The sequence below is a fragment of the Aulonocara stuartgranti genome, assembly GCF_965226115.1.
Source record: "Aulonocara stuartgranti genome assembly, chromosome: 2".
In the NCBI taxonomy this organism is placed as follows: Eukaryota; Metazoa; Chordata; class Actinopteri; order Cichliformes; family Cichlidae; genus Aulonocara; species Aulonocara stuartgranti.
Window position 1 is genome coordinate 30277680 of NC_138940.1, and position 72089 is coordinate 30349768.

Here is a 72089-nt window from a genome sequence, read left to right on the forward strand (position 1 = left end):
ATGTTATTCCCGGGATCTGCTGGAGCCACTCGCCTAGCTTGGGAGTCACCGCACCTAGTGCTCCGATTACCACGGGGACCACCGTTACCTTCACCCTCCACATCCTCTCGAGCTCTTCTCTGAGCCCTTGGTATTTCTCCAGCTTCTCGTGTTCCTTCTTCCTGATATTGCTGTCATTCGGAACCGCTACATCGATCACTACGGCCGTCTTCTTCTGTTTGTCTACCACCACTATGTCCGGTTGGTTAGCCACCACCATTTTGTCCGTCTGTATCTGGAAGTCCCACAGGATCTTAGCTCGGTCATTCTCCACCACCCTTGGGGGCATCTCCCATTTTGACCTCAGGACTTCCAGGTTATACTCGGCACAGATGTTCCTGTACACTATGCCGGCCACTTGGTTATGGCGTTCCATGTATGCCTTGCCTGCTAGCATCTTGCACCCTGCTGTTATGTGCTGGATTGTCTCTGGGGCATCTTTACACAGCCTGCACCTGGGGTCTTGCCTGGTGTGATAGACCCCAGCCTCTATGGATCTTGTACTCAGAGCTTGTTCTTGTGCTGCCATGATTAGTGCCTCTGTGCTGTCTTTCAGTCCAGCTTTGTCCAGCCACTGGTAGGATTTCTGGATATCAGCCACCTCCTCTATCTGCCGGTGGTACATACCGTGCAGGGGCCTGTCCTTCCATGATGGTTCCTCGTCTCCCTCCTCTTTCTTGGGTTTCTGCTGCCTGAGGTATTCACTGAGCACTCGGTCAGTTGGGGCCATCTTCCCAATGTATTCTTGGATGTTCCTTGTCTCATCCTGGACTGTGGTGCTGACACTCACCAGTCCCCGGCCCCCCTTCCTTCCGCTTAGCGTACAGCCTCAGGGTGCTGGACTTGGGGTGAAACCCTCCATGCATGGTAAGGAGCTTTCTTGTCTTTATGTCAGTGGCTTCTATCTCCTCCTTTGGCCAGCCTATTACCCCAGCAGGGTACCTGATCACGGGCAGGGCGTACGTGTTGATGGCCCGGATCTTGTTCTTACCATTCAGCTGACTCCTCAGGACTTGCCTGACCCTCTGCAGGTACTTGGTGGTTGCAGCCTTTCTAGCGGCCTCTTCATGGTTCCCATTTGCCTGCGGGATCCCCAGGTACTTGTAACTGTCCTCTATGTCTGCAATGTTGCCTTCTGGTAGTTCAATCCCCTCAGTTCTGACTACCTTCCCTCTCTTTGTTACCATCCGACTACACTTCTCCAGTCCGAACGACATTCCAATGTCATTGCTGTATAGCCTGGTAGTGTGGATCAGTGAATCGATGTCTCGTTCACTCTTGGCATACAGCTTGATGTCATCCATGTACAGGAGGTGGCTGACAACTGCTCCGTTCCGTAGTCGGTATCCGTAGCCAGTCTTGTTAATGATCTCACTGAGGGGGTTCAGGCCTATGCAGAACAGCAGTGGGGACAGAGCATCTCCTTGGTAGATCCCGCACTTGATGGTAACTTGTGCTATGGGCTTGGAGTTGGCCTCTAGTGTTGTACGCCACATCCCCATTGAGTTCCTGATGAAGGCTCTTAGGGTCCCATTGATCTTGTACAATTCTAGGCATTCCAGTATCCAGCTGTGGGGCATAGAGTCATAGGCCTTCTTGTAATCAATCCAGGCAGTGCACAGGTTGGTCAGTCTGGTCTTGCAGTCTCGGCTGATTGTTCTGTCTACCAGTAGCTGGTGTTTTGCACCTCTGGTATTCTTGCCAATTCCTTTCTGTGTCCCGCTCATGTATTGACCCATGTGCCTGTTCATCTTAGCCGATATGATGCCTGACAGGAGCTTCCATGTAGTACTGAGGCAGGTTATTGGTCGGTAGTTGGAGGGGACCGGTCCCTTCTTGGGGTCCTTGGGGATCAGGACCGTCCGGCCTTCAGTTAGCCATTCCGGGTGTCTCTCGTTAACTAGCAGCTGGTTCATTTGTGCTGCCAGACGCTCGTGGAGTGCAGTCAGCTTCTTCAGCCAGTAGGCGTGAACCATGTCGGGCCCTGGTGCTGTCCAACTCTTCATACTGGAGACCCTTTCTTGGATATCTGCCACTGTGATGGTTACTGGACCCTGTTCAGGGAGGTCGCTGTGGTCTGCCCTCAGATCCACTAGCCACTGAGCATTGCCGTTATGGGTTGCATCCTTCTCCCATATGCTCTTCCAGTATTGCTCCGTCTCCAGCCTTGGTGGTGCTGTTCTCTTATTGTTCCCTTGCCACTGAGAGTACACCTTTGCTGGTTCTGTGGAGAACAGCTGGTTTATTCTCCTGCCTTCTATCTCTCTGGTGTACCTCCTCAAGCGGCTGGCCAAGGCTGTGAGTCTTTGCTTGGCAGTTTCCAAGGCCTCAGGTATGGACAGCTTGCTGTATTTCTTAGGCACCTTATTTGTCGCACCTTTCTGCAACTCCGTTAGTTGGCTAACCTCCCTCCGTGCTACTTTGATCTTGCCCTCTAGCCTCCTTCTCCATGGAGGGTACTGCCCCTTGTGGCTGTTCAACTTGTAGCCAAGCATCTCACTGATCACTGCTGCCGTATTGTAGATCAGCTTGTTAGTGTCGGTAATCGTGGTTGTAGGTATTGCCCGTAGTGCTGCATTAACATCATCTAGCAGACCTTCTGAGGGTACTTCACGTAATCTTGGTAACCGGCTACGGGGGATCCAGGTTTCAAGCTTGGCCATGATCCTATTTTTCAGGTCAGCTCCTCTCGCACTCAACGATCCTTCTCCTATCGCACTTGGGGCTATGTACCCAATCTCGGGTGGGGGTGATGATATCTCCCCCCTGACCTGGCGTCCTGACTCCTCCTTGCCGTAGCATTTGTGTTGTACCTCGTCAATCTCTAGCTGTGAGAGCAGTCCCTTCTTTCGAATGTTGGAACACTGAGCTACTAGTTGTTTCGCCGTCATTGTGGATGTTGGGTATCGAAGAATCCATAGGTCCCTCATCCTATTCATGTAGCCCCTTCCGCCGGGGTTACTTGCGTAGTAGCATTCCAACAACGCCCTGTTTTCGTCCCTTGCCCACCGATGCCTTCTTGTTCCAGTAGCCCACTTTTCGTCAGGGTGCCCTGGTTCCTCAACACCTGACGCGGACCTTGTTGATCCGGGCGACGTCCGAGCCGGCATGCCTTCATATTTATCTGTCTCGCTCATGTCTGCGGTAGGCTTGCTTAGCATAGGGGGTCTAGCCTTAGGACCCTTACTGGATACAGACGCCCCAGGCAGGAATATATATATATATATATATATATATATATATATATATATATATATATATATATATATATATATATATATATATATCACAGGGCAGTACCCTCCATGGAGAAGGAGGCTAGAGGGCAAGATCAAAGTAGCACGGAGGGAGGTTAGCCAACTAACGGAGTTGCAGAAAGGTGCGACAAATAAGGTGCCTAAGAAATACAGCAAGCTGTCCATACCTGAGGCCTTGGAAACTGCCAAGCAAAGACTCACAGCCTTGGCCAGCCGCTTGAGGAGGTACACCAGAGAGATAGAAGGCAGGAGAATAAACCAGCTGTTCTCCACAGAACCAGCAAAGGTGTACTCTCAGTGGCAAGGGAACAATAATAAGAGAACAGCTTATTACCACCAGCACCACCAAGGCTGGAGACGGAGCAATACTGGAAGAGCATATGGGAGAAGGATGCAACCCATAACGGCAATGCTCAGTGGCTAGAGGATCTGAGGGCTGACCACAGCGACCTCCCTGAACAGGGTCCAGTAACCATCACAGTGGCAGATATCCAAGAAAGGGTCTCCAGTATGAAGAGTTGGACAGCACCAGGGCCCGACATGGTTCACGCCTACTGGCTGAAGAAGCTGACTGCACTCCACGAGCGTCTGGCAGCACAAATGAACCAGCTGCTAGTTAACGAGAGACACCCGGAATGGCTAACTGAAGGCCGGACGGTCCTGGATCCCCAAGGACCCCAAGAAGGGACCGGTCCCCTCCAACTACCGACCAATAACCTGCCTCAGTACTACATGGAAGCTCCTGTCAGGCATCATATCGGCTAAGATGAACAGGCACATGGGTCAATACATGAGCGGGACACAGAAAGGAATTGGCAAGAATACCAGAGGCGCAAAACACCAGCTACTGGTAGACAGAACAATCAGCCGAGACTGCAAGACCAGACTGACCAACCTGTGCACTGCCTGGATTGATTACAAGAAGGCCTATGACTCAATGCCCCACAGCTGGATACTGGAATGCCTAGAATTGTACAAGATCAATGGGACCCTAAGAGCCTTCATCAGGAACTCAATGGGATGTGGCGTACAACACTAGAGGCCAACTCCAAGCCCATAGCACAAGTCACCATCAAGTGCGGGATCTACCAAGGAGATGCTCTGTCCCCACTGCTGTTCTGCATAGGCCTGAACCCCCTCAGTGAGATCATTAACAAGACTGGCTACGGATACCGACTACAGAACGGAGCAGTTGTCAGCCACCTCCTGTACATGGATGACATCAAGCTGTATGCCAAGAGTGAACGAGACATCGATTCACTGATCCACACTACCAGGCTATACAGCAATGACATTGGAATGTCGTTCGGACTGGAGAAGTGTAGTCGGATGGTAACAAAGAGAGGGAAGGTAGTCAGAACTGAGGGGATTGAACTACCAGAAGGCAACATTGCAGACATAGAGGACAGTTACAAGTACTTGGGGATCCCACAGGCGAATGGGAACCATGAAGAGGCCGCTAGAAAAGCTGCAACCACCAAGTACCTGCAGAGGGTCAGGCAAGTCCTGAGGAGTCAGCTGAATGGTAAGAACAAGATCCGGGCCATCAACACGTACGCCCTGCCCGTGATCAGGTACCCTGCTGGGGTAATAGGCTGGCCAAAGGAGGAGATAGAAGCCACTGACATAAAGACAAGAAAGCTCCTTACCATGCATGGAGGGTTTCACCCCAAATCCAGCACCCTGAGGCTGTACGCTAAGCGGAAGGAAGGGGGCCGGGGACTGGTGAGTGTCAGCACCACAGTCCAGGATGAGACAAGGAACATCCAAGAATACATTAGGAAGATGGCCCCAACTGACCGAGTGCTCAGTGAATACCTCAGGCAGCAGAAACCCAAGAAAGAGGAGGGAGACGAGGAACCATCATGGAAGGACAGGCCCCTGCACGGTATGTACCACCGGCAGATAGAGGAGGTGGCTGATATCCAGAAATCCTACCAGTGGCTGGACAAAGCTGGACTGAAAGACAGCACAGAGGCACTAATCATGGCAGCACAAGAACAAGCTCTGACACAAGATCCATAGAGGCTGGGGTCTATCACACCAGGCAAGACCCCAGGTGCAGGCTGTGTAAAGATGCCCCAGAGACAATCCAGCACATAACAGCAGGGTGCAAGATGCTAGCAGGCAAGGCATACATGGAACGCCATAACCATGTGCTAGCATCTTGCACCCTGCTGTTATGTGCTGGATTGTCTCAGGGGCATCTTCACACAGCCTGCACCTGGGGTCTTGCATGTTGTGATAGACCCCAGCCTCTATGGATCTTGTACTCAGATCTTGTTCTTGTGCTGCCATATTTACAGTGCTCCACCCCTCGGGTAGAAACAGGGATCTCAAGTTTCCTGGTCTTCAGTCAATTTTTTGGTCTTTGTCACACTGAACGGCAGAATCATCTGCCGTTCAGTGTGACAAAAGAGTGCACCACAGCCCGGCACGCCATCTCGTCATGCTCAATAATGCATTCAACCATCTTCTGAAGATGTCAGGTCTTAGTGCAGTGGCTGAAGTTTGAGGTGTAGAGAGTGAAGAGGAAAGGGGAGAGGACGGTTTCTTGTGATGCCCCTGTGTTACCCATCACCTTGTCAGACACCTTGTATTGAAGATGCATTCATTGTGGTCACTCTGTCAGGTAATCAACAATCCAGGACCATCAGTGGATCGACTAGGTCAAGCCGATTTAGGCAAATAATGGCTTGTGTTGTGGCTAAGACTAAATAAATTATATAAAATTATATACAGAGTCTTTGTAGTCCTACTATTCAGTGGTTTATGTAATTTTGTGAAAGAAATGTAGGTTACCTTGTAATGGATTCAGTTTGTATAATGATTACAGAGCTCTTCAGCAAAGAACAACTGTTTGAAAAATATTCTGTTGGTTGTTAAGGCAGTTATAGGGTTAATGTCTCTGTGTGTTGATATTTGTATGTGTATATACACGTTTAGGACTAAGTCCCTATTTAGTTTGACACTAATAATCACGGTGGCACGGTAGTTAGCACTGTTGCTGCACAGCAAGAATGTCCTGAGTTCAATTCCACCATCAGGCTGGGGTCTTTCTGTGTAGAGTTTGCATGTTTTCCCCGTGTTTGCATGGGTTCTCTCTCTGGTTACTCCGGCTTCCTCCCACAATCCAAAAACATGCAGTTAGTGGGGATAGGTTAATTGGTCAATCTAAATTGCCCATAGGTGTGAATCTGTGAGTGAATGTGAGTGTGAATGGTTGTCTGTGTCTCTATGTGTTAGCCCTGCGACAGACTGGCGACCTGTCCAGAGTGTACCCTGCCTCTCCCCCTATAACAGCTGGGATAGGCTCCAGCACCCCCCCGCGACCCTGGAAAGGATAAGTGGAAGCGAATGGATGGTCTAATAATCTGTCTGGCACCCTGACAAAGCCTAAAGAACATTTTTCACTCAAAATGAACTGAAGAAAGTACGATTAAATTAAAACTGCAAGCAGCGTTATGAGGGCCGTCGCACCCCATCGCGTCGAGCCACGCCCAACACCTAAAAACAGCATGTCCGATCTGATGTCACATTGATGGAATTCATGCATTTAACCACCTGCTAACATTTCATCTCATTCAATCATGATTATAGTCGTCCCACCAGGTGGCGCTCTAACCATTACTAACAAATGGCATAACAAACATTTCCGAGCTTGAGTCTCATCATACCTGCGACCTTTGGGAGAGATTGGACATTGTGTTTTGGAGTGACAGCAGATTACTGCTTTTTGGCGAGTGATTGAAACTCCACGTGCCGCTATGAACACCCCGTTTCCCTGAACGTAAAAAGCTTCGCAATTTGACATCACAAAGGTCTTTAGATTCCACAAACAGGAAATCGCGTCAATCTGATGAAATCCCTTGGAGGAGTTCGTCAAAGAACGGTGCCTGAAAAGAGGGGAAAATGTCACCAAAATTACACATTAATTTTAAAATTGCTGACTTCCTGTTGGATTTGGGATGTTGCTCCAGGAGACTTTTTTCATCTCCTATAAGCTTCCCAGGTTTCAGACTCATACATAAAACACAGAGCAGGGGCTGATGTTTTGAAATTTTGTAGGGGGTGCTGTAGAGCCATTTTGCGCTATTCAAGGAAAGTGACCACATAACAACAAAACCTTCATCACATTGAAGCTGTGGGCCAAATTTCAAGACTTTTTAAACTTTTCAAGGCCCTAAAAAGCCACTTCATTGTTCATGGTGAACCGCGTTGCCACCAGGGTGCGCCGTTCAGTTTAAACTCGCAATTTTCGCACTGAAGCATCATGATGGTAATATTCACTGCTTTTGAGGTGGCCACGATGAACCTGTGAAAATCAGTACAACAAAATTAAACCCATGACATTTCCTGTTGCCACTAGGTGGCGCTCTGCGTATTCCTGACAATGGGCACATCAATCTGTTCAGGGCGGGTCTGACATCATGCCTGTAAAGTCTGGTACTGATCAGACTGGATTTCATAGAGTTATACTATATTGTTTCTTCATGGCGAGACATAGAAATTCGCCATGCTGCTGGGGTCACACCCTTTCGCAAAAAGTCACAGTTTTCACTGTAACCCAAGGCCAACTCCTTAAGGCTTTCCTGGAGAAATTTGAGGTTTCAGATGTCACCCATCACAATACTGTACCCCAAAGTGTAAAACATGACATTTCCTGTTCCCACTAGGTGGCGCTGTCCCTGATTTCAAATTTGGCAGGTGAAATAAGTTCAGGGTAGGAGCCTTATCATATGTGTGCTCTTTCGTCCAGAGCAGACAATGTATGACAGAATGAGAGGCAATAAGATTTCATGGCGAAATTCGCCGTGGCGCCACGGGCTCACCGTATCATGAAAACTCAAAAGCTCCGCAATTTAACATAGCCCAGGTGTGTAGTTGACACTGACCAAAGATGAAGCTTATATAACCAAATCCCAAGGAGGAGTTTGAAAAAGTTCGAGGCATGGAAATGGCAAAATTAGAGCCAAAATGTCACCTTCACTTCTAAATTGCGGACTTCCTGTTGGGTTTGTGTCAATGGGCCCAATGACTTTTTTGTTTGTCTCGGCATGATACACATGTGTGCCAGATTTCATAAATGTAGCTCAAACGATGTGGTCATAGGGCTGCATTTAACAAGGCATAGGTGGCGCTCATATGTAAAACCATTAAAATACAAAATTTTTCACCAGACCTGGCACGCGTGCAAAATTTCATGAGTTTTTGAGCATGTTTAGGCCCTCAAAAAGGCCCTTGTTTTGCCTGAATAATAATAATAATAATAATAATAATAATAATAATAATAATAATAATAATAATCAGAAGCAGAAGAAGAAGAAGAAACGGAGCAGATACAATAGGGCCTTCGCACTCTCAGTGCTTGGGCCCTAATAAATTAACCCTTGTGTGGTGTTCATATTTTTGTTACTCAGCCAGTGTTCATGGGTCTGGTGGACCCGCTAGAGTTTTGGCTTTCCAAATTAACACTATCAAACAATTTTATGTTAAATTACTCAACAGATGTTTACTTCATCCCAATTACAAGCCATATGAACAGTAAACATGGTTAATTTTTTCCCTTTACCTTTGTTAGATCACATTTATGAATTAATATGTGTCTCATTTTTTTTGATTTTTTTTTATAAAACGTTATAAAAAAATAAATCAGTTATAATCAAGTGGAGTGAGTGGAAAGACAACACATTTACACGTGAAGCAATATGTTTCACAACTAAATGGGATCAGCTGTTCATCAATGGTGACATTAGGCCCAGGTTTGTAAAACAGGGGGAGGTGGCGCACACACTTATCCCACACTGTCCTGATGGCAGCTAGCTTGTCTCTCTGCCGTCGAGCTGGTCTGTCGTCTCGGTTATCAAAACGGATAATCCTGGAAATTTTGTGGAAGTTTTCCAGAGACATTGATGCACGGAAAGGTTCGTGCCGGTTTCTGCATCCCACAGGATTCTGTGGATTCCCCTTTGGACCTGAAAACTCCTGCAAGGATAAGAACCCCAAAGTAGGCCTGCAGATCAATTTGGTCCATCTCCTTCCACCTCTCTCCAAAAACACACCTTCCTTCTAGATTACTGCAATCCAGAATAATTTTCTGGATGGAATCTGGGATGAAAAGCTAAAATGAAGACTTGATGTCCTGCACATGAGTAACTGTCAGCCGTGTTGGCCCTGGCTTATCACAGTAACAGCTCTGCAGGGTGGCTCATTTCTTGGGCAAGAAGACAAATTCAATTTCACCAGTTATTGACATCCATATTTCTTCACTTGCTGTCTGGTGGGCTTGTTCTGGTCCTGGAGCTGGCAGCAGATGGGGTACTCGTCTTCGTTTTGTTACTAAATGGTGCTCAACCTCATCCTCTTCTTCAAAGTCACTGTCAGACTCTGAATTTTCAGAAATGTGAAATATTCTGAAACCTCTTTGTCAACATCATCCTCCGAAGCCCCTCTCTCTTCCAAAATCAATTGGATGGCCCTCGCAGCAGATAATCTTTTGCCATCTTGATCAGTTGTGATAAAGAACCACACTGGTAAAGTCTTTTTTATAGTATTATGCCCCTAATTTGCAGGTGGGACAGGGTATGAGAAAATAAAATTTGGATCCCTCAAGAAAGAGGGTAAAATGTGCGGGAATGTAAGAGCAGACGTGTTGATAGTTGAATTTTCAACAATGTTGCAACTTTGTGCGGGAACGGAAGAAAACACTATCAGCAGCACCAGAAAGGAGGAAGACAGAGTGTGGGAACACAGGACCTGCACTTTCAACACTTTTATTAGACCTGGGTCCAGTGGACCCGAACACCTTGTATGTAATGTAAATGTGTGGGGGGAGGTACAGTATGAGGTCATTGAAAATTAGTTCGGATTTATGTTCTTCACAGAAAATAAGCCAAAGCCAATGAATTTCAGGTTGAAAAAATAATTAATTGTTTAATTTTTCTTTTGAGAAAAACTGAAAACGGGTCTCACAGACCCGAACACCATACAAGGGTTAAATAAGTGCTCACAGAGAATTATATAGGTTTTAATATGTGGTGCTAACAAGATATAATTCTATATATAGATATAATAATTTCAGAGACTTGTCATGGCACACATGAAGAGCAACCTCCCCTGCTCACTTGACCTGCTGCAGTTTGCATACTGGCCAAACAGGTCGACCGAGGTTGCTATTTCCACTGCTTTCCACCTGTCCATTTCCCACCTGGACAAGAAAAACGCTTATGTCAGAATGTTCTTTAGTAGACTTTAGCTCAGCATTCAACGCAATATCCCCCTGAAAACTGTTTGACAAACTCAGCAAGTTGGGACTGAAAACCTCGCTTCAGAACTGGATATTAGACTTCCTGCCAGAGAGCCCTCAGTCCATCCGAATCAGCGACAACATCTCCAGCACCATCAGGCACAGGAGCTCCTCAGGGCTGCGTTCTTAGCCCTCTTTTGTTCACCCGTCTGACACATGACTCCACCGCCCTACATAGCTCTAACCACATCATCAAGTTCACTGACGACACAACCGTGGTTGGACTCATTAGCAGTGATGAGTCAGTGTACAGAGATGAGGTTCAGCAGTTGACGTTCTGGTGCAGGGAACCCAGGAGATGATCGTTGTCTTCAGGAAGACTCGCTCCACTCACACACCACTCAGCATCCACGGTTCCATAGTAGAGGAAGACTCCAAACACGCTCTGCTCGTTCGCTCCTTTCACATTTGTCTTCAGCACTCTCGCCCACTGCACTCCACGACACTGCCAGGGAAACTGATCCAGGAATAAGGACAGGTCCAGGAGTCTATGCACAGGAGAACTCCGGTTGGAAAAAACTAAGAAATCACACAAAAAACTGAGATTATCAGAGCTGTATTAACGAGGATAACTCAACGATCCAGCAAAGACGTCTTCTGAGCACTCAGCTAAAATAGCAGCCCAGGAGTACAGGTAATCAGGCAGATCCACAGCGGCCCTTTGGTGGCCCAGAGGTGCCAGAGGTTGTGTGTGTGTGTGTGTGTGTGTGTGTGTGTGTGTGTGTGTGTGTTTTATTTGTAATTATATGCATTTCTTGAAATGGAGCAGGAGCAAGACCACAACAAAGACTAAAGTGATTGCAGCAGCAGTGATGAGAATCATACACCAGGTCCATTTTATATATTATGGAAAAAATGGTGGATTAAGAAGAGAAAACACTGTATCCTGTAGAATACTCATCTTGTGTGCTCTGAAGCTGACCAAAGATTGCTTCATTTTGAGCAACACTCTGCCGCCGTATTTCTACTGCATGAAGAACAAATGACATCTTAGTTCAGACCACTGAATCTGAGATATCAAACTGATGTTGATCAGACACACTTGCACATACCTGACATTCTCAAAGTAGGAATAGGAACAAAGAAACCAATTTCCAAAGGAAGATGCATACAGATGAAATTATCATTAGTTTCTTTGAAGGATTAATAATTTCTAAACTACAAGTGGAAGATCTAGGACTTAGAGTGAAAAAAATGGAAGAATTATTGATTTGGTTTCTAAAATTTGAAGCTGTAGGGATTAGGATTTCTTTTAAAAGCCAGGAGAATTAGTCATCTGGATAGAAGGAATGGCCATTATATTAATCAGTTACCCAGTCACACTTCTATGTCCTCTGCTGACATCACCCTCTAACACCATTGTCTATTAGCAAATCAGACAATCCATATTGGAGGCATCAGTGATTTAGAATGTATAATTGGAATGTCTAGGGACTGGAATAAAAATGATCAAAGGATTATCTGTCTGTGTTCTATAATTGGAAGGACGAGGGATTTTGATGCGATCGAAGCTCGAGTTGGTAGTTTGTCTTGTAATTGGAAGGTTGCTGGTTCGAGCCCCAGCTTATACAGTCTTGGTCATTGTGTCCTTGGGCAAGACACTTCACCTACCGCCTACTGGTGTTGGCCAGAAGGGTCGATGGCGCGATATTGGCAGCCTCGCTTCTGTCAGTCTGCCCCAGGGCAGCTGTGGCTACAACTGTAGCTGCTTCCACCAGTGTGTGAATGTGAGAGTGTCACGATCTGAGGGGACAGACCGTGCGGTGGTGTGTGTGGTGGACCAACTCCCTGTCGGCATTGTCAACACAATAGTTCATGGTAGGATTACACATAAGTCCATAGCTGAATTCAGAGTCACATAAAGAGGCAGACATGCTCATGGCTGGCCTAACAGTCTGCAACTGAGAAGCAGTATCATCAGAGCTCACATTCCTGTACATTTGGTCTTGATCACTGTCTGCAATTCCAACATCAGGGAATACAGTATTAGACTCCACTACAATCTGCACACGGGGGCAACACTCTGTCTCGGCTGTACGAGCTGGCTGCGGTAGAAAACAGTCTGAGGCGGAGAGAAAGCTCACGCGGCCCTTGGCCATCTTTGATGTTTCACAATCATTCCCAGGAGGCTCAAAAGCAGACTTTACAGTCGACGTGTGAACCCCTTTCACTGTCTCCTGAACCTTGGCTTCATGTGGTGCGGCTATGGGAGCAACACTAGAAAAAGTCCTGAATTCTACAGAGCCAAGAACATGGTCTGTGATTTCATTGTGCGCTTCTTCAAAACAGTTACACACAGTCCTTTCATTATCACAACACGACTCTGACTGGCCCTCAGTCTTAACCAGAGTTAGGTCGGCCACAGCATGGATGTCTATTAAATCATGATTAATGGTAGAGCAGTCTTTGGCACCAGTTTCTTCGTAGCTGGGCCCACAAAAGGGCACTCCACTATATCAGGCTCATGAGATGAAAAAGCACAGTCACTCACCTCCGTTATAAGAGGAGTCTGGGACAAAACTAGGACGGGTGCTGACTAGACAGCTGCTGCCCCCACCTGGGAATCAGATGCGGGTATAAGGTCGAGCAGTGTCACAGCCGCCTTGGAAGTGCACCCAGAGTCCTGAACATGCAATTCAAGGGGTGCTAGCAGAGGGGCAACAACAAAATTAGATCTTAACTCTTCAGAGACTTCAGCACAGTTCAAACAGTCTTTAGTTGCTCCTTGAGGAAAGCTAGACAGTCTCTCTTCAGACTTAGAAAATGGTTTAAGCAAAGTTTCAAACCTGGCATGAGGTGGCTTGGTAAGTGTTAAATTGTCTGAGGTAACAGGATTTAATTCTTGATCTCACACACACACACACACACCTAGGACTGCTCGCTGATGATTTCAACACATTAAATTGAAATTCATATGATACAGAATACTTTGAGTCTAAACCTTTACTCCCTTTACTTTCATTATTTCAGAAAAACCCACCGACTGCAGGTTCACCGTGTGAGACTTAACATCCTCATCACTAGTTAACTCAGAAAAACCCTTTGATTTGGTAGGAAGACACAGTACAGAAGTACAACGGTTGGTGGCTGCAAATAATGGTGGGTTAGTTATCACAGTGTTGCACTTTACAGACAATCCGTCCTGTACTGCGCTAAAAACCCCTGAAGAGCTGGGTGCTAGGTTAGTGTCGGCGGATACAGACACATTTTCATCAACGGCAACATTAGAACTGTTGATCGTAGTACCAGATTCAGACATTGTCGGCTCAAAGCTTGCTGTACCAGGGTTAAACAACTCTAGAACAAGACACTTATTGTTTGCATCAGTACTACATTCAGGTTCAGAAGTCATGACGCCGAGGACACAGTCATCTTTATTGCTGTTATGATTGTTAACCGGTTCATGGATGCTGTAACCTGCCGAATCAGCCAGGTCACAGTCAGACAAGAAATTTTTATTCACAGCAGCCCCTGAAACACTCTCCTTTGACTTGAGGTCTTTGGCTATGGGGCTAGATACAACGTCAGAAACTGAGTCAGTGGTACTCACCACTGGATGGCTGATGGAAGTTAAAGCCTCAGATGGCATTAACTGAGGGACCTCCTTAGGCTGAGGCTCAGAGTGCCGGCGGCGAGAGTACCGCTTCTTTCTATCCATGGAAGCGGGCGGGGTGAGGGCAGGGCTGGACTGGGACAAAAAATCAGCCCGGGCATTTTGACTAGAGACCGGCCCACCAGGATAAAGATTGAAAATGTGACGTCATTCGGGGTAAACCGCAAAGGATTCTGGGAACTTGTGGCAAGAGGTACTAGCGCACGCAGGCTTTCAATTGAACTCAGTTACACAGCGATAAAAAGAAACCCAAAAAAATGGCAAGAAGCTGCTGTATTATTAACTGCAATAGCCGGTCGCATGACAGCCACGGAAGCCGACGGGTAAAGAGATCTTTTTTTTTTTTTTTATCGGATTACGTCGTTGAAGAGAAATTTTTTAAGCCATGATTCCGAAGTAAGAGCCGACGGATGGTCTGGATATACCAAATATAACGTCTCAGAACACTCCAGCTCACATGTTAGTCTGCTCCAAGCATTCCCACAAAGGTCAGAGTTTTGTAGTCGTTAATAGGTCATTTTTCATAACATAATTGGTGATATAGGTTACAAGCAAGTCTGGCGCTGAACAGAAATTGTCGCGCTATGCTCCTTTGTTTATTGTGCATAAATAGTGAATTGTCCTGACACAATATTGCGTTTCGCTTCTGTTATTACCATGGTACATTGACAAAAACATATACTTTTATTCACAGGAGAAAACAGTTGTTTTGTATCACTAATTGTCCAGTACGATTACAGCATACAATATTATTGTCACTGCTACATTTCTGTGATGCTACCAGAAATTATTTCCACTACTAATTAATTGCCGTTGAGCTCAAAGGTTATATTAATAAACAGTTAACGAATGTGTATTTATGAAGACGATTTGTGAGACTGGTAAACTTACCTTTGTTCGTACGATGGTCTTTCGTTCTACACGGTGCATTTCAAGGTCCTCTACCCATCCGTCGGTAAACTGTACCTGGGCTTGTTGCAGTGACCCGAAGTTACTAAACTTCACGAGTGTATGCACTCACTCCAAGAACCGTGTAATTATAAATCTGAGCGTGGTGAAAGTGAGCAGCACGCTGACGTCTTTTGTCCACTCTGTGTGCTCGTAAGGATCTAACCCTTTCACTCCTTTGATTTTTTTCCTCATATCTTTTCTTTGTCTTTTCGTCAAGTCTGTACGGACCGGCATTGTTCTCCTTTTGTTTTGTACATTCCAAAGAAAAAACAAGAAGGTATTGGAACCGGAGAATGAATGTTTTGCGGTGCTGCAAATGCTTGCATTTGATGCGGTACTTGGATTGTTTTGCCACTAGTTCCCGGCATGCAATGCGCGAAAATCACTTGATTGATAAACAAGGGGGAGGGTGCATCCGGCCTCCTCGGCTGTAATTGGTCCAGCCCAGAGTCGATCATGACCAATTGGCCAATCCGACACCTTTCATTATATATACCCTTCCTAAAAAAAAAAGAAAATCCATCGGCCCATAAAAACAAAAAATCGCCAGCGGCCCACCGGGCATATGCTCGGTATGCCCGATGGCCATTCCAGCTATGGGTGAGGGGTAGAAGTCCCTGGCAGCTCCGGGGACCCCGAGAGCTCCTCGAGATCGACATCCAGGACCCCCACAGCATCCTCGTGATGCTCCGTGGAGGGCGAGACAGGACGTAGCAGTGCGCGACGGCGGCGTGAACGCCGCTTCCTCTTTGAAGCGGCTGTGGACAAAACTTGACTTTCCATGGCGACCGGCTCCTCGTCCTCCAACCACATCCGTGCTAGAAAGGCAGCAGGAGACGAGTAGTCCGATTGAGGCAGCGAGGGTGGGCGGCAGGTGCGAGGCGGGCCGGTTGGCGAGAGCTCCTCCTCGGGGATGAGCCAGGGCTTCCAACGGAGCTCGTCCTCGCAATACGCCCGTAATACCTGCTGCCGCTCCTCCTCACCGAAGTCAATAGCAGCTGGGATCTCCTTGAGCTGCGTAGTGCAGTCAGGCGGTGGCGAGGATGGGGAAGACAATGGAGCGTGAGCCGAGGGTGTGTCGGCGGTGAGCCTCACCGTACCGACTCTGACTGCTTCTGGCTCACGAGGCAGCGGGGAAATGGAGCTACAGCATGGCTCTGGCGAGGGCTCACGCACACAGGACAGCTGCTGTTGCAGGCGGAATTGGAGAGTGGAGACGAGAAAGTCAATGATGAGGGGATGCAGCTCCTCCCATAACCAGGGGAATACGGACACGCATACCCCTACTTGGCGGACTAACTCTTCCCGTTCCTCCTCTCTGGAACACTGCAGCCACTTGCCGCATAGCGACTACACTGTTCGAATGATCTCCTGCTCTTGTGTCGCTGGGTCCGGCATGGTTGCGTCGTACTGTCACGATCTGAGGGGACAGACCGTGCGGTGGTGTGTGTGGTGGACCCAGGTGCGAACACAAGAGAGTAGACCGGAGTAAACCTAAACTGAAAGCGAGCCTTTATTGTGGCTGATGACAGGTCTCAACACAAAGCAGAAACACCGTGACTAAACTGAACCTAAACTAAACTGGGAAACAGATACTGATAAACTAAGGAGACTCAGAAAACCATGACGATGGTTTTCTGAGCCAGACTGGCCGGCCGTGAGGACATGGAGGGTGGGAACACAGACGACACAACACAGACTGTATGAAACACAGAGACTAAATACACATGAGGGATGATCAGGGGAAGTGGCCACACATGGGAGCACAGCTGACACACATGAACCTAACGACAGGACAGGAGAAGTGAAACTGAATACACTGACATTGAATACAGACTTTCAAAGTAAAACAGGAAACATGGAGACATGACATGAACTAAACATAACCACGCAGACATGACGCATGAACCAGGGAGACTTAGTACAGGGGGAGATGACATAAACAACTAAGGAACAAAGGACTAAACAGCAATCTCAAAATAAACTAGATGAGCTAAACTAGGGCACAAAAGAATACAAAAGATACATAAAACTCAAACACTGGTATGGGCAGAAATCTGTGCCATCAGAAACTGAATTTGAATAAGTTCAATTTGAATTTGAATTGCTCAGATTGAATCTGAATTGTAACTTGAATAAATGCTTTTGAAAACTGAATTTGAATTAGTCTAATTTGAAATTGAATTTATGGTTTGAAAATGAATTGATTTGCTTTGAAACTGCATTTTATCCTTTAAAAATTCAGCTCTCGAATAATTTCAGTTTCACTTCTCACCATTCAATTTCAGTTCCAAAATTCAGTTTTTTGAAACTTACATCCGGTTCCGGTTCAAGCGCAGATTAATAGAACTACGTTTTACTAGCGGACCGAAAGTGTTACTGACGGGAATCTACAGCATCTTGAGCTGAATTAAGACTTCAGAAGGCCCCTGGGCCTGCGGCTCGGTTCACTCTGGCACAGCTGGCTGCCGGCAGAGCCGGCGGGCACGCCGGTGCAGCCCCCTCTAGCTTCTGCTCGGTGGCTACTGGGTGACGCATCGTCTGGGGATCCCCAGCCCTTCCCATGAAGGTGGCACGGATGCCCCTCTGGTGGTCCTCCTTGGGCTCTCGCACTCTGGGGCCTCTGGTTGTCTGGGGCCTGGATCTCCTCCATGCCTGCTTCATGCCCTGGGGGACGGGGCTATGGCTCGCTACATCTTGCAGACCATTACATGTGGAAACCATTTGAATACAAGCGCGCTGATCCACACAGGTATGCACACGGGTGTTCACTGCTTGTAGACTTAAATTACACCTTTCTTGGCTGCTACTTCAAAGCACATTGTGCGCTGTCTGTCCTGCGTGCTGCACAACAACATTGAATATTTAGTATTTACTGCTGTTTACACTTAGCTAGATTAATGCAATGGTGTTGTGTTTAGTATGTTGCTCTGTTTTTTTGGGTTTTTTTGCTTGTTTTCTATTCTTCTCTCAGCAGGTGATCCAGGAGATTTTTATTTTTTTTCTCCCCCCCTTTCTCACTGTCCCTCTCCCCTTCTGTTTTTCCTTTCCTTCTTCTTTCTTTCTCCCTTTCCTATCCCTCACTCATGTCTGTCCCGTCTGTAACATCTGAAAATAAAATATAATAAATAATAAAAACAAAGATTGATCAAATGGACCAATACGGCAATGCCACGATGATCCATTTGGCAAAGTAAATCCATTGGGTATCCTTGTTGGTCTTCAGACAACAATTCTGACGGCTAAAGAACCAAATGGGACAGGCCACAAAAAAAAAAAAAAAGACTTCAGAAGTCATTCGTCATGTCGAATGACCAGCGGATAAACTCTCAGGTTGGTAATAAATGTATTACATGTATAAGAACAAGCGTCATGTTAACAAATGATAGCCGTACGGTAACTGTTATGCTTATTGTAGCTGTTAGCTAAAAATGCAAATTTAGCGTAGTTTGCCTTGAATTCAGCTTTGACAAACAAATATGATCGACTGTTTCTAGTAGAATTCCAAAGTTGTCATCTTGGACCCTCTCAGAGTACCCCCTCTGTATGCTTGCAGAGACCCCTACAGTAGGGAAACATGCAAAACGGTGCCCAAACCTTTGTATTTTAGCTTTATTTATGTCTTACACAGCATCCCAACTCTTTAGATAACGTAATAACTTTAGCTAAAGTGAATAGTTAGTCTAATTCATCAAATCAAATCAAATCAAATCACTTTTTATTGTCACATCACATGTGCAGGCACACTGGCACAGCACATGCGAGTGAAATTCTTGTGTGCGAGCCCCACAAGCAACAGAGATGTGCAAACACAACAACACAAACGAGCAAAATACAAGAATGGCCAACCTGAAACTAATAAATATATGTACAATATATAATAGTGTATGCATTTCTGGATGTGTATACTAAATATTTTCCTACGTGTGTGTGTGTGTGTGTGTGTGTGTGTGTGTGTGTGTGTGTGTGTGTGTGTATACACATTTTTACAAATTAAATAGTAAAAAAAAATAATAATAATAATAATAATAATAATAAAATATATAAAATATACAGAGTTGAATATGTGCAAAACAAGTGGCATTTATATACAGTGTGGAGTGCATAATGTTGAAGTTCCAGTAGTGAAGCTGAGGTGTCTATGACGTGTTCAGCAGTCTGATGGCCTGATGGAAAAAGCTGTCTCTCAGTCTGTTGGTACAGGACCGGATGCTGCAGAACCTCCTTCCTGATGGAAGCAGTCTGAACAGTTTATGGCTGGGGTGACTGGAGTCCTTGATGATTCTCCCCGCTTTCCTCAGGCAGCGCTTCCTGTAGATGTCTTGGAGGGAGGGAAGCTCACCTCCAATTATCCGTTCAGAGCACCGCACTACTCGCTGGAGAGCTTTGCAGTTGTAGGCGGTGCTGTTGCCATACCAGGTGGTGATGCATCCAGTGAGGATGCTCTCAATGGCACAGTGATAGAAGGTCCTGAGGATGCGGGGGCTCATGCCGAATCTTTTCAGTCTCCTGAGAAAGAAGAGGCGCTGCTGCGCCTTCTTCACTGTTTTGTTTGTGTGTACTGACCACGTAAGATCCTCAGCCAGATGTACTCCAAGGAACCGGAAGCTGCTCACTCTCTCCACAGCAGCGCCGTTGATGGTGATGGGGGTGTGTACTTCTCTGCACCTCCGGAAGTCCACTATCAACTCCTTTGTCTTTGCGACGTTGAGGGTGAGATGGTTGTCTTGACACCAGTGGGTCAGGGCGCTGACCTCTTCCCTGTAAGCCATCTCATCACCGTTGGTGATAAGACCCACCACTGTAGTGTCGTCCGCAAACTTCACAATGATGTTGGAGCTGTTAGTGGCTGTGCAGTCGTAGGTGTAGAGTGAGTACAGGAGAGGGCTCAGTACACACCCCTGTGGAGCACCAGTGTTCAGTGTGATGGGGGATGAGGTGATGCTGCCCAGTCTGACCACCTGGCGTCTGTCAGACAGGAAGCTAAGGATCCAGCTGCAGAGGGAGCTGCTCAGTCCTAGATCCTGCAGTTTCCTGTCCAGCTTCGAGGGAACGATGGTATTGAATGCTGAGCTGTAATCTACAAACAGCATTCTCACATACGTGTCTCTCTTCTCCAGGTGTGACAGGGCAGTGTGTAGTGTCAGGGCTATGGCATCATCAGTGGACCTGTTGTGGCGGTATGCAAACTGTAGAGGGTCCAGTGAGTCGGGTAGTGCAGAGCAGATGAAGTCCCTGACCAGCTTCTCGAAGCATTTGCTTACGATGGGGGTCAGGGCTACAGGTCGCCAGTCGTTCAATGAGGAGATGGTGGAGGATTTGGGTACAGGGACGATGGTGGCCATTTTGAAGCAGGCTGGGACTACAGACAGAGAGAGGGAAAGGTTGAAGATGTGCGTGAACACTCCAGCCAGCTGAGCCGCGCATGACTTGAGGACGCGGCCGGGAATCCCGTCCGGACCAGTAGCTTTGCGCGCGTTCACCTTCCTGAAGCACTTCCGCACATCCTCCTCAGACACCACGGTGCGCACACTGTCCGGTCTCATGGTGTTCGCTGCGTCGAATCTAGCGTAGAATACGTTTAGATCCTCACACAGAGAGGCCGTGGTCTGCGGTGTGCTGGTTTTCCCTCTAAAGTCTGTGATCGTGTTTAGTGTTTAGTCCCTGCCACATACTCCGAGGGTTGTCAAACTGTTGCTCCACCCTGTCCCTGTACTCACGTTTGGCTGCTTTGATCGTCTTCCGGAGTTGGTAATGTGCGTGTTTGTAGTCCGATGTGTTCGCGGAGGCAAAGGCGGTGTTCTGTGCCGCCAGTTCCGCACGAACATCTCCGTTAATCCAGGGTTTTTGATTTGGGAAGGATTTAACTGTTCTGGATGGGACGACATCTTCCACGCATTTCCTGATAAATCCACAGACTGAGTCTGTGTATTCATCAATGTCTCTGGCGGCCACGTGAAACATTTCCCAGTCCGCGTGATCAAAACAGTCCCGCAGCGCAGACTCCGATTGGTCCGTCCAACAGTGCACCGCCCTCCGGGTTGGAGCTTCCTGTTTCAGCTTCTGCCTGTAGGCGGGCAGGAGCAGGATGGAGCAGTGATCTGATTGGCCGAATGGGGCGCGGGGGAGGGCTTTGTACGCATCCCGGAAAGAGGTGTAACAGTGGTCGAGTAGCCGGTTTCCACGTGTGTTAAAAAGGATGTGTTGATGGAGTTTTGGTGAGACTTTCTTCAGGTTTCCCTTATTAAAGTCTCCGGCTGTGATAAACGCTGCCTCTGGGTGTGCGGTTTCCTCGCTGCTGATCGCGCTGTACAGTTCCCTGAGTGCACGGTCAGTGTCGGCTTGTGGGGGAATGTAAACAGCCGTAATAATCACTGCTGTAAATTCCCTCGGTAGCCAGAATGGCCGGCACTTAATCATCAGGTACTCCAGGTCCGGTGAGCAGAAGGATTTGACCGGGTGCACGTTCGCATAATCACACCAGCTGTTGTTGATCATGAAACACACACCACCGCCTCTGCTTTTCCCAGTAAGATCCTGTGACCTGTCCGCGCGGTGCACAGAGAACCCCGGCAGTATTGTATTGCGGAGTCCGGTACTTTGTCCGATAGCCAGGTTTCTGTGAGGCAGATCACGCAGCAGTCCCGCATCTCTTGCTGGAATGAGATCCGTGCCCGAAGCTCGCACAGCTTGTTCTCCAGAGACTGCACATTAGCCAGTAATAAACTGGGTAACGGTGGTCTGTAAGTGCGCCGTCTCAGTCGAACCAGAACACCATATCTTCTGCCTCTGCGTCGGCGTTCGCGGCCTCCAGGGCCAGAGAACAAAGGCGTCTTAGGTGAGATGAATGGGGGGTCTGCAAACGGAGCGTCCGTGTTGCAAAACTTGAACTCCGGAAAGTTATAAGAAAGACCGTCTTTTATGTCCAGTAAGGTTTGTCGGTCGTACACAAGGAGACAAGTGCTGCTCGTGAAAAAATAAAGGAAAAGTAAAATTAAACACAGAAGAAAGCCGTTGCTTGGGGGAGCTCGCGACGAGGCTGCCATACTCGGCGCCATCTTGAAACTCAAGTGCAGCTTCATTAGTGCAGCATTAGTGCAGAAACTTCATTAGTGCAGCATTACTGGATCGCCTCTGTTTTAATCTGTTTTGTGAATCTTACTAGTTTAGTATAATTTTAATTCAGAATTACACCTTGTCAAAGAAATTAATAAACTTGTTTTAAATAAGGATTTTAATTTACAGTTAAAATGGGATTTTTAATTTCTTAGACTTAGAGAGTGTTTATGGTCATTGTGCCGTTACTTTCACAGCAAAATTGGGTACCTGGACCACAAGGTACAAAATGAAAGAAGGGAAAACAATATACAATGAATGAATGAATGCTTTATGCTTTATTGGCCATATGCAGGTTGCCCCGCAGAGGAATAGGACCCCCCCCCCCCCCCCCCCCCCCGACTTACACACACAACAAAGGCATCACATGGGAATACAGTCGGAGATCGGCAGCGTTACAGAGAAAACACTGAAAAAGTACACAACAATGGGAAAAGTACAAGAGGAAAAAAAAGAGACCTCTTCTCACGCTGGGCACCTATGGGAGGACAGCATCAGTGTAAGTGTATGTGTGTGCATGTCCAGAGTCCAGCTGAGACAGTGTCCTTCGCCCTATCAGGCTAAGTAAACAGTCTGCCAGCCAACCCAGGTGGCCTTGCATGGGATGGGAAGAATAGTCATCACACAGTCGTTATCCAGGAGTTGTTTTGGTCGGCTCCAGCCTTGGGCCTGAGCAGCTGGCGCCGTGGTGTCCATATGTTGAATATTGTTGATTTCTCCTTTCTCCTAAATGTGGTTCATGTAATGTAGGTCTGTATTGAAAGATCAAGGGATTGGGATGAAAAAATGAAAGCATCAATCATTTGTATTGTATAACTGGAAGATTTAGGGAATATGATGAATAAAATGAAAGAGTTATTCATTTGGATTGATGGAATTCTGATTGAACCAGCATTCAAATAAACCCCTCTTCTCCATCTTCTCCAACTTCTGCTAAAAGGTAACAACAAGGACTCCTAATTCAAGCCTGTTTCCACCGCCACTCCTCCAAAGTTGGCTGTTGTGCTCAATGATTGTTCAGGCATTTAGACAAATGAATTCTGCTGTCTTTTATAGGATGATGGATCTTGGAAAATAGGAATAGCCATTAGGAATTTTATGTGTAACTAATACAATAAGATTTGCACAGCTACCATTAGGAATCTTTTAATTTGAAATTATACCTTGTAAATGAAATCAATAAACTTTGATTCTGTGCTATTAAATAAAGTGCTGTACAAATGTCCACATAAACAAAGGTGTTATCTATTACTATTATTATTATTAGCAGTAATAATAAAATATAATATTAATCAGGATCAGAGAATTTTACTACTGACTGAACCACCTATAAAAATGAATCCAATTGAGCCCCGTGTTGAAATTATTTTTAAAAACACATAAAATATAATCAAATACATAAAATATAAACAAATACATTAAATTAAGTTCAGATGTTTGGTGCACATAGAGTGGCATGTTTCTTAGTCATACCGGGTACATAAGCACAATGTTCAAAGCATTAGTCATTTATATTATAATACTGGAGTGTCTAGGGACAAAGATGAAAATTATGGAAGTTTAGCTATTTTTATTACATAATTGGGAGGACGAGGGATTGGGGTGATAAAAAATGAAAAAATAGGGATTTGTATAGACTTACCTTAAAACAAATCGTTGCCAGTTTGCTGTACTCTCATCACACTCTGACATCATTGCTCCTCCCACCCTAGTTAATGATGAGACAGGTCTTTCAGCCAATCAGACGATCTAGTTTGCAATCATTGTCTAGGGTAACAGTTCTTGGAATGTATTATTAAATTAAATAATAACAACAGAATCCAGTCTTTAAGGCTGGACCCAAACTATGCTGCAGGTCCCAAAGTCAAACGATTACTGTGGAATCACAAAAATTGTCTAAATTCTTTAATAAAATGATCAGCGTTGCTGCTCTACCAGGTGTAATAATTACGTTTAACATCCAGGCATCCATCTTTTTTTCCACTCGATAAAAGTTAACATGACAGTTCCCGGTGGTAAGGAACAAATGCAATCGCATGGCAGGATGCTGTAAATGGACCAAACTTCAGTCAGGAGAACAACTGAGAAAATCCATCCACAATATGAGGTTAGTCATTAATTAAGAACTTAATTTATCTCAAGGAAAATTCGTTTGTCAGACACATGCTCAATCATCAACCACTTAGATGTCTTTTTCTGTCTTCCATGATTGCTGTTAGGGGTGGATTTTGATTATCGATTTATCGATTAAAATAGATTCTAGCTTAGATAATGTTGTATTGATTTATTAAAATCCTGAATCGATTTTGAATCTAATTCACAGCTAAAACAGTGACTTAGAGCAGGTACGTGGATTCTGCACACATGCACCCGACAGATCAGAATCAGTGAGATGTCGCCTTTCTCACCTGACAACACGGACGCGCTCGGGGCTGAAAGCCGACAGTTCACTGATTCTGATGTTTCAGTGGGTCAGCGCTTTATGTTTACGCCCTTTTTGCGATAGATTCTGAAGCTGCAGGTTGTATCTCTCTAAACAATATTGACTGAACCAGCAGCAAAAGAAGATCCAAAATAAGCTTCACATTTCCCTTCACATAAACATCATCATAAATTTCATCTTACTTTTGGTGCTTTGCTTTCACCACAATAAAAATCACACTTCATGCAGAGCTATCTCTCTCTCTCTCTCTCTCTCTCTGTGTGTACTTCAAAAACAGTTTCTTGTCTAGAAATCTCAGTTTTCTGCATTATTTACTTGCTTATTACGCACAAGTCTACCATTGTTTACAACGCTGTCAGACGCTGGTTTTTTTTCGCTTTTACTTACTTCCGAAAAGAGAGCCTAATTTTTGCTGTTCAATCAGCTACTGAACAAATGTAAACTTTTTAAAAATTGTGCAAAATTGCATAATGCTTGGTTTTGTCTCTAATAACACCTCAGTAACTTTGCTCTATTTCACTTCAGCAGCATCATGTTTATATGTTGATTAATTGTTTTCTTTCGTTTTTGATCTACTGCAGAATATATTTAAGGTCATCTGCTTTAAAATCCCTGGCCAGGAAAATGATCGTGATCAGAATTTTAATATTTCTGACTGTCTGAGGCAAAAAATTTAACTGAATCGAATCAATCGATTTGGGACATTGTGAATCGGAATCGAATTGATTCTAGAAATCCGTGATGATACCCAGCCCTAGTTTTTGTCCCACTTATCAGCTTTATCCCCTAGTCAAGTCCATGTCTGTTATGTTTCCTTTTTTACTTTGAAAGTCTGTGTCCTATGTCAATGTATCAAGTTTTGCTTCCCCGTTTATTAGGATCAGCTATGCCTCCCTCCCGTTTGCTATCCCTCGTACTGCACATTCTCCACAACATTCGCCTTCACCCCCTTCACTGCTCACCTGCTCTGCTTGGTGGAGGATGTGCAGCCCGGCCCGGCCTGAAGCTCTGTTAGCTGCCTGGCCAGCAGTTTGGTCATCAACTCTGCCACCAGCTCCATTTTCACCTCAACAATTACTTCAGTCATTAGCTCAGTCTCCTGTTCAGTCACCCTCAGTTCAGTCACGCTCAGCTCAGTCGCCCTTAGTTCAGTCTCCTATCCAAATTTCCTGTATTGCCACTATCCAAGTCTCCTGTGTTGCCGCTAGCTCAGCCATTAGCAGGGCCTGCACCTCAGCCATTAGTTCAACTTCCTGTTCAGTCCATCGCTCAGTCGCCCCTAGCTCAGTTATGTGCTCAGTTGCCTTTAGCTCAGCCATCAGTCCACTCATTGGTTCAGCCATCATCTTCAACTACTCATCTTAAGCAGGGAACACACTTCATAGAAACATTTAATGGTTCTCAAAAAGCTGGCCATGTTAGAGACAGTAACTCCCTCCAGGGCCTCCCAGAGGCTGAGTGCCAGCCACCAGCCGACTCAAGACCCTTGGAGGTTAAGACACCAGCGCCAACAACTACTTCACCTTCCGCCTCCGTCCTCTGCTGGGTTTGTTGGTGAACATTTTCAGCTCCCTGAGGACTGCATCCCGCTGTTGCTACCTGAGCCAAACCAATTTGCTGCTCAACTCCAGCCAGTGTAAGGAATACCAGAGGTCTCTGAGCCTACCGGTTCTGTTTTGTGCTTGCCAGAGGTCCCTGCATCAGCTGGTTTTGCTCTGTATCTGTCAGAGGTCCCTGCAACTGCTGGTTCCTCTCTTTGTCTGCCTGAGGTCCCTGTACTTACTGGGTCCATGTCTGTCTCCGCTGGAGGGTCGGAGGGTCCCATCCAGTCATCTGCCTCCACTGGAGAGTCCGAGGGATCACCTCAGCTGTCTTCTGCATCCGCTGGAAGGTCCCAGGAACCTTCTGTACAGCCGGCCTCCGGACCAGCTTTTCACACAGTGGGCCTCCTGAGCTGAACCTTTTTGGACTATTGTGCTCATGGCCTACGGGTCAACCCTTGAACCATCAGTGAACTGTTCCGTGAGCTCCTGCGTTTCTCGTGGACTTTCTGTTTTCACCTTTTGGGTCCTCAGTTATTCCTCTACACAGCTCACTCCGCTAGCCGTGAGAAGTTGTTGAAATACAGCAGGAGCAAAATAATCACATAGAGTGCAATGATCACAAAAAACAGCAATGAGGATTATCTACATGAACAATTTGTCCAAACATCCACGTCTGCACCTGAAAGTTATCAGTTTCTACGAATAAAATGTAAACATGATTGGATTTATTATAATGTATAAAATATCAGTGTATTAAGAAGAGAAACTGCTCTTACCTACAAAGTTCTTATACAGGATGTTCAGCTTGTTGGCTCTGGAGTTGACCAAAGGGTGCTTCATTGTGAGCTTTCTAGGGAGCTTGGAAGGAAAAATGCCTGGATTTCCTTATGTTGCTTGCCGATGTTTCACTTCTCTACCAAGAAGCTTCTTCAGTTCTAAGGTCAAACATATTGCTTATTGCACTGTAGAGGCTGGTGAGAGACAGTATTTCGTTTCAGGCTGGGTAACACCATACGAAATGACAATAAACCTCTTGAGTCTTGAAATGGTGGAGAATCCCAGATTTAATCCCTAAAGGAGTGACCCCCAGGGGGTCTACGATGACCTAAACTAGGATGACCTGAATTACTGAGAACCTTCACAGATTTATTTTGAACAACACTTCACATTTGCATTTCCACTAATTGGAGCACAAATAATTTTTAATATCTACAGCATCAGTTAAAACCAATAAATCTGAGAAGTCAAACGCATAAAGAATAAACAGTAAAACACACCTGCTATGATTGATGTTTTTATTCTGGTTTTTTTTTTTTTTTTTTTTTTGGGGGGGGGGGGGGGGGGGGGATCGATTTCCAAAGACACACTGCATACAGAGAAAAGTAAAAAAAAAATCCCTTAATATCTTTGAATAATTGATTAAGATTTATTTTCTATGGTTTGCATTAGGAAATGGGATGGGAAAAAAATGAAACATTAGACATTTCTTTGCCAAAATTGGATTGAAAAAAACTGAATAATTAGTTATTTAGATAGAAGAAATTGTAATTGGGCTTACCATTAAACACATCACAATGTTGTTATTTGGAATCAGGTATAATTTGTGAGGACTTTTATTTGTGTTAATTCAGCTAATGTTATTAATAACATCTGCATAGCATGCCTGTATAAAATATGAGTTATTTGGAATTACAGCTTGGAAATGAAATCCATGACTAATGATTGTAGAACAAAGACACGTCATTTTCAAATTGAACAGAATTTTTTTTATTGATTTTATTTTTCTCCATTTGGCATTGGTTATAAACAACATATGCAAATCAAATTGTCTTTTTTTAAACAACTATTATTTTAGAAGTAAAAAAATAAAAACAATACTTAAACTTAACTAAAAAACTTGCATGATCAAAGTGAGTAAAATGTAAAGAAAAAAAAACCCAGAGCAACTGTGTAAAATCAGTAACAAAAAAACTCACATGATCACAAAGGTCTTGAAAATTTAGTATAATTAAAAATTGCAACCAAAGAACTCTGAGATCAACAGGATCTAACATTCACATTCTCACTCTGGACATGACCTTGTCCTTGTGTTGTCATTGTGTTTTCATTCCTTCCTCTGTTGTATCTCCTGATCTCAAATCGTTTTTTTCTTTAACTGTGGTCTCCATCTGTGGTCCCTGTTCCTTTATGTCTGTGTCCTCTGTGCTGAGTGCTTTGTCTTTATCTGTAGTCTCTGTATGTTGCCCATTTTTATCTTCAGCTATGTCAATTGTGCTCAATCCTTTGTTCTTTTCCTTATGCTTTCTTGTAATTTCTCTGAGTCTTTGTATGACTTTTTGTCTTTTGCTGGTATCTTTAGGTGCCTCTTTAGTCTTGTGACTTCTGAGCATCTTTGGACTTAACAGCTGTTTTGCAGTCAGGCTCTTTGGTCTTTTTCTTTCTCGCTTGTTGCCCTTTTGCCTTGTTTCTTTGCTTTCATCACACTTCGCCAAAGAGCTTTTCTTCATTAGAGACCTTTTCATCTTTTTTGGGTGTGCCACTGGAGACTCATAGCTAGTCCCAGGGCCATCTTCTTTTACTCTAACTGTGTCTTTGTTTTCAGTTGTTCCTTCTTCTCTCAAATCGTTTTTTTCTTTAACCCTGGTCTCCATCTGTGGTCCCTGTTCCTTTATGTCTGTGTCCTCTGTGCTGAGTGCTTTGTCTTTTTCTGTAGTCTCTGTCTGTGTTCTCATTCCTTCCTCTGTTGTTCCTTCTGATCTCAAATTATGTTTTTCTTCAGCTGTGGTCTCCATCTGTGGTCTCTGTTCCTTTATCCCTGTGTCCTCTGTGCTGAGTGCTTTGTCTTTTTCTGTAGTCTCTGTCTGTGGTCTCATTCCTTCCTCTGTTGTTCCTTCTGATCTCAAATTATGTTTTTCTTCAGCTGTGGTCTCCATCTGTGGTCTCTGTTCCTTTATGTCTGTGTCCTCTGTGCTCAGTGCTTTGTCTTTGTCTGTAGTCTCTGTCTGTGGTCTCATTCCTTCCTCTGTTGTTCCTTCTGATCTCAAATAATTTTTTTCTTCAGCTGTGGTCTCCATCTGTGGTCCCTGTTCCTTTATGTCTTTGTCCTCTGTGCTGAGTGCTTTGTCTTTTTCTGTAGTCTCTGTATGTTGCCCATTTTTATCTTCAGCTATGTCAATTGTGCTCAATCCTTTGTTCTTTTCCTTATTTTTTCTTGTAATTTCTCTGACTCTTTGTATGACTTTTTGTCTTTTGCTGGTATCTTTAGGTGCCTCTTTAGTCTTGTGACTTCTGAGCATCTTTGGACTTAACAGCTGTTTTGCAGTCAGGCTCTTTGGTCTTTTTCTTTCTCGCTTGTTGCCCTTTTGCCTTGTTTCTTTGCTTTCATCACACTTCGCCAAAGAGCTTTTCTTCATTAGAGAACTTTTCCTCTTTTTTGGGTGTGCCACCAGAGACTCATAGCTAGTCCCAGGGCCATCTTCTTTTACTCTAACTGTGTCTTTGTTTTCAGTTGTTCCTTCTGTTCTCAAATTGTTTTTTTCTTTAACCCTGGTCTCCATCTGTGGTCCCTGTTCCTTTATGTCTTTGTCCTCTGTTCTCAGTGCTTTGTCTTTGTCTGTAGTCTCTGTTTGTGGTCTCATTCCTTCCTCTGTTGTTCCTTCTGATCTCAAATCATTTTTTTCTTCAGCTGTGGTCTCCATCTGTGGTCTCTGTTCCTTTATGTCTGTGTCCTCTGTGCTGAGTGCTTTGTCTTTATCTGTAGTTACTGTGTGTTGCCCATTGTCATTTGTGCTCAACCCTTTCTCTTTTTCTGTAGTCTCTCTCTGTGTTGTCATTCCTTCCTCTGTTGTAACTCCTGCTCTCAAAATGTTTTTTTCTTTGACCGCGGTCTCCATCTGTGGTCTCTGTTCCTTTATGTCTGTGTCCTCTGTGCTGAGTGCTTTGTCTTTTTCTGTAGTCTCTGTCTGTGTTCTCATTCCTTCCTCTGTTGTTCCTTCTGATCTCAAATTGCATTTTTCCTCGGTTGTTGTCTTTTTCTGTGGTCCATGTTTATCTCTGCCTATGTCCTCTGTGCTCATTCCTTTTATTTTTTCTGTAGTTTTTCTCACTACTCCACTGGAAACTTCTTGGTCTATGTCTGTTGTGTTCAACAAGGGACCATTTTCATCTTCAGCTTTGTCTTCTTCGTTATCTGTAGTCACTGTTTCCATACTGTTTTCATTTTCACTCAAACTTTCTGGCCTCAAGGCTTCATTGTCTTCATCTATTGTCTCTGTTTGTGTTTGGTTCACACCCTCAGTTGTTTCCTTTGGTCTAACAACTTTTTGTATTTGTGTTTGGATTGCATTTCTTTCTAAGATAATTTTAGGATATTCCCAACATTTGAACTTGTTTTTAAGAAACTGAGTATGACTATACAAGTCTCCTCTGTCCTTTGTGGCTTTTCCCTTTTCTTTAGCATTATCTTTACCTTTGGTGGATCCCAATGTACCTGCTGCTGTAAGGTCAATGTGTTCATGGTTATCATCATAATCTTCACTTTCACTACTCTCTGTAGTCACTTTTGCTCTTCCCCTGCCACTCTGTTTATGTCGGTGTTTTCCAGATGTGTCTGTGTCAATGGTGTTTGCGTGCTGTTTGGTCTTCTTTTTCACAATTTCTCCTCTTGTGGCATTTTGACTAGACTTTCTTTTCTTTGGTCCAGCATATCTTCTCTGCAACACATCTTCATTGTCTTCTGAGGTTGTAGATTCCTCAGAGTCTCTGGTTCTATTGTTCACAGCAAGTGCCTTTGCAGCATTGTTGCGGCACTTGAAGGCTTCGTCAAAGTTTAAATCTGCCTCATAAGGTCTCTCTGCAGTTGCGTCAGAATAGCACATCATCCGGTGGACTTGTACCTTGCTTTGGGTTCCCAAGGATCTCCCACTCTACAAATGTAAACATTAAATAATGTTATTAATTGCACTAACATTTGACATTTTCAAGGAGATTTGCAGAGCTAAGGACAGAACCACAAAAAGAAGTACAACAGAAGACAATAAAAAGAAAAAGAAATGTCCTTTCAACATTATAACACTGGGAGTAAAACCAGGAAGGGTGACTGTTTTATATCATCACTCTAAAAAGATAGGAAGGTAAAAACACTGAATCACCATAAAGTGGAAACTACTCACAAAAGTGCTGATGCTGCTCCTAATCATAGAGAAGTTTGGTTTTCCTGGGATACCAAACTTCCTCCATGCATCTTGGAACGATGTCAGCATCTTAGCATAAGGCCCTCCATTGGTGTTGGCAAAAATCAATTGTGATGATACACCAGGGTATCTGTGGCGGTGGTACACAAAGCGGTGAAACCATATGTATTCGTCTTTCGTTAGGGGAACAAGTGCATGGCCAAATGTTTCCTTGGTCTTGTGCTCTTTTACCTGTAAAAGAATCAGCAACTAAATTACATTGCACACAGTCATTGATGTCGCTGGTAAGAAAATATCTTTAATCAGGGAGAGAAATAATTGCTTAATGATTTTACTCTGATTATCCGCCGGCCATCACCATCCGCTTCAGCAGTGCCAACTTCCTCAACTGTCATATTTGATATGACGCCTCTTCTGTGCCCAGTTGTGCAGATGACAAATCCAGCCAGAAGACCATAGAACCAGTCTAGGTTCTCAGTTGTGGGATTTTTCTCAAGCTCGACTATTGAGTAACATAGAGGTTGCACAGTAAGACACAAGGGATAGGGAAGCATATCCATTATATTCAGTGTTGGGGAGTAACGGAATACATGTACCGCCATTACGTATTTAGAATACAAAATATGAGTAACTGTATTCCGTTACAGTTACCGTTTAAAAAGGTGGTATTCAGAATACAGTTACTTTGTTGAAATAAATGGATTACACTGCAGTACTTTCCTGTTTCATTTTGTCGCGGGTCAGGACTGTTTGGGTTTTGTTTGACAGCTACGTTCTGTTGTTCCAGGCGGCAGCGTTACGGTTGCCATGGTTACAGGGCGACGCTCTCTCTCTCTCTCTGCGACTGTGTGTTTCCTGGGTGAGAGAGCGCCTTTTTGTTGTTGTTGTTGTGCTAAGCTAACAGGCAGAATGCTACAAGCATAGCTCTAAAGAATGTAGCATCATGGGCAGTGTAGTCCGTGTTGCAGGGAGAATGGACTGCCATACACGTTATGGGTCTGTGAGCGCGAGGAGGGAGAAAAAGGGGAGTGGAAAGGTACGTGTTGTCGTCGAGGAAAAACAGGAGCTGGAAGCATGTAAATATAATAATAACCACTTCAGCCAAGAAGAGTGCCTGACGAGCCCAGTTGTAAGTAAGCTAATAAGACTCGACTGTACACCGTGTTCGTGTTTTCCTCCGAAAACAATAAGTTCCGTTGGAGCAGCCTTTCAACGCCTCTCTCTGTCTCTCGCAAGAAAAGTTGACCCACACAACAAAGTAAAGCTATTTTTCGGCTACGAGCCGACAGGGACCCCGCCGTATTAGTCAGAGGTCCCTTTACTACAGTTCGGAGTCGCGGACCTTCAGTAATAGTAATAAATCACACAGCAATAGTACATTCACGTTGTTGTAAAAAGCATGATAATATATTAAGTAATCCAAAGTATTCAGAATACGTTACTGTCATTGAGTAACGTAACGGAATACGTTACAGAATACATTTTGGGGCATGTATTCTGTATTCTGTAACGGAATACATTTGAAAAGTAACCTTCCCAACACTGATTATATTGCTATATACTCCCCCTAATATAATCCTATATAAACATCACAAATGCTACTGTTTGTATATGTATTATATATTTGAAGAAAAATCAAAAAGTCCAACAAGTGATTATAAATGAGCAGTCTGTTATAATTGAAAGCAAAAAGTTCTGTCATATATTTCTGTAAATCTGAGATTCTGAACTATATATACATACAGATTACAGCTGGTAAGTAAATATTATATAATTTCTCATTAGCAGAGATATTATTGGGGTTATTAGAGTTGTCCTTATGGAGAAATGAACTACACACTTACCAAGTGCTTCAGGGATGTGTGTGGTGGCCTTCTTGAGAAAATCAGTGATGTGGACAGGATCTACAAGCATTTCTAAAAGACACAGAATGTTTTTATGTTCCTGCAGCTCCAGTCATGCTCATTCATGCTGCACGCAATGATGTAAATATAAAACAGGTTGTATTTCAGACCTAATACAGATTTTTATGATATATTGAATTGAAATTGCTAATTCAAGCAACCAATGATTTATGAAGAAACATCCTGAAAAACAACAGGGGTGCACAAAAACAACAGGTTGTAGTTTAGACCTAATTTTTTTCAAAAAATTATTTTGTAAGGAAGAAGAACTGGCGACCAGAGCTCACAGTATATGAAAATGAATTGGATTGCCATTTTTAACTTAAATCTTACTTTCCAATCCAGAATACTAACCCTTTCAATTTATTTATCCTTCTTCCTAAACTTTCCAAGTTTACCAAGCTTAGTACTGAATATAACACATTCATGTGAAAAATTAATTCTTCGATCTTAAATATGATCAACCTATCTCTAATAATCGGCTATGTACCACAGGCCTTCAAGCTGGCTGTAGTTAAACCTTTACTCAAAAAGCCATCTCTAGACCCAGCAGTCTTATCTAATTATAGGCCAATCTCCAACCTTCCTTTCATATCAAAAATCCTTGAAAAAGTAGTTGTCAAACAGCTAACAGATCATCTGCAGAGGAATGGTTTATTTGAAGAGTTTCAGTCAGGTTTCAGAGCTCAGCACAGCACAGAAACAGCTTTAGTGAAGGTTACAAATGATCTTCTTATGGCCTCTGACAGTGGACTCATCTCTGTGCTTGTCCTGCTAGACCTCAGTGCAGCGTTCGATACTGTCGACCATAATATCCTATTAGAGCGATTAGAACATGCTGTAGGTATTACAGGTACTGCGCTGCAGTGGTTTGTATCATATCTATCTAATAGACTCCAATTTGGGCATGTAAATGGAGAGTCCTCTTCACACACTGAGGTTAATTATGGAGTTCCACAGGGTTCAGTGCTAGGACCAATTCTGTTTACATTATACATGCTTCCCTTGGGCAGTATCATTAGAAGACATAGCATACATTTTCACTGCTATGCTGATGGCACCCAGCTATATCTGTCCATGAAGCCAGATGACACACACCAATTAGTTAAACTGCCGGAATGTCTTAAAGACATAAAGACCTGGATGGCCGCTAACTTTCTGCTTCTTAATTCAGATCAAACTGAGGTTATTGTACTCGGCCCTGAAAATCTTAGAAATATGGTATCTAACCAGATTCTTACTCTGGATGGCATTACCTTGGCCTCCAGTAACGCTGTGAGGAACCTTGGAGTAATTTTTGACCAGGACATGTCCTTCAACGCATATATTAAACAAATATGTAAGACTGCTTTCTTCCATTTGCGCAACATCTCTAAAATTAGAAATATCCTGTCTCAGAGTGACGCTGAAAAACTAGTTCATGCATTTATTACTTCCAGGCTGGACTACTGTAATTCATTATTATCAGGATGTCCAAAAAACTCGCTGAAAAGCCTTCAACTAATCCAAAATGCTGCAGCAAGAGTCCTGACAGGGACTAGAAAGAGAGAGCATATTTCTCCTGTTTTGGCTTCCCTTCATTGGCTTCCTGTTAAATCCAGAATTGAATTCAAAATCCTGCTCCTCACATACAAGGTCTTAAATAATCAGGCCCCATCTTATCTTAATGACCTTGTAGTACCATATCACCCTATTAGAGCGCTTCGCTCTCGCTCTGCAGGCCTACTTGTTGTTCCTAGAGTATTTAAAAGTAGAATGGGAGGCAGAGCCTTCAGTTTTCAGGCCCCTCTTCTGTGGAACCAGCTTCCAATTTGGATTCGGGAGACAGACACTATCTCTACTTTTAAGATTAGGCTTAAAACTTTCCTTTTTGCTAAAGCATATAGTTAGGGCTGGACCAGGTGACCCTGAATCCTCCCTTAGTTATGCTGCAATAGATGTAGGGTGCCGGGGGATTCCCATGATGCATTGAGTTTTTCCTTTCCAGTCACCTTTCTCACTCACTATGTATTAATAGACCTCTCTGCATTGAATCATATCTGTTATTAACCTCTGTCTCTCTTCCACAGCATGTCTTTATCCTGTCTTCCTTCTCTCACCCCAACCAGTCGCAGCAGATGGCCGCCCCTCCCTGAGCCTGGTTCTGCCGGAGGTTTCTTCCTGTTAAAAGGGAGTTTTTCCTTCCCACTGTCGCCAAAGTGCTTGATCATAGGGGGTCATATGATTGTTGGGTTTTTCTCTGTATCTATGAAGCGCCTTGAGGCGACTTTTGTTGTGATTTGGCGCTATATAAATAAAATTGAATTGAATTGAATTGAAAAAAGGAAATATCAATATCCTAAATTTTGATAGTCTCATTTCCTTGACCATTTTTGTCTTTGTGTTTTTTGACAGTATAGTTCATTTTATCAGTAGGTATCTTTAATTTGATTACTAGTTTGCTTATTGTTTAGATATTTTATGTTTTTTCTTTCTGCATTTGTATGTTTAGTTATGTGTTGCCACTGGTTAGTTACTGGTCACATTTCCTGTTTTTGGTGCCAATTTTATGTTGTTTAGTTTAATTCATTTACCCCCTGATCAATTTTGTTTTCTAGATCTGTGGTAGATTCTCTCTGCTTTATTTTTGTCCTCCTGAACTTTGTATACGAATTAGTATCCATGGTGTGCCTCTGTTTCCTTGTGGTGACATACTGTTTTCCCATGTAGAAAGTAGATAAAAAGAAAGTAAACAGAAACTAGAAAATGAAGCCTAACAGCTCTGCATTTCCTAGTTTCTGTTTACTTTCTGTTTTGTACATTGTATACAGTGGTACTTCTGAAATATCATTGTGTTTGTCCGCTATATGATATGTTGAACTGAAATTGCTAATCCAAGCAACCAATGATTAATAAAGAAAAACCATGAAAGTTATCAGGGTTCCACAAACTTTTGCATGCCACTGTGTAAATACAGCACAGAAAATATATACTTGTATACAATTTATACTTTAGATTATAACATTTTGAGTCCTCCTTCCTCACTACATCACAGTAATGACATTGTGACATTTATAAATAATGTATTTGTTACACATGCTAGGTAACGACAGTGATGAATAAGTAGTAAAGTTGGATCTTACGTGATTTTTTGATCCGGATGGCTTGCCTGTGGGTGTGTAACTCCCTTCTGCTCTTCTTCATTTCCAACTGAAGTGCAAATAAAGTCCCCTTTAAAGCCTTACGGGAGGCTCTGACCTCTGGCAGTTGTGCATCAATTAGAAATTTCAAGAACGCCCTCACATTTCCAATCCGAATCCTTTTGGTTGTCACGGCATGTTTATTCAGATAAGTTGTCCATCTAAAAAAGGCCCACAAACAAACACAAATCAGTAATCACTTTAGTATTATTGAGATTACTGGACTAATATATCACAGATATTTGTAAAAATGTACTCAGTCAGTCTTTCTCTGTTGTCCATAAATGCAAACGTCATTGCAGGGACTTGATTGTGAGACATGAAATATGCCCAGGCACGGACATGATGGACCCGTTGTTTGGCGTTGTCGACATCCTTTTTACTTGTTCCACAAATGTGCTGAAACCAAGCATTCAGGACTTTCTCTGTTTAAAATAAAGTGTAGTAACAACATAGCAATTAGGAGTGTCATGAAAAATTGATGAAGTACAGAAAACATTCTTCTAATTGAATTGGTTGACAATGATATTTGGAAGATATTGCTAATTAGCAGGATTTAACTTCCTTGATAGAATTCAATTAAATTCCATTCAAGTCACAACAACATTTGCCTCAAGGCACTTTATACTTTAAGATAGAGCCTACAATAATAAATAGAACAACCAGTTATCCAAATTCACATTACACTACACAACAAAAAACACTTTTGTTAAATAATTCATACCAAATTTAGGAAGCCGGGCTGTTGGGTCAGGTTTATGTCTTTCAAATTTCTGGCGCTTTGGGGGGTTGAGGGGTTTGAGGCCAGGTTTATCCTTAGAGGATTTCAGTCTTTTCAGTTTACTTTTCAGTTGTTGTAGTTTCAAATGCAGTTCTTTGCAATTTTTGCAAGTCTGATGTTGGACTTGAGCATCATCTGACTGATTGACAGGGGAATGGACTGAGCTGTCTTCTCTAATCTCTGCAGATTCTTCACTGGTATCACTGCTATCACTTTGCTCCTCTTGATCACTGCTTTCAGTCAGCTGCTCTATGTCCAGTGAGGTCACCATTGGAGGCTGTGGATTTGAACGTCTGAGAGCTTTGAGGGCTTTCAGATTAGCCAATCGTTTCGCTGTCCTCATTACTTTCTTCTGATCTGATTTCTGAAAGGGTATAAACAATAGAACAGCAATGTTTGAGAAAGTTAGTGAAACATGTCACATAAGAATGCATTCTAATTTAACAACAAAATGTAAGCTATACAAAACACTAACCTCAATCTCACAGTGGACATTTTCCAAGTGCTTGTCCAGTCTTATACGGTTTTTAACTTTACATACTGGACAGTCCAGCCTGCCCCTGTAACTGCATATCACATCCAGTTTGACAAATGTAACTACAACTACCACTTTAAATTGTAGCAATGTTTTTTCATATACTGTATGACAGTGACTTACACTGTAGAGCAGTAATTTAGCAGCAAATGTAATTCTTCTTTGTTTACAACATGGTGGTATTTTTTTAAATGCTGCCCAACTGCAACATATGGAATCAAGCATATTGGGCATTCTGTCATCTGACGTGGCATTTTTCCTGTAGAGAAGAATACACATCAGAACAGGTGAATAATTTTTTGCCAACAAGTCTTCAAATTGAGGAGCATATGTCCCAATACTTGAAAAATAAGAAGAGAAATATAAGAAAACCTTGATATATATATAAAAAGCCTACCACTTTGAATTGGAATCAGGACTTTGGTGGCATTTTAATGGCAGTTTGAAGGAAGAACTCCTTTTTAACATGGACGGTTATTTAAGATTTGGAAGCATCGCAAATTTGTGTTGTTAAAGAATTTCAAGGGTCAATGTCTCTATGCGCTGATTTCTGTATGTGTACTTATTTACTGTAGGGCTATGTTCCTTTTTGATTTGACACATAATCTGTCTAGCAGGCAGATGAAGCCTAAAAACATTTTTCACTCGAAATGATACGCAGATAGTACGATTAAAATAAATTCAATGGGCGCTCACAGACAATTACATAGGTCTTAATGTGTGGTGCTACAAGGTATAAAAGTATGAACAAAATAAAAACATTTTGTTACTCACTTGTTTCTTCACTGTGACAATATGTCACCATTCACGTAGGAATTAAGAAAGGAAACCTAGAAAAATGAAAAAACGAAATAAGAATAATGGGAAACAGGGAAATTAAAATCTTTTAAACATTAGTGATTTACATTTAATAGTTGGAATTTTACTATTTAAATGTTACAAAAGAGATTAGGGATTGGGATCTTACAGTTGGAAGGATTTAGTGAATTTTATCCCAACTTACCTCTATGTAATTCCACAATCTTCAACTGAAACACTAACAGCTCTGCATATAACCTACGGGGATCTTAGCATTCAGATCTTCCAACCCATCATGCCCTCTGCTTTTATCATGTGATCTCTTACCAATAGTGTATATCAGAACTTGGAATGGAGGATTACTCGTTTGGAACTTTAAATGTAACTTAACTAACATAATTTGCATATCTTCCTTTGGAGATGTTGTTAGTGCGAAGTATCACTCATTTGAATTTATTACTTATGTTATAAAACAAGTTTAAATTTTGAACCTAGAATGTCTTTTTAGCATAAATCACATTTGAAATTGGCAAAAAAACAAAAAACAAAAACAAAACACAATTCCCCTCTCGCCCATAAGGGCGTTTGGTCTTACTTATAATATAAGTATTATATTATAAAATGAGGTTTAAACTTGAACCTAGAATTCCTTTTTAGCATATATTGCATTTGTAATTTGGCAAAAAAAACCACCCAAAAAACAACAATTCCCCTCTCACTCAGGGCGCTCTGTCCATCAAGCTCAGGTCTGCTACAAGAAGCCTGGGAGCTTGAGGGCCCTGTGCAGTATTCAATTCATTTTAGGTCAATTTTATTTATGTCGTGCCAAATCACGACAACGGTCACCTCAAGGTGCTTTATATTGTAAGATAGACCCTACAATAATACATACAAAAGATGATTGAGATACAAAGGTATCTTAGTTGTTCCTAGGACTGTGCCCTCTGTATTTCTCAAGCTTCTTGTGTTCCTTCTTCCTGATGTTGCTGTCATTCGGAAATGCTACGTCTAACACTACAGCCATCTTCTTCTGTGATTTCCACAGAAGAAAGAAAACAGTAGAAGTCCAGTTGGTTATCCATCAACATTTTTTCTGTCTGCATCTAGAAGTCCCACAAGATTTTAGTTCGGTCATTCTCCACGACCCTAGTGGGCGTCTCCCATTTTGACTTCCAGGCCATATTGGCACAGATGTTCCTGTGTACTATTCCAGCCACTTGGTTATGATGTTCCATGTATGCTCTACTTGCTAGCATCTTGCACCCTGCTGTTATGTGCTGGATTGTCTCAGGGGCATCTTTACACAGACTTCACATGGGGTTTTGTCTGGTGTGATAGACCCCAGCCTCTATGGACCCTGTTCTCAGAGCTTGTGCCTGTGCTGCCATGATTAGGGTTTTGTTAGCAGCTGGATAGCGTATGTATGTATATGATTAATTTGTAGTTGACAATACTTTGGGTGTCAGTAGGACTACCAAGACTCTGTATAAGTAAGTATATCATTTTATCTACTTTATTTAGACTTACCCACAACACTGGTCGTAATTGTTGTATTGTTCATAATGTTTGCACTCCATGCTGATTGTCCCTTGGTTGAAAGCATGCCTGGATCTAAACCTAGTCAAGCTGGTCATGTCAGTACAGACCACAAGTGTCATGGAGGAGTTTGCTGATATGTTCAAGGGCATATTCCCAGGAGAATGCGACTTACACATTGACCCAGACGCCATGCCCGTCGTGTGTCTCAATCCAGAGAAATGTGTCATAGGTGCCACAGAAGTGAGTTACTTTGGACACAAACTCACCCGGGAGGGCATCCAGCCAGACCCAAAGAAACTACAGGCCATCAAAGACATGCCGGCTCCTGAGAATAAGAATGAGCTAGAGACAATGCTTGGAATACTCTCTTTGCAAGCTCCTTTGACTTGGAATGGCGAACTACCTGTCCAGATTCGCACTGCGACTATCAGAAGTGAACGCACCGCTGCGTCAGCTGCTCAAGCAAGACTTGGAGTTCGTCTGGGATCAGAATCACGACAGAGTCTTCCAGCAAATGAAGCATCTCATAACCAGAGAACCAGGCCCCATACTGGCATACTACGACACGACCAAGGAGCTACACCTACAGGTAGATGCATCCAAGTATGGTTTGGGAGCTGTGTTGATGCAGGACGGACACCCAACCGCATATGCTTCAAAGACACTGACCCCAACAGTGGTTAACTATGCACAGATCGAAAAAGAAGCGTTTTCACACCTACATATTGAATTGAATTGAAGTGAATTGGAAGAATTAGAGATTTGGATGGATGAATAATTGATTTATATTTCACTTATTTTTAAACAAGTTTCTAAAAATGGATTGAGCCCTTCAGCAAAGAAGAACTGTTGAAAAAGATGTTAGTGTTAAAGAATTTCAAGGGTCAATGTCTCTATGCGCTGATTTCTGTATGTGTACTTATTTACTGTAGGGCTATGTTCCTTTTTGATTTGACACATAATCTGTCTAGCAGGCAGATGAAGCCTAAAAACATTTTTCACTCGAAATGATACGCAGATAGTACGATTAAAATAAATTCAATGGGCGCTCACAGACAATTACATAGGTCTTAATGTGTGGTGCTACAAGGTATAAAAGTATGAACAAAATAAAAACATTTTGTTACTCACTTGTTTCTTCACTGTGACAATATGTCACCATTCACGTAGGAATTAAGAAAGGAAACCTAGAAAAATGAAAAAACGAAATAAGAATAATGGGAAACAGGGAAATTAAAATCTTTTAAACATTAGTGATTTACATTTAATAGTTGGAATTTTACTATTTAAATGTTACAAAAGAGATTAGGGATTGGGATCTTACAGTTGGAAGGATTTAGTGAATTTTATCCCAACTTACCTCTATGTAATTCCACAATCTTCAACTGAAACACTAACAGCTCTGCATATAACCTACGGGGATCTTAGCATTCAGATCTTCCAACCCATCATGCCCTCTGCTTTTATCATGTGATCTCTTACCAATAGTGTATATCAGAACTTGGAATGGAGGATTACTCGTTTGGAACTTTAAATGTAACTTAACTAACATAATTTGCATATCTTCCTTTGGAGATGTTGTTAGTGCGAAGTATCACTCATTTGAATTTATTACTTATGTTATAAAACAAGTTTACATTTTGAACCTAGAATGTCTTTTTAGCACAAATCACATTTGAAATTGGCAAAAAAACAAAAAACAAAAACAAAACACAATTCCCCTCTCGCCCATAAGGGCGTTTGGTCTTACTTATAATATAAGTATTATATTATAAAATGAGGTTTAAACTTGAACCATGAATTCCTTTTTAGCATATATTGCATTTGTAATTTGGCAAAAAAAACCACCCAAAAAACAACAATTCCCCTCTCACTCAGGGCGCTCTGTCCGTCAAGCTCAGGTCTGCTACAAGAAGCCTGGGAGCTTGAGGGCCCTGTGCAGTATTCAATTCATTTTAGGTCAATTTTATTTATGTCGTGCCAAATCACGACAACGGTCACCTCAAGGTGCTTTATATTGTAAGATAGACCCTACAATAATACATACAAAAGATGATTGAGATACAAAAGTATCTTAGTTGTTCCTAGGACTGTGCCCTCTGTATTTCTCAAGCTTCTTGTGTTCCTTCTTCCTGATGTTGCTGTCATTCGGAAATGCTACGTCTAACACTACAGCCATCTTCTTCTGTGATTTCCACAGAAGAAAGAAAACAGTAGAAGTCCAGTTGGTTATCCATCAACATTTTTTCTGTCTGCATCTAGAAGTCCCACAAGATTTTAGTTCGGTCATTCTCCACGACCCTAGTGGGCGTCTCCCATTTTGACTTCCAGGCCATATTGGCACAGATGTTCCTGTGTACTATTCCAGCCACTTGGTTATGATGTTCCATGTATGCTCTACTTGCTAGCATCTTGCACCCTGCTGTTATGTGCTGGATTGTCTCAGGGGCATCTTTACACAGACTTCACATGGGGTTTTGTCTGGTGTGATAGACCCCAGCCTCTATGGACCCTGTTCTCAGAGCTTGTGCCTGTGCTGCCATGATTAGGGTTTTGTTAGCAGCTGGATAGCGTATGTATGTATATGATTAATTTGTAGTTGACAATACTTTGGGTGTCAGTAGGACTACCAAGACACTGTATCAGTAAGTATATCATTTTATCTACTTTATTTAGACTTACCCACAACACTGGTCGTAATTGTTGTATTGTTCATAATGTTTGCACTCCGTGCTGATTGTCCCTTGGTTGAGAGCATGCCTGGATCTAAACCTAGTCAAGCTGGTCATGTCAGTACAGACCACAAGTGTCATGGAGGAGTTTGCTGATATGTTCAAGGGCATATTCCCAGGAGAATGCGACTTACACATTGACCCAGACGCCATGCCCGTCGTGTGTCTCAATCCAGAGAAATGTGTCATAGGTGCCACAGAAGTGAGTTACTTTGGACACAAACTCACCCGGGAGGGCATCCAGCCAGACCCAAAGAAACTACAGGCCATCAAAGACATGCCGGCTCCTGAGAATAAGAATGAGCTAGAGACAATGCTTGGAATACTCTCTTTGCAAGCTCCTTTGACTTGGAATGGCGAACTACCTGTCCAGATTCGCACTGCGACTATCAGAAGTGAACGCACCGCTGCGTCAGCTGCTCAAGCAAGACTTGGAGTTCGTCTGGGATCAGAATCACGACAGAGTCTTCCAGCAAATGAAGCATCTCATAACCAGAGAACCAGGCCCCATACTGGCATACTACGACACGACCAAGGAGCTACACCTACAGGTAGATGCATCCAAGTATGGTTTGGGAGCTGTGTTGATGCAGGACGGACACCCAACCACATATGCTTCAAAGACACTGACCCCAACAGTGGTTAACTATGCACAGATCGAAAAAGAAGCGTTTTCACACCTACATATTGAATTGAATTGAAGTGAATTGGAAGAATTAGAGATTTGGATGGATGAATAATTGATTTATATTTCACTTATTTTTAAACAAGTTTCTAAAAATGGATTGAGCCCTTCAGCAAAGAAGAACTGTTGAAAAAGATGTTAGTGTTAAAGAATTTCAAGGGTCAATGTCTCTATGCGCTGATTTCTGTATGTGTACTTATTTACTGTAGGGCTATGTTCCTTTTTGATTTGACACATAATCTGTCTAGCAGGCAGATGAAGCCTAAAAACATTTTTCACTCGAAATGATACGCAGATAGTACGATTAAAATAAATTCAATGGGCGCTCACAGACAATTACATAGGTCTTAATGTGTGGTGCTACAAGGTATAAAAGTATGAACAAAATAAAAACATTTTGTTACTCACTTGTTTCTTCACTGTGACAATATGTCACCATTCACGTAGGAATTAAGAAAGGAAACCTAGAAAAATGAAAAAACGAAATAAGAATAATGGGAAACAGGGAAATTAAAATCTTTTAAACATTAGTGATTTACATTTAATAGTTGGAATTTTACTATTTAAATGTTACAAAAGAGATTAGGGATTGGGATCTTACAGTTGGAAGGATTTAGTGAATTTTATCCCAACTTACCTCTATGTAATTCCACAATCTTCAACTGAAACACTAACAGCTCTGCATATAACCTACGGGGATCTTAGCATTCAGATCTTCCAACCCATCATGCCCTCTGCTTTTATCATGTGATCTCTTACCAATAGTGTATATCAGAACTTGGAATGGAGGATTACTCGTTTGGAACTTTAAATGTAACTTAACTAACATAATTTGCATATCTTCCTTTGGAGATGTTGTTAGTGCGAAGTATCACTCATTTGAATTTATTACTTATGTTATAAAACAAGTTTACATTTTGAACCTAGAATGTCTTTTTAGCATAAATCACATTTGAAATTGGCAAAAAAACAAAAAACAAAAACAAAACACAATTCCCCTCTCGCCCATAAGGGCGTTTGGTCTTACTTATAATATAAGTATTATATTATAAAATGAGGTTTAAACTTGAACCATGAATTCCTTTTTAGCATATATTGCATTTGTAATTTGGCAAAAAAAAACACCCAAAAAACAACAATTCCCCTCTCACTCAGGGCGCTCTGTCCGTCAAGCTCAGGTCTGCTACAAGAAGCCTGGGAGCTTGAGGGCCCTGTGCAGTATTCAATTCATTTTAGGTCAATTTTATTTATGTCGTGCCAAATCACGACAACGGTCACCTCAAGGTGCTTTATATTGTAAGATAGACCCTACAATAATACATACAAAAGATGATTGAGATACAAAAGTATCTTAGTTGTTCCTAGGACTGTGCCCTCTGTATTTCTCAAGCTTCTTGTGTTCCTTCTTCCTGATGTTGCTGTCATTCGGAAATGCTACGTCTAACACTACAGCCATCTTCTTCTGTGATTTCCACAGAAGAAAGAAAACAGTAGAAGTCCAGTTGGTTATCCATCAACATTTTTTCTGTCTGCATCTAGAAGTCCCACAAGATTTTAGTTCGGTCATTCTCCACGACCCTAGTGGGCGTCTCCCATTTTGACTTCCAGGCCATATTGGCACAGATGTTCCTGTGTACTATTCCAGCCACTTGGTTATGATGTTCCATGTATGCTCTACTTGCTAGCATCTTGCACCCTGCTGTTATGTGCTGGATTGTCTCAGGGGCATCTTTACACAGACTTCACATGGGGTTTTGTCTGGTGTGATAGACCCCAGCCTCTATGGACCCTGTTCTCAGAGCTTGTGCCTGTGCTGCCATGATTAGGGTTTTGTTAGCAGCTGGATAGCGTATGTATGTATATGATTAATTTGTAGTTGACAATACTTTGGGTGTCAGTAGGACTACCAAGACACTGTATCAGTAAGTATATCATTTTATCTACTTTATTTAGACTTACCCACAACACTGGTCGTAATTGTTGTATTGTTCATAATGTTTGCACTCCGTGCTGATTGTCCCTTGGTTGAGAGCATGCCTGGATCTAAACCTAGTCAAGCTGGTCATGTCAGTACAGACCACAAGTGTCATGGAGGAGTTTGCTGATATGTTCAAGGGCATATTCCCAGGAGAATGCGACTTACACATTGACCCAGACGCCATGCCCGTCGTGTGTCTCAATCCAGAGAAATGTGTCATAGGTGCCACAGAAGTGAGTTACTTTGGACACAAACTCACCTGGGAGGGCATCCAGCCAGACCCAAAGAAACTACAGGCCATCAAAGACATGCCGGCTCCTGAGAATAAGAATGAGCTAGAGACAATGCTTGGAATACTCTCTTTGCAAGCTCCTTTGACTTGGAATGGCGAACTACCTGTCCAGATTCGCACTGCGACTATCAGAAGTGAACGCACCGCTGCGTCAGCTGCTCAAGCAAGACTTGGAGTTCGTCTGGGATCAGAATCACGACAGAGTCTTCCAGCAAATGAAGCATCTCATAACCAGAGAACCAGGCCCCATACTGGCATACTACGACACGACCAAGGAGCTACACCTACAGGTAGATGCATCCAAGTATGGTTTGGGAGCTGTGTTGATGCAGGACGGACACCCAACCACATATGCTTCAAAGACACTGACCCCAACAGTGGTTAACTATGCACAGATCGAAAAAGAAGCGTTTTCACACCTACATATTGAATTGAATTGAAGTGAATTGGAAGAATTAGAGATTTGGATGGATGAATAATTGATTTATATTTCACTTATTTTTAAACAAGTTTCTAAAAACGGATTGAGCCCTTCAGCAAAGAAGAACTGTTGAAAAAGATGTTAGTGTTAAAGAATTTCAAGGGTCAATGTCTCTATGCGCTGATTTCTGTATGTGTACTTATTTACTGTAGGGCTATGTTCCTTTTTGATTTGACACATAATCTGTCTAGCAGGCAGATGAAGCCTAAAAACATTTTTCACTCGAAATGATACGCAGATAGTACGATTAAAATAAATTCAATGGGCGCTCACAGACAATTACATAGGTCTTAATGTGTGGTGCTACAAGGTATAAAAGTATGAACAAAATAAAAACATTTTGTTACTCACTTGTTTCTTGACTGTGACAATATGTCACCATTCACGTAGGAATTAAGAAAGGAAACCTAAAAAAGTGAAAAAACGAAATAAGAATAATGGGAAACAGGGAAATTAAAATCTTTTAAACATTAGTGATTTATATTTAATAGTTGGAATTTTACTATTTAAATGTTACAAAAGAGATTAGGGATTGGGATCTTACAGTTGGAAGAATTTAGTGAATTTTATCCCAACTTACCTCTATGTAATTCCACAATCTTCAACTGAAACACTAACAGCTCTGCATATAACCTACGGGGATCTTAGCATTCAGATCTTCCAACCCATCATGCCCTCTGCTTTTATCATGTGATCTCTTACCAATAGTGTATATCTGAACTTGGAATGGAGGATTACTCGTTTGGAACTTTAAATGTAAACAATGTAATTGACTTAATGGACATAATTTGCATATCTTCCTTTGGAGATGTTGTTAGTGCGAAGTATCACTCATTTGAATTTATTACTTATGTTATAAAACAAGTTTAAATTTTGAACCTAGAATGTCTTTTTAGCATAAATCACATTTGAAATTGGCAAAAAAACAAAAAACAAAAACAAAACACAATTCCCCTCTCGCCCATAAGGGCGCTCTATCCTACAAGCTCAAATCTGCTACCAGAGGCCTGGGAGCTTGAGGGCCATGCGCAGTATCTTGGCTGTTCCTAGGATGGTGCACTTCTGGACAGAGATCATAGATGATGTTCCTGGGATCTGCTGGAGCCACTCGCCTAGCTTGAGAGTCAGCACACCTAGTGCTCCGATTACCAATAGGACCACTGTTACCTTCACCCACCATTCTTCTCGATCTCTTCTCTGAGACTTCTGTATTTCTCAAGTTTCTTTCTTCCTAATTTTGCTGTCATTCGGAAATGCTATGTCTGTCACCACAGCTGTCTTCTTCTTTTATTCCATCACCACTATGTCTGGTTTGTAAGCCATCACCATTTTGTCCGTCTACATCTGGAAGTCCCACAAGATTTTAGTTCGGTCATTCTCCACGACCCCAGTGGGCGTCTCCCAATTTGACTTCCAGGCCGTATTCAGCACAGATGTTTCTGTATAGTTTTCCAGCCAATTGTTTATGGCGTTCCAAGTATGCCCTGCCTGCTAGTAGGAGTGGGTTTTGATTATTGATTTATTGATTAAAATCAATTAAAATTAAAATGTTTGTATGTGTATGTATGTATGTGTGCGTGTGTGTGTGTGTGTATATATATATATATATATATGTGCGTGTGTGTGTGTGTGTGTGTGTGTGTGTGTGTGTGTGAACCGTTCGATACAGTGCTTTCGGTTCGGTACGCATATGTATCAAACAATACAACATTTTTATTTATTTTATCAACCTTTCATCTGACGATGCTGTCTGTGTTGAGCGCTCAGTGGATCTGCGTTCGACTACTCCGCCTAGGCTCCACTGAGCGCAGCGCAAGCTAGCAAGACAGAAGCTAAACTCATTGCAACATGGCAACTGCCTCAACGCTACCCGAAATTGAACCTCCGCCATCCTCATTCAGATCTGGTGTTTGGAACTATCTTGGTTTTCATGTGAAGTATGACCCTGTTGGTAAGCGCATCATGGAAAAAAGTAAAACAGTATGTCGGATGTGCCACGCAATGCTCAATTTGTGGGAACTAGTGCGTTAGCGCAGTTAGCTCGTTAACGTCCAGCCCCAAGCACGGGCAATCTTGTTAACAGAGATTTGCCACGTTATGGCGTTAATGTCATTTTAACGTGATTAAGACTCGACTGTACACAGTGTTCGTGTTTTCCTCCAAAAACAATAAGTTCCGTTGGAGCAGTCTTTCAACGCCTCTCTCTGTGTCTCGCAAACAAAGTTGACCCACACAACAAAGTAAAGCTATTTTTTAGCTACGAGCCGACACAGAACCCACCGTATTAGCCAGAGGTCCCTTTACTATGGTTCGGAGCCGCGGACCTTCAGTAACAGTAATAAATCACACAGCAATAGTACATTCACGTTGTTGTAAACAGCATGATAATATATTAAGTAATCCAAAGTATTCAGAATACGTTACTCTCATTGAGTAACGTAACGGAATACGTTACAGAATACATTTTGGGGCATGTATTCTGTATTCTGTAATGGAATACATTTTAAAAGTAACCTTCCCAACACTGGTTTTGTGTTAATTCTGATTTTGGTATTAGTTCTTAGGGTTTGGTTCTTGTGGTTAGTGTTTGAGTGTTTTTATCAGCCCTACCTGTGTCGGTCCTCTATGTTCATTCACTATGTTCCTCTGCGTCTCTCTGTCCAGCCTTCCTCATCTCCCATCTCTGAGTTTCTCCCACTGACCTTATGTTCCAGGTTTGTTTGTCCTCCCTGTTTTTTTCATGTGTGTAATTGCCCTTAGCTGTATCTCCCAGCTGTTCCTTGTTCTCCTTGTGTATTTATTGTTTGTTTTACCTCCGTTTCTTGTTGCGTCAACCCCTCACAGTGTGTGTTTTCTCCCCCCTCCTAGTTCCCTGTGTTCCCAGTGTAGCTCCCTCGTGTCCTTGGTTTTTGATTTGAGTTTCTTGTTTATGGCTCCTTGTTTTAGTTCAGTACGTGTGTTTTTTCAGGCAATAAAGCTGAGTTCATCCCTCCTCGTGTATGAGTCCTGTGTTTGGGTTCTATTTCCTGTCAGCCACACAGTGAAACATTACAAATTTGGTGCAGTATCAACAGTTGTGATATTCAAACATTATGTAATGGAAAGAATTGCACCAAAATGAGTCAAAATGTGATGGGCCAAAATTATAATGTACTCACATGTATATATAGTGTAATTGCAGACTTACTAATCATTTTAGGTCTTTTAGACAGCAAGTCACATTTTAATCACACAGAACACGGAACTTTATTCAAAACAAATTATGTTTTTTCTTTCACAATGTGGATTTCCAAATGAGTCACATTTCACACTAATGTGATTCCTAAAGGATGATATGCAAATTAGTAGATTTGATTACACAGTTACTTTAATGACACATACAATTCCTCAGAAGTCATCCTCAATTCCAAGTCACAGTGTCTTATAACAGACAGCGGAAATCGATCATCTGATTTGCTAGTAGATAGTGATGTCAGCCAAAGTCTGGAGAAGTATAATTTGTTAAGTGGTGAGTCCAGTCAGCATTCTATTTATTATAATTACTAATTCTTATGTTTTTTGTTTCATTTTTTTAATCCCAATCAGTAGGGCTTCCAGTTTAGACATACAAATCAACAATTCTTCCAATTTTTTGACTGAAATCTTTAGAGCTTCCACTTATAGAATAAAATTCACTACTTCTTCCAAGATAGTAATAATTATTTCCTCTGCATGCAGCTTATCTTTGGAACTGGTTTCTGTCACAAGCAGAACAATAAGGACGAACAATGTCAGGTATGTACAAGTGTTGGTTCTACATATGTTTGATTTCCTCAGATTCAGTGGTCCCAAATGATTTTGTGTAATTAATTCAACAAACCTAATGAATTGCATTTGGTTACCATCCTTTAGGAATCTTGTTAGTGTACTATAACTTTAATCTGGAATTACAAAGAAAAGAATAAAACAAATTTTTTGAATAAAGGATTTTTTGAATCTACAGTTAAAATGGGACTTTTAATCTATGATTCATGTGCTATGTGCTTATGTGTTTCTTTCTGTTCTCAAACTGATCTCCCTGTGTGAGCTCAGTCTTGGAGGAGTTCTTTTTTCTCTTCGTCTTTCCTCGTGTTGTGGATTTTCCATTATTATACCTCTCGGACCTGTCTTCCCCATGTGATGTTTGTGTAATGTATGTATGGTCGGAAGGGTAAGCTGGCGCTGGCAAAAGGTCGGCACCCTTAAACCAATTTCCTTCGGGGTCAACCTTTGGGATCAATAAAGTTTTATTGAATTGAATTGATATGCAGACAGAATCCCAGCCGGTCACAGCACATGGCAGCCCCTCTGTGAGCCTGGTAGTGCTGGAGGTTTCTTCCTGTTAAAAGGAAGGTTTTCGTTGCCACTGTCACCATAGCTTTTGCTCACAAGGGCCATAGTCATTTTTTTTCTGTTTTCTTGATATTATTGTAAGGGTCGTTACCTTTCCAAGCAGCTCGAAGAAACTGTTGGTGGAATTTGGCACTATATGGCACTAAGCAAAACTGAATTGAATTGAGTTCACATCTGACAATAAATAATCAATCACCAACCAATTAGATATATATTTCTGACTAATCTTGACCTCTTAACTGTTTGTGTGTGTGTGTGCGTGTGTGGTGGTCATATTTGTATGTCTTGTCTAGCATTTATTTTTCTTTCCCATAATTAGAACTCCTTGGCTGCAAAGACAAATTTATGGTGGCGATTCTAAGTGTCTTTTGCAATCTTTTTTTTATTTTTTATTAATGATTTGTTGTATTCCTGTGCTCCATGAATTTACAGTGGATGGAACGTCATTGCTCTGAAACTGAGACCCTTGAAGAGCTGCAACAACCTCCCTGGTTCCAGCTTGATCCACTAACTCTGATTGGAGAACCTTCAAATAAATAGGAATACCCATTAGGAATTTTATGTGTAACTAATACAACTAACTTAATAACAAGATTTGCACAGCTACCATTAGGAATCATTTTATTTGAAATTATACCTTGTAAAAGAAATCAATAAACTTTGACTCTGTACTATTAAATAAAATGTTTCACAAATGCCCATTTTTTTCTTTTTAACTAATCTCACATAACTTTATTAATCCCAAAAAGGGCCATTTTTGTCTGCTCATTCACACAACCTATAAAAATTAATGATCATAAATATGAATCCAAACGACCCCTGTCAGCATTTAGTAGTCTAACAGCTAAAGATTAGTACAAATATATTACATTGCATTTTTTGCTTAGTCTTGGGAACAACAATGAGCATCACATTTGGATTCACCTGTAGTTTTCTTTTCTTGTCTGCATTTTGAACCACCATAAATCTTGATGTTAGACAACCTTTGACATCCCGCATTAACCCAGTGTGAGAATGAAGACACACAATTTTGATATTTGTAAAGAAATAAACTTTATTGAACTTCCTTTTAATCTGCATTTATTTACTTAGATGTATTTGTTGGAATGGAGCAGGAGAAAGACCACCATATAGAATAAAATGGTTGCAGCTGCAACTGCAAGTAGTATCCACCAGGTCAATGGATCCAATAATTGCCCACATGTACATCTAAAACATTTATGAGGATAGAATGTTAGTGGATGTATTCTTTTATTGTGGTAAGTATCTCTGTGTAACAAAGACAAACTGCTCTTGCCTGTAATGTTCTCCTGTAAGATTCTCATCTTGTAGGCTCAGACCAATGCGCACTTCATTGTCAGCATTTTGCAGCTGTATTTCCACTGCATGAAGGACAAATAAAAATCTTAGGAATACCATGTGGGACCACTGAATCTCAGGAATCAAACATATGTAGAACTAACACTTGTACATACCTGACATTGTTCTTCCTTCTTCTGCATGTGATGAAGCCAAGTTTCCAAAGATAAGACACATACAGAGGAAATAACCATTACTATCTTGGAAGAATTAGTGATTTTTATTCTATAAGTGGAAGATCTAAATATTAGAATGGAAAATCTGGAAGAAATATTGATTTGTATTCTAACAATTTGAAGAACTAGAGATTAATATCATAAAAATTATAGCATTAGTGATTTTGATTGAACTTACCTTGAAGCAAATCTCTTCCAGTCTGCTGTATTCTTACCACACTCTGACATCACTGCCCCTCCCACCCAAACTCATGACTATAAAGACCTTTCAGCCAATCACATTATTAATTCTGCCTATATTACCAGGTACTAGTACTTGGAATTGAAGATGATTCGCTTGGAGTCTTTTCTGTAATTATAATAAATAACATTCAGTGAATCTGTTTTGTGAATCTTATTAGTGTACTGTAACTTTAATCTGGAATTACACCTTTTCAAACAAATTATTAAACTTGTTTTTTTAAGTGTTGTTTTAATCTAGAGTTAAAATGGGACTTTTAATCTATAGTGCTTCAAGTAGTAAGTAGGTATATAACAGTATTATATAAGAAGGATTACATTACAATGCTGCTCCTCATGTTGTGATTCAGCTGCAAATCTTTGCATTATATTCTTTTTGAATACCATGACTGTGGACTTTTCCCATCCTCCATCAGTGTGAGAAAGAAAACACAGGATTTTGCAGTTGAACAACAAGAACTTTATTGAACTTTATCTGAACATTGTTGTCTATGAACATATGTGTGCAGGTGCATGCATGCTTGTGTGTGTGTAGCTATGTTTGTGTGTCTTTATTGGCAGTCATTTTCCTTTCCCATCAGCAACACCGTCTGCCTGCAAAGACAAATGAAGAGAGGAGATTCTTAGTATTTGATGCAGTAACTCATTTCATCTGATATTTCATTTCTTGTTGGCTGTGTTACTCTGTTAACTTACATTCACTGGCACACCATCATTGCTGGACTGAGGCTCTTTAACAGCTTCAGAAATCTCCAACTTCCTAGTTTCATCCTGTGGCTGCAGGTCATCTTTTTCCACCAGTTGTGGTTTATTGCTTTTCACAGGGTTCTGAGGAATAGGAGTCGTCCCTCTTCTATCCATTTTTCTCTTCTTGTGAGGAGCCCACTTGACTAAGGACTTGCAATACTGTGTTGAAAGAGAAATTATTTTTTAAAAATACATAAAATATAAACAAAAACATTAAATTCAGTTCAGATGTTTGGTGCACATAGCGTGGCATGTTTCCAAAGACACACTGCATACAGAGGACATCAGCACAATGTTGGAAGCATTAGTGATGTATATTACATAACTGGAATGTCCAGGGACAGGGATGAAAATTATGGAAGTTTAGCTATTTGTATTGTATCATTGGAAGGACTAAGGATTAGGATCATAACAAAAGGAAAGAATTAGTGGTTAGGATTGCACTTACCTTGAAACAAATCTTTGCCAGTCTGCTGTACTCTCATCACAGTCTGACGTTATTGCTCCTCCCCCCAAAGTTCATGATGAGTCAGATCCTTCAGCCAATCACACGATCTAATTTACCAACATAGTTGATGGTACCAGTACTTGGAATGGAAGACGACTTGTTTGGAATCTTTTCTATAATTAAATTAAATTAAATTAAATTAAATTAAATTAAATTAAATTAAATTAATATATTAACAGCTTTTAGGAATTTGGTTAGTGCAACAATTAACTCTTTTGAATTCACACCTAGTTAAAATGATCTTTGAATCTCGAAATGCTTGCTGGTAGATACTCCAATAAAATAGCTTCAAACAGACGTGTTTATGAACTCATTGGCAGCAGTACACAATTACATCTAAGTTAGAAAATAAGAATTTTAGGAATGTAACACAGTTTAATATAATTTGTAGATTACAACCTATAGTCTGACTAATTTCTTATCTGACTTTTGGACATATAAAGTTATTTTGCAATGCAGGAAAGCATGACAGGAAAAGAATGGATGCTGTGATGTCAGATATAAATCAAAGGGATAGACATCTCTATCTGATCAGTGTGATGTGGAGATTAGGACAAGCTATGTGGAATGAACCACATTAACAGTGATCGAAAAAAAGGAAATGTGAAATCAATAAATTGATCCCACACGTTTTCCGTTATCATTATCCAGTGGATCTAAGTGTCTTTTTGACTTGCTCACTTGCTTTTGAGTGAATTTTGTCTCTGTGGATACTTGGGTTTCCTCCAACAGTACAGAAAAGTTTCGTGTTAGGCTTATTGGTGATTCCGAACCAGCCATGGATAGAAAATGGTTTAAATGAAAAAAATAAAATAAAATGCTGTCCAAATGTATGGTTAATTGAATTCAAAATCCTGCTCCTCACATACAAGGTCTTAAATAATCAGGCCCCATCTTATCTTAATGACCTTGTAGTACCATATCACCCTATTAGAGCACTTCGCTTTCACACTGCAGGCCTACTTGTTGTTCCTAGAGTATTTAAAAGTAGAATGGGAGGCAGAGCCTTCAGTTTTCAGGCCCCTCTTCTGTGGAACCAGCTTCCAGTTTGGATTCAGGAGACAGACACTATCTTTACTTTTAAGATTAGGCTTAAAACTTTCCTTGTTGCTAAAGCATATAGTTAGGGCTGGACCAGGTGACCCTGAATCCTCCCTTAGTTATGCTGCAATAGACATAGGCTGCTGGGGGATTCCCATGATGCATTGAGTTTTTCCTTTCCAGTCACCTTTCTCACTCACTATGTGTTAATAGACCTCTCTGCATTGAATCATATCTGTTATTAACCTCTGTCTCTCTTCCACAGCATGTCTTTATCCTGTCTTCCTTCTCTCACCCCAACCGATCACAGCAGATGGCCGCCCCTCCCTGAGCCTGGTTCTGCCGGAGGTTTCTACCTGTTAAAAGGGAGTTTTTCCTTCCCACTGTTGCCAAAGTGCTTGCTCATAGGGGGTCATATGATTGTTGGGTTTTTCTCTGTATCTATGAAGCGCCTTGAGGCGACTTTTGTTGTGATTTGGCGCTATATAAATAAAACTGAATTGAATTGAATTGAATTAAAATCTGATGTGGTCGTGGCTTGCAGTACCACTGCAGGTGAGATGGACGCACCTCTATGATCTGCATCTACGATCTAGCCTCACAACCTTAAAAGCTGTACCGGGTCCTGTATCAAGGGATGTTGCGGAGATGTGGAATAAACCATGATGAAAAGCTTGAAAATGTCACTGGGCCTGCAGTGGTTTGTTACAGTGGTGCCAAAACCCAGGATAGTGGGCACTGCAGACCCACAAGCGGGCTAGCAAGGGGCCTAGCACTGTCTCTCCCCCAAAGTTTGCTGTTATACTCAAAACAATCTTTAGCCAATCAGAGAACTGAATTCTGCTGTGTTTTATTGGGTACTGGACCTTGGAAAGTAGAAATACCCATTAGAAATTTTATGTGTAACTAATACAACTTAATTAACAGGATTTGCACAGCTACCATTAGAAATATTTTTATTTGAAATTATACCTCGTAAAAGAAATCAATAAACTTTGACTCTGTAGTATTGATTAAAGTGCTGTACGAATGTTCACATAAACAACGGCTTTTTATCCGAGTTGCTATTATTAGTTGTTGTAGTATTTTATATTAATGATCAGAATCAGATACATGGCCAGCCTTGTGGGATTTTGAACAGCTGTAGCCGCTTCTTGTTCTTCTATAGCCCAGGTCCAAGCCAGCTCCAATCAGCCAGAACTCTGTTATCATGGTTCTGAATTGGTAGATGTCGTTCAATGTCCTCCATCAAGAGTGTCACCAGACACCCAATGCAATAGACCATTGAGTATCCAGCAGCAAATGTCTCTGCAGAACAATCGGCTCTCCCAAGCCCAGGAGTTGTCAGTTTCGTTAAGGGATCAGTTGATCAAATCCATAATTCTTCTTTAGGTTTATAGAGAACAAGTCTGGGAGACTCTCTTAGGGTTAGAGAATGAGCAAGACCATACAAAAGACATGAGAAGCCAAGCAGGTACAATAAGGGAGAGGGAGAAGGAGAAAGTGCAACTGCCAAGCGTTTCACAGTATGTAAATTACGCTGAATGTTTTGGACATGAATTGAGCTGCTTTTTGGGAATGACCTCGAAGGGGACTGGAGGCAGCTCCCCAGCATGGTAGATTCAAATGTACTAATGAGACATGAAGAATTGAAAGAATTGAAAAAAGCAAATAGGAAGGTGGGGCACGAAAACAAGAACGAACAGCTTGTACAAGTGGGGGGTCATATAGATAAGACCCAGAAGGGGTATGTTTGGAGGCATGGTCCTGCTCCTGAATTTCAGACAATGCATCTTGAATAAGTGGAAGATCTAAAGATTAGGGTGGAAAAATTGGAAGAATTGTTGATTGTATGGGAATATTGGAAGCGCTAGTGATTGGGATGAAAGGAAGAAGAAGAATCAATAGTAATTAGGATCAATACAATGCTGACTGGACTCACCACTTAACAAATTGTTCTTCTCCAGACTTCAGCTGACATCACTCTGACATCACTATCTACCAGTAAATCAGATGATCGATTTATGCTGTCTGTTATAAGACAATTTTAATTGAGGATGATTTGTGAGGAATTGCATGTGTCATTAAAGTAACTGTCTAATTCAATCTACTAATTTGCATATTATCCTTTAGGAACCACATTAGTGTGAAATGTGACTCATTTGGAAATCCACATTGTGAAAGAAAAAACATAATTTGTACATAATCTGCTGACATCACCATTAACATCACTGACTTTTACCAAATCAGATGACTGATTCTGCTATGTATTATAGGGTATTGTTACTTGGAATCAGATATAATTTGTGAGGACTTCATCCTTTAGCAACCCTGCCTGAATAATATGAGTTATTTGGAATTACAGCTTAGAAATGAAATCCATGACTAATGATTGTTGAACAAAGACACATGATTTTCAAATATAACTGAAAGATTTTTATTATTGCATTTGGCATTTGTTTTCAACAACTTATATATATCAGCATTGTTCGTTTTTAACAAGTTTTATTTTAAAAGTAAGAAATAAAAACAATAACTTACCTTAACAAAAAAGAAGACTCTCACATGCAAAAGTGAGTAAATTCTAGAAAAAAAACCCTCAGAGCAACTGTGTAAAATCAGTAACCAAAACCTCACATGATAACAAAGTTTTCAAAATGTAGAAAGACAAACTGTCAGAAGATCAGAGTAAAATCAACAACAACCAAAAATGTTTTTCTTATCTTTTCCTCTGAGTCTTTGTATGGCTTTTTGTCTTTTGCTGGTATCTTTAGGTGCCTCTTTAGTCTTGTGACTTCTGAGCATCTTTGGACTTAACAACTGTTTTGCAGTCAGGCTCTTTGGTCTTTTTCTTTCTCGCTTGTTGCCCTTTTGCCTTGTTTCTTTGCTTTCATCACACTTCGGCAAAGAGCTTTTCTTCATTAGAGACCTTTTCCTCTTTTTTGGGTGTGCCACTGGAGACTCATAGCTAGTCCCAGGGCCATCTTCTTTTACTCTAACTGTGTCTTTGTTTTCAGTTGTTCCTTCTTCTCTCAAATCGTTTTTTTCTTTAACCCTGGTCTCCATCTGTGGTCCCTGTTCCTTTATGTCTTTGTCCTCTGTTCTCAGTGCTTTGTCTTTGTCTGTAGTCTCTGTCTGTGTTCTCATTCCTTCCTCTGTTGTTCCTTCTGATCTCAAATCGTTTTTTTCTTCAGCTGTGGTCTCCATCTGTGGTCTCTGTTCCTTTATGTCTTTGTCCTCTGTGCTGAGTGCTTTGTCTTTTTCTGTAGTATCTGTCTGTGGTCTCATTCCTTCCTCTGTTGTTCCTTCTGATCGCAAATTATTTTTTTCTTTAGCTGTGGTCTCCATCTGTGGTCTCTGTTCCTTTATGTCTTTGTCCTCTGTGCTGAGTGCTTTGTCTTTTTCTGTAGTATCTGTCTGTGGTCTCATTCCTTCCTCTGTTGTAACTCCTGCTCTCAAAATGTTTTTTTCTTTGACCGCGGTCTCCATCTGTGGTCTCTGTTCCTTTATGTCTGTGTCCTCTGTGCTGAGTGCTTTGTCTTTTTCTGTAGTCTCTGTCTGTGTTCTCATTCCTTCCTCTGTTGTTCCTTCTGATCTCAAATTGCATTTTTCCTCGGTTGTTGTCTTTTTCTGTGGTCCATGTTTATCTCTGCCTATGTCCTCTGTGCTCATTCCTTTTATTTTTTCTGTAGTTTTTCTCACTACTCCACTGGAAACTTCTTGGTCTATGTCTGTTGTGTTCAACAAGGGACCATTTTCATCTTCAGCTTTGTCTTCTTCGTTATCTGTAGTCACTGTTTCCATACTGTTTTCATTTTCACTCAAACGTTCTGGCCTCAAGGCTTCATTGTCTTCATCTATTGTCTCTGTTTGTGTTTGGTTCACACCCTCAGTTGTTTCCTTTGGTCTAACAACTTTTTGTATTTGTGTTTGGATTGCATTTCTTTCTAAGATAATTTTAGGATATTCCCAACATTTGAACTTGTTTTTAAGAAACTGAGTATGACTATACAAGTCTCCTCTGTCCTTTGTGGCTTTTCCCTTTTCTTTAGCATTATCTTTACCTTTGGTGGATCCCAATGTACCTGCTGCTGTAAGGTCAATGTGTTCACGGTTATCATCATAATCTTCACTTTCACTACTCTCTGTAGTCACTTTTGCTCTTCCCCTGCCACTCTGTTTATGTCGGTGTTTTCCAGATGTGTCTGTGTCAATGGTATTTGCGTGCTGTTTGGTCTTCTTTTTCACAATTTCTCCTCTTGTGGTATTTTGACTAGACTTTCTTTTCTTTGGTCCAGCATATCTTCTCTGCAACACATCTTCATTGTCTTCTGAGGTTGTAGATTCCTCAGAGTCTCTGGTTCTATTGTTCACAGCAAGTGCCTTTGCAGCATTGTTGCGGCACTTGAAGGCTTCGTCAAAGTTTAAATCTGCCTCATAAGGTCTCTCTGCAGTTGCGTCAGAATAGCACATCATCCGGTGGACTTGTACCTTGCTTTGGGTTCCCAAGGATCTCCCACTCTACAAATGTAAACATTAAATAATGTTATTAATTGCACTAACATTTGACATTTTCAAGGAGATTTGCAGAGCTAAGGACAGAACCACAAAAAGAAGTACAACAGAAGACAATATAAAGAAAAAGAAATGTCCTTTCAACATTATAACACTGGGAGTAAAACCAGGAAGGGTGACTTTTTATATCATCCCTCTAAAAGGATAGGAAGGTAAAACACTGAATCACCATAAAGTGGAAACTACTCACAAAAGTGCTGATGCTGCTCCTAATCATAGAGAAGGTTGGTTTTCCTGGGATACCAAACTTCCTCCATGCATCTTGGAACGATGTCAGCATCTTAGCATAAGGCCCTCCATTGGTGTTGGCAAAAATCAATTGTGATGATACACCAGGGTATCTGTGGCGGTGGTACACAAAGCGGTGAAACCATATGTATTCGTCTTTCGTTAGGGGAACAAGTGCATGGCCAAATGTTTCCTTGGTCTTGTGCTCTTTTACCTGTAAAAGAATCAGCAACTAAATTACATTGCACACAGTCATTGATGTCGCTGGTAAGAAAATATCTTTAATCAGGGAGAGAAATAATTGCTTAATGATTTTACTCTGATTATCCGCCGGCCATCACCATCCGCTTCAGCAGTGCCAACTTCCTCAACTGTCATATTTGATATGACGCCTCTTCTGTGCCCAGTTGTGCAGATGACAAATCCAGCCAGAAGACCATAGAACCAGTCTAGGTTCTCAGGTGTGGGATTTTTCTCAAGCTCGACTATTGAGTAACATAGAGGTTGCACAGTAAGACACAAGGGATAGGGAAGCATATCCATTATATTGCTATATACCCCCCCTAATATAATCCTATATAAACATCACAAATGCTACTGTTTGTATATGTATTATATATTTGAAGAAAAAGCAAAAGTCCAACAAGTGATTATAAATGAGCAGTCTGTTATAATTGAAAGCAAAAAGTTCTGTCATATATTTCTGTAAATCTGAGATTCTGAACTATATATACATACAGATTACAGCTGGTAAGTAAATATTATATAATTTCTCATTAACAGAGATATTATTGGGGTTATTAGAGTTGTCCTTATGGAGAAATGAACTACACACTTACCAAGTGCTTCAGGGATGTGTGTGGTGGCCTTCTTGAGAAAATCAGTGATGTGGACAGGATCTACAAGCATTTCTAAAAGACACAGAATGTTTTTATGTTCCTGCAGCTCCAGTCATGCTCATTCATGCTGCACGCAATGATGTAAATATAAAACAGGTTGTAGTTTAGACCTAATTTTTTTCAAAAAATTATTTTGTAAGGAAGAAGAACTGGCGACCAGAGCTCACAGTATATGAAAATGAATTGGATTGCCATTTTGAACTTAAATCTTACTTTCCAATCCAGAATATTAACCGTTTCAATTTATTTATCCTACTTCCTAAACTTTCCAAGTTTACCAAGCTTAGTACTGTGAAAAAAGGAAATATCAATATCCTAAATTTTGATAGGCTCATTTCCTTGACCATTTTTGTCTTTGTGTTTTTTGACAGTATAGTTCATTTTATCAGTAGGTATCTTTAATTTGATTACTAGTTTGCTTATTGTTTAGATAGACATATTTTATATTTTTTCTTTCTGCATTTGTATGTTTAGTTTTGTTTCCCCACTGGTTAGTTGCTGGTCATGTCTCCTGTTTTTGGTGACATTTTTCTTTTGTTTAGTATAACTTTTACCCCTCACTTTCAACCTACCACAGATGTAGACAATTTTGTTGTCTACATCTGTGGTAGGTTCTCTCAGCTATCTTTACTTCCCTCTTACTTTGGAATAAGTAGCTTTGGTGTGCCACTGTTTCCTTGTGGTGACAAACTGTTTTGCTGCCTGCCTGTTTGTGTCACTCTGCATTTCCTAGTTTCTGTTTACTTTCTATTTTGTACAATGTATACCTTTGCAGTGTACAAAATATATACTTAAATACAATTTATACCTTACATTATAACATGTTGAGTCCTCTTTCCTCACTACATCACAGTAATGACATCATAACATTTATAAATAATGTATTTATTACACATTCTAGGTAACAACAATGATGAATAAGTAGTAAAGTTGGATCTTACGTGATTTTTTGATCCGGATGGCTTGCCTGTGGGTGTGTAACTCCCTTCTGCTCTTCTTCATTTCCAACTGAAGTGCAAATAAAGTCCCCTTTAAAGCCTTACGGGAGGCTCTGACTTCTGGCAGTTGTGCATCAATTAGAAATTTCAAGAACGCCCTCACACTTCCAATCCGAATCCTTTTGGTTGTCACGGCATGTTTATTCAGATAAGTTGTCCATCTAAAAAAGGCCCACAAACAAACACAAATCAGTCATGACTTTAATATTATTGAGATTACTGGACTAATATATCACAGAAATTTGTAAAAATGTACTCAGTCAGTCTTTCTCTGTTGTCCATAAATGCAAACGTCATTGCAGGGAGTTGATTGTGAGACATGAAATATGCCCAGGCACGGACATATTGGACCCGTTGTTTGGCATTTTCGACGTCCTTTTTACTTGTTCCACAAATGTGTTGAAACCAAGCATTCAGGACTTTCTCTGTTTAAAATAAAATGTAGTAACAACATAGCAATTAGGAGTGTCATGACAAACTGATGAAGTACAGAAAACATTCTTCTAATTCAAGTGGTTGACAATGATATTTGAAAGATATTGCTAATTAGTAGTAATGTTTAATTAGCGGGATGTGAGTTCCAAAATAGAACAACCAGTTCTAAAAATTCACATTACACTACACAAGAAACAATATTATTGCCAAAGAATTCATACCAAATTTAGGAAGCCGGGCTGTTGGGTCACGTTTACTTCTTTCAAATTTCTGGCGCTTTGGGGGGCTGAGAGGTTTGAAGCCAAGTTTATCCTCAGTGGATTTCAGACTTTTCAGATTCCTTTTCAGGAGTTGAAGTAACAAATCCAGTTCTTTGCACTTTTTGCAATTCTGATGTTGGACTTGAGCATCATCTGATTGATTGACAGGGGAATGGACTGAGCTGTCTTCTCTAATCTCTGCAGATTCTTCACTGGTATCACTGCTATCACTTTGCTCCTCTTGATCACTGCTTTCAGTCAGCTGCTCTATGTCCAGTGAGGTCACCATTGGAGGCTGTGGATTTGAACGTCTGAGAGCTTTGAGGGCTTTCAGATTAGCCAATCGTTTCGCTGTCCTTATTACTTTCTTGTGATCTGATTTCTGAAAAGGTATAAACAATAGAACAGCAATGTTTGAGAAAGTTAGTGAAACATGTCACATAAGAATGCATTCTAATTTAACAACAAAATGTAAGCTATACAAAACACTAACCTCAATCTCACAGTGGACATTTTCCAAGTGCTTGTCCAGTCTTATACGGTTTTTAGCTTTACATACTGGACAGTCCAGCCTGCCCCTGTAACTGCATATCACATCCAGTTTGACAAATGTAACTACAACTACCACTTTAAATTGTTGCAATGTTTTGTCATATACTGTATGACAGTGACTTACATTGTAGAGCAGTAATTTAGCAGTAAATGTAATTCTTCTTTGTTTACAACATGGTGGTATTTTTTTAAATGCTGCCCAACTGCAACATATGGAATCAAGCATATTGGGCATTCTGTCATCTGACGTGGCATTTTTCCTGTAGAGAAGAATACACATCAGAACAGGTGAGTTATTTGTTGAATTGTTTATAATTTTTTGTCTGCAAATCTTCAAATTGAGGTGTACACTTTTCAGTACTTGACCAAATATTAAAGGAATTAAAAGAAAACCTTGACATAATAAAAAGTCTACCACTTTTAATAGGGGGATTAAAATAATTTGAAAGTCTTTAGTAAGTGTTTTTAAAGTTTTGATCAGGTATTATGTTTCTAAAGTTAGTATTTCCGCTAAAACAGTATTTCTGCAAAATCCTAGTATTTCTGCTATATTATAGGAATTGTACGCAATTATGGTATTTGTGCCAAAGCATACTGTTTCTGCCCAAACAGAGTATTTCTGCTATATTCTAGTATTTGTGCTAAATCTTAGTTTTTCTGCTATTTTATAGTATTTCTGCCAAATCATAGTATTTGTGTCAAAGCATAGTAATGTAACATAGCAGAAATACTATGCTTTGGAACAAATACTATGAGTTTGCAGAAATACTATGAAGTAGCAGAAATAGTATATGTATTCTTATCATGATATGTATACTAGTATGTATGTATGTATACTTATAAATTCATGATATAATTACAAAATAATTAAAAAAAATGTTTTACTGGGGAAATGTGTTGTTTAAAATTTTGGTGTTATGTATTTAATTCTTGGAACAGTTCTTGCTTTGGATACAAGACTGTGAAGAATTAGGGAATCATATTTAAGGACTGGAAGAATTGGAGATTTGGATGGATGAATAATTGATTTAAATTTGACTTATTTTGAAACAAATTTCCAAAAATGGATTCAGTTGGATTAATCACTGGAGAGCCCTTCAGCAAGACGAACTGTTGAAAAAAAGATGTTAGTGTTGTTAAAGATTTTAAAGAGTTGATGTCTCTATGCGCTGATTTCTGTATGTGTACTTATTTACTGTAGGGCGTTTGTTCCTTTTAAATTTGACAAAAATAATCTGCCTGGCAGGCAGCCAAAGCCTAAAAAACATTTTTCAATCAAAATGATATGCAGATAGTACGATTAAAATAAATTCAATAAATGCTCACAGACAATTACATAGATCTTAATGTGTGGTGCTACAAGGTATAAAAGTATGAACAAACATAGTATGTAGTATATACTATATAAAGTATAAAATTATAGTATAGTATAGTAAATGTTACAAAAGACATTAGGAATTGGGATCTTACAGTTGGAAGGAGTTAGTGAATTTTATCGCACCTTACCTCTATGTAATTCCACAGACTTCAACTGACAGCACTAACAGCTCTGCACATAACCTACGGGGAGCTTAGCCTTCAGACTGTCAAACCTATCATGCCATCTGCTTTTATCATGTGATTTCTTACCAATAGCGTATATCTGAACTTGGAATGGAGGATGATTCGTTTGGAATTTTAAATGTAATTAATGTAATTGACATGACAAACATCATTTGCATATCCTTCTTTGGGAATGTTCTTAGTGCGAAGTATCCCACATTTGGATTAATAAGTTATATGATAAAACAAGGTTCAACTTCAAACCTAGAATTTCTTTTTACCATTTATCGCTTTTGTAAATTGGCAAAGAATAAATAAATAAAATTCCTCTTCCACCCGTATCAATCACACACATATATATATATATATATATATATATATATATATATATATATATATATATATATATATATATATATATCACAGGGCAGTACCCTCCATGGAGAAGGAGGCTAGAGGGCAAGATCAAAGTAGCACGGAGGGAGGTTAGCCAACTAACGGAGTTGCAGAAAGGTGCGACAAATAAGGTGCCTAAGAAATACAGCAAGCTGTCTATACCTGAGGCCTTGGAAACTGCCAAGCAAAGACTCACAGCCTTGGCCAGCCGCTTGAGGAGGTACACCAGAGAGATAGAAGGCAGGAGAATAAACCAGCTGTTCTCCACAGAACCAGCAAAGGTGTACTCTCAGTGGCAAGGGAACAATAAGAGAACAGCACCACCAAGGCTGGAGACGGAGCAATACTGGAAGAGCATATGGGAGAAGGATGCAACCCATAACGGCAATGCTCAGTGGCTAGAGGATCTGAGGGCTGACCACAGCGACCTCCCTGAACAGGGTCCAGTAACCATCACAGTGGCAGATATCCAAGAAAGGGTCTCCAGTATGAAGAGTTGGACAGCACCAGGGCCCGACATGGTTCACGCCTACTGGCTGAAGAAGCTGACTGCACTCCACGAGCGTCTGGCAGCACAAATGAACCAGCTGCTAGTTAACGAGAGACACCCGGAATGGCTAACTGAAGGCCGGACGGTCCTGATCCCCAAGGACCCCAAGAAGGGACCGGTCCCCTCCAACTACCGACCAATAACCTGCCTCAGTACTACATGGAAGCTCCTGTCAGGCATCATATCAGCTAAGATGAACAGGCACATGGGTCAATACATGAGCGGGACACAGAAAGGAATTGGCAAGAATACCAGAGGCGCAAAACACCAGCTACTGGTAGACAGAACAATCAGCCGAGACTGCAAGACCAGACTGACCAACCTGTGCACTGCCTGGATTGATTACAAGAAGGCCTATGACTCAATGCCCCACAGCTGGATACTGGAATGCCTAGAATTGTACAAGATCAATGGGACCCTAAGAGCCTTCATCAGGAACTCAATGGGGATGTGGCGTACAACACTAGAGGCCAACTCCAAGCCCATAGCACAAGTCACCATCAAGTGCGGGATCTACCAAGGAGATGCTCTGTCCCCACTGCTGTTCTGCATAGGCCTGAACCCCCTCAGTGAGATCATTAACAAGACTGGCTACGGATACCGACTACAGAACGGAGCAGTTGTCAGCCACCTCCTGTACATGGATGACATCAAGCTGTATGCCAAGAGTGAACGAGACATCGATTCACTGATCCACACTACCAGGCTATACAGCAATGACATTGGAATGTCGTTCGGACTGGAGAAGTGTAGTCGGATGGTAACAAAGAGAGGGAAGGTAGTCAGAACTGAGGGGATTGAACTACCAGAAGGCAACATTGCAGACATAGAGGACAGTTACAAGTACTTGGGGATCCCACAGGCGAATGGGAACCATGAAGAGGCCGCTAGAAAAGCTGCAACCACCAAGTACCTGCAGAGGGTCAGGCAAGTCCTGAGGAGTCAGCTGAATGGTAAGAACAAGATCCGGGCCATCAACACGTACGCCCTGCCCGTGATCAGGTACCCTGCTGGGGTAATAGGCTGGCCAAAGGAGGAGATAGAAGCCACTGACATAAAGACAAGAAAGCTCCTTACCATGCATGGAGGGTTTCACCCCAAATCCAGCACCCTGAGGCTGTACGCTAAGCGGAAGGAAGGGGGCCGGGGACTGGTGAGTGTCAGCACCACAGTCCAGGATGAGACAACGAACATCCAAGAATACATTAGGAAGATGGCCCCAACTGACCGAGTGCTCAGTGAATACCTCAGGCAGCAGAAACCCAAGAAAGAGGAGGGAGACGAGGAACCATCATGGAAGGACAGGCCCCTGCACGGTATGTACCACCGGCAGATAGAGGAGGTGGCTGATATCCAGAAATCCTACCAGTGGCTGGACAAAGCTGGACTGAAAGACAGCACAGAGGCACTAATCATGGCAGCACAAGAACAAGCTCTGAGCACAAGATCCATAGAGGCTGGGGTCTATCACACCAGGCAAGACCCCAGGTGCAGGCTGTGTAAAGATGCCCCAGAGACAATCCAGCACATAACAGCAGGGTGCAAGATGCTAGCAGGCAAGGCATACATGGAACGCCATAACCATGTGCTAGCATCTTGCACCCTGCTGTTATGTGCTGGATTGTCTCAGGGGCATCTTTACACAGCCTGCACCTGGGGTCTTGCATGTTGTGATAGACCCCAGCCTCTATGGATCTTGTACTCAGATCTTGTTCTTGTGCTGCCATATTTACAGTGCTCCACCCCTCGGGTAGAAACAGGGATCTCAAGTTTCCTGGTCTTCAGTCAATTTTTTGGTCTTTGTCACACTGAACGGCAGAATCATCTGCCGTTCAGTGTGACAAAAGAGTGCACCACAGCCCGGCACGCCATCTCGTCATGCTCAATAATGCATTCAACCATCTTCTGAAGATGTCAGGTCTTAGTGCAGTGGCTGAAGTTTGAGGTGTAGAGAGTGAAGAGGAAAGGGGAGAGGACGGTCTCTTGTGATGCCCCTGTGTTACCCATCACCTTGTCAGACACCTTGTATTGAAGATGCATTCATTGTGGTCACTCTGTCAGGTAATCAACAATCCAGGACCATCAGTGGATCGACTAGGTCAAGCTGATTTAGGCAAATAATGGCTTGTGTTGTGGCTAAGACTAAATAAATTATATAAAATTATATACAGAGTCTTTGTAGTCCTACTATTCAGTGGTTTATGTAATTTTGTGAAAGAAATGTAGGTTACCTTGTAATGGATTCAGTTTGTATAATGATTACAGAGCTCTTCAGCAAAGAACAACTGTTTGAAAAATATTCTGTTGGTTGTTAAGGCAGTTATAGGGTTAATGTCTCTGTGTGTTGATATTTGTATGTGTATATACACGTTTAGGACTAAGTCCCTATTTAGTTTGACACTAATAATCACGGTGGCACGGTAGTTAGCACTGTTGCTGCACAGCAAGAATGTCCTGAGTTCAATTCCACCATCAGGCTGGGGTCTTTCTGTGTAGAGTTTGCATGTTTTCCCCGTGTTTGCATGGGTTCTCTCTCTGGTTACTCCGGCTTCCTCCCACAATGCAAAAACATGCAGTTAGTGGGGATAGGTTAATTGGTCAATCTAAATTGCCCATAGGTGTGAATCTGTGAGTGAATGTGAGTGTGAATGGTTGTCTGTGTCTCTATGTGTTAGCCCTGCGACAGACTGGCGACCTGTCCAGAGTGTACCCTGCCTCTCCCCCTATAACAGCTGGGATAGGCTCCAGCACCCCCCGCGACCCTGGAAAGGATAAGTGGAAGCGAATGGATGGTCTAATAATCTGTCTGGCACCCTGACAAAGCCTAAAGAACATTTTTCACTCAAAATGAACTGAAGAAAGTACGATTAAATTAAAACTGCAAGCAGCGTTATGAGGGCCGTCGCACCCCATCGCGTCGAGCCACGCCCAACACCTAAAAACAGCATGTCCGATCTGATGTCACATTGATGGAATTCATGCATTTAACCACCTGCTAACATTTCATCTCATTCAATCATGATTATAGTCGTCCCACCAGGTGGCGCTCTAACCATTACTAACAAATGGCATAACAAAAATTTCCGAGCTTGAGTCTCATCATACCTGCGACCTTTGGGAGAGATTGGACATTGTGTTTTGGAGTGACAGCAGATTACTGCTTTTTGGCGAGTGATTGAAACTCCACGTGCTGCTATGAACACCCCGTTTCCCTGAACGTAAAAAGCTTCGCAATTTGACATCACAAAGGTCTTTAGATTCCACAAACAGGAAATCGCGTCAATCTGATGAAATCCCTTGGAGGAGTTCGTCAAAGAACGGTGCCTGAAAAGAGGGGAAAATGTCACCAAAATTACACATTAATTTTAAAATTGCTGACTTCCTGTTGGATTTGGGATGTTGCTCCAGGAGACTTTTTTCATCTCCTATAAGCTTCCCAGGTTTCAGACTCATACATAAAACACAGAGCAGGGTCTGATGTTTTGAAATTTTGTAGGGGGTGCTGTAGAGCCATTTTGCGCTATTCAAGGAAAGTGACCACATAACAACAAAACCTTCATCACATTGAAGCTGTGGGCCAAATTTCAAGACTTTTTAAACTTTTCAAGGCCCTAAAAAGCCACTTCATTGTTCATGGTGAACCGCGTTGCCACCAGGGTGCGCCGTTCAGTTTAAACTCGCAATTTTCGCACTGAAGCATCATGATGGTAATATTCACTGCTTTTGAGGTGGCCACGATGAACCTGTGAAAATCAGTACAACAAAATTAAACCCATGACATTTCCTGTTGCCACTAGGTGGCGCTCTGCGTATTCCTGACAATGGGCACATCAATCTGTTCAGGGCGGGTCTGACATCATGCCTGTAAAGTCTGGTACTGATCAGACTGGATTTCATAGAGTTATACTATATTGTTTCTTCATGGCGAGACATAGAAATTCGCCATGCTGCTGGGGTCACACCCTTTCGCAAAAAGTCACAGTTTTCACTGTAACCCAAGGCCAACTCCTTAAGGCTTTCCTGGAGAAATTTGAGGTTTCAGATGTCACCCATCACAATACTGTACCCCAAAGTGTAAAACATGACATTTCCTGTTCCCACTAGGTGGCGCTGTCCCTGATTTCAAATTTGGCAGGTGAAATAAGTTCAGGGTAGGAGCCTTATCATATGTGTGCTCTTTCGTCCAGAGCAGACAATGTATGACAGAATGAGAGGCAATAAGATTTCATGGCGAAATTCGCCGTGGCGCCACGGGCTCACCGTATCATGAAAACTCAAAAGCTCCGCAATTTAACATAGCCCAGGTGTGTAGTTGACACTGACCAAAGATGAAGCTTATATAACCAAATCCCAAGGAGGAGTTTGAAAAAGTTCGAGGCATGGAAATGGCAAAATTAGAGCCAAAATGTCACCTTCACTTCTAAATTGCGGACTTCCTGTTGGGTTTGTGTCAATGGGCCCAATGACTTTTTTGTTTGTCTCGGCATGATACACATGTGTGCCAGATTTCATAAATGTAGCTCAAACGATGTGGTCATAGGGCTGCATTTAACAAGGCATAGGTGGCGCTCATATGTAAAACCATTAAAATACAAAATTTTTCACCAGACCTGGCACGCGTGCAAAATTTCATGAGTTTTTGAGCATGTTTAGGCCCTCAAAAAGGCCCTTGTTTTGCCTGAATAATAATAATAATAATAATAATAATAATAATAATAATAATAATAATAATAATAATAATCAGAAGCAGAAGAAGAAGAAGAAACGGAGCAGATACAATAGGGCCTTCGCACTCTCAGTGCTTGGGCCCTAATAAATTAACCCTTGTGTGGTGTTCATATTTTTGTTACTCAGCCAGTGTTCATGGGTCTGGTGGACCCGCTAGAGTTTTGGCTTTCCAAATTAACACTATCAAACAATTTTATGTTAAATTACTCAACAGATGTTTACTTCATCCCAATTACAAGCCATATGAACAGTAAACATGGTTAATTTTTTCCCTTTACCTTTGTTAGATCACATTTATGAATTAATATGTGTCTCATTTTTTTTTATTTTTTTTTTATAAAACGTTATAAAAAAATAAATCAGTTATAATCAAGTGGAGTGAGTGGAAAGACAACACATTTACACGTGAAGCAATATGTTTCACAACTAAATGGGATCAGCTGTTCATCAATGGTGACATTAGGCCCAGGTTTGTAAAACAGGGGGAGGTGGCGCACACACTTATCCCACACTGTCCTGATGGCAGCTAGCTTGTCTCTCTGCCGTCGAGCTGGTCTGTCGTCTCGGTTATCAAAACGGATAATCCTGGAAATTTTGTGGAAGTTTTCCAGAGACATTGATGCACGGAAAGGTTCGTGCCGGTTTCTGCATCCCACAGGATTCTGTGGATTCCCCTTTGGACCTGAAAACTCCTGCAAGGATAAGAACCCCAAAGTAGGCCTGCAGATCAATTTGGTCCATCTCCTTCCACCTCTCTCCAAAAACACACCTTCCTTCTAGATTACTGCAATCCAGAATAATTTTCTGGATGGAATCTGGGATGAAAAAGCTAAAATGAAGACTTGATGTCCTGCACATGAGTAACTGTCAGCCGTGTTGGCCCTGGCTTATCACAGTAACAGCTCTGCAGGGTGGCTCATTTCTTGGGCAAGAAGACAAATTCAATTTCACCAGTTATTGACATCCATATTTCTTCACTTGCTGTCTGGTGGGCTTGTTCTGGTCCTGGAGCTGGCAGCAGATGGGGTACTCGTCTTCGTTTTGTTACTAAATGGTGCTCAACCTCATCCTCTTCTTCAAAGTCACTGTCAGACTCTGAATTTTCAGAAATGTGAAATATTCTGAAACCTCTTTGTCAACATCATCCTCCGAAGCCCCTCTCTCTTCCAAAATCAATTGGATGGCCCTCGCAGCAGATAATCTTTTGCCATCTTGATCAGTTGTGATAAAGAACCACACTGGTAAAGTCTTTTTTATAGTATTATGCCCCTAATTTGCAGGTGGGACAGGGTATGAGAAAATAAAATTTGGATCCCTCAAGAAAGAGGGTAAAATGTGCGGGAATGTAAGAGCAGACGTGTTGATAGTTGAATTTTCAACAATGTTGCAACTTTGTGCGGGAACGGAAGAAAACACTATCAGCAGCACCAGAAAGGAGGAAGACAGAGTGTGGGAACACAGGACCTGCACTTTCAACACTTTTATTAGACCTGGGTCCAGTGGACCCGAACACCTTGTATGTAATGTAAATGTGTGGGGGGAGGTACAGTATGAGGTCATTGAAAATTAGTTCGGATTTATGTTCTTCACAGAAAATAAGCCAAAGCCAATGAATTTCAGGTTGAAAAAATAATTAATTGTTTAATTTTTCTTTTGAGAAAAACTGAAAACGGGTCTCACAGACCCGAACACCATACAAGGGTTAAATAAGTGCTCACAGAGAATTATATAGGTTTTAATATGTGGTGCTAACAAGATATAATTCTATATATAGATATAATAATTTCAGAGACTTGTCATGGCACACATGAAGAGCAACCTCCCCTGCTCACTTGACCTGCTGCAGTTTGCATACTGGCCAAACAGGTCGACCGAGGTTGCTATTTCCACTGCTTTCCACCTGTCCATTTCCCACCTGGACAAGAAAAACGCTTATGTCAGAATGTTCTTTAGTAGACTTTAGCTCAGCATTCAACGCAATATCCCCCTGAAAACTGTTTGACAAACTCAGCAAGTTGGGACTGAAAACCTCGCTTCAGAACTGGATATTAGACTTCCTGCCAGAGAGCCCTCAGTCCATCCGAATCAGCGACAACATCTCCAGCACCATCAGGCACAG

At 41.7% G+C, this 72089-nt stretch overlaps 3 long non-coding RNA genes across 3 annotated transcripts; all 3 read right to left on the reverse strand.

The window, feature by feature from the left end:
* Positions 1–30807: 30807 nt before the first annotated feature.
* LOC309712523 lies at positions 30808–32039 on the reverse strand. Its single transcript, XR_014278319.1, has 3 exons — positions 31797–32039; positions 31441–31692; positions 30808–31194 (listed from the first exon to the last, which is right to left on the reverse strand). It is a non-coding gene; the product is annotated as an uncharacterized lncRNA (long non-coding RNA).
* Positions 32040–36104: 4065 nt separating this feature from the next.
* Positions 36105–37883, reverse strand: LOC309713774. Its single transcript, XR_014278668.1, has 4 exons — positions 37801–37883; positions 37269–37689; positions 36801–36969; positions 36105–36705 (listed from the first exon to the last, which is right to left on the reverse strand). It is a non-coding gene; the product is annotated as an uncharacterized lncRNA (long non-coding RNA).
* Positions 37884–53027: 15144 nt separating this feature from the next.
* LOC309713792 lies at positions 53028–53826 on the reverse strand. Its single transcript, XR_014278682.1, has 3 exons — positions 53707–53826; positions 53208–53417; positions 53028–53105 (listed from the first exon to the last, which is right to left on the reverse strand). It is a non-coding gene; the product is annotated as an uncharacterized lncRNA (long non-coding RNA).
* Positions 53827–72089: the final 18263 nt, after the last annotated feature.